At 49.2% G+C, this 72,089-nt stretch overlaps 1 protein-coding gene and 1 pseudogene across 1 annotated transcript; one reads left to right on the forward strand and one right to left on the reverse strand.

The window, feature by feature from the left end:
- Positions 1-7,505: 7,505 nt before the first annotated feature.
- On the forward strand, positions 7,506-47,864 carry LOC149434105 (mitochondrial mRNA pseudouridine synthase RPUSD3-like; annotated as a pseudogene).
- A 6,864-nt stretch (positions 47,865-54,728) lies between these two features.
- On the reverse strand, positions 54,729-55,388 carry LOC149434106 (tubulin tyrosine ligase 3-like). The gene has a single exon (XM_089664095.1). It carries the CDS (start codon positions 55,386-55,388, stop codon positions 54,729-54,731), a length of 660 nt encoding a protein of 219 aa, XP_089520221.1.
- Between the last annotated feature and the right edge of the window lie 16,701 nt (positions 55,389-72,089).

Below are 72,089 nucleotides of genomic sequence, written 5' to 3' on the forward strand. Positions count from 1 at the left end.
CACTCTTATCTATGGGGGTACTCTCAGGCACCTGATCTGTGGGAGTACTCTGATCTATGGGGGCACTCTGATCTATGAGGGTACTCTGATGAAGGCAACTGATCTGTGGGGGTTCTCTAATCTATGGGGACACTCTAATCTATGGGGTTACTCTGAGGTACCTGATCTGTGGGGGTACTCTGATCTATGGGAGTACTCTGATTTGGGCACCTCATCTATGGGGGTTCTCTGGTGGGGGCAACTGATCTGTGGGGGTACTCTGATCTATGGGATACTCTAATGAGAGCATCTGATCTATTGGGGTACTCAGATGGGAGCACCTGATCTATTGGGGTACTCAGATGGGAGCACCTGATCTATGGGGGTACTCAGATGGGAGCACCTGATCTATGGGGGTACTCAGATGGGAGCACCTGATCTATGGGGGTACTCAGATGGGGCAGCTGTTCTGTGAAGGTTTAGAGGTGAATCCCAGGATAAGCAAATATTGTCTAAATACAAGAGTCCTGTGTATTCTTCTTGAATCTCAATGTGTTTGGTTTATTTCTTCCAGATCTGCGTAGTAATCCAGTGTGAACTTTTCCCTCTGTGCAGGAGCTTCCTGTAATAAAGACCGCTCACTGCTGCTCTCTCTCTTTGCACAGGGTGACTGGTCTTGTCTCTGCCCCTCTGGTGGTTTTCTGAAGGCAGCTTGCGATGGATGGGTCCTGCCTGGTCCCGCCCACAGCTCTGCTCTCTGCACAGGCTATGTACAGAACAGTGAAGATGTCACTGCTACGTGTACAAGATAATATCTGGGTTTGCAAAGGCATATGGTGCTCCCAAAGTGGACATCCTTTGTGGCTATTAGGAATTATATATTTTAAAGTGTTTGTGCTCGGAGTTCAGCTGTAAACCTAAAAATGAAGATGCCTTTTTTAACCAATATATTGTGTTTGAAAAATGTTACTAAAAGTATTTTTTAAACAGGTATCCCAGTGAAGCTCCCAGCAGAGCACATAGTAAGGGGCCAGATCGATAAATCGCCTTTACAGAATAATACTTCATCTGTAATCAACATTCTAGTGTACTGCACAGAGGTAAGAATTGATGGGCTACTCATAGATTTACTTCAGTTATTTAAAAGTGACCTACGGGAACACAGCTAAATCCACAAATGAGATCCATACAAGGGAGCCGTCTTACCTGCCAAAGGATTTGTGCTTCTGTCCGTACACTGGTGATAGTTACACAGCTCCCACACACAGCACAACACGGTCTAGATGGGCTTTTCTCTGATACAATTAAAGTGATTATAAAGGTTTGATTATTTTTTTCATATAATAAACATGTTATACTTACCTGTTCTGGCACAGCAGCCCAGGATCCTCCTCTTCTGGGGTCCCCCGCCAGCACTCCTGGCTCCTCCTCCCTTCCAAGTGCCACCACAACAAGCTGCTTGCTATGGGGGCACTCGCACGGGTTTGATCCCGAGCTGAGCTGTGTGCGTCTATTAATACACACACTGCAGTTCAGCCTCGCCCCTGGTCCCTTGAGTGACAGCAACAGGAGCCAAAGGAGTTGGTTGCGGACAGCTGCAGCATCACAGTGATGCTGCAGCATAGAAGTGGGTAAGTATGTTTGTTTTTTTTTAGTACCCCAATACATCTCAGACTGATGCTGCATTGTGGCGGGGAGTATGGATGTTTGTTTTTTGAGAACCCCCAGATTTTCCTCTAATTGACCTCCTATTTGATGGTGCCTGGTTAGTTTCATGTGTGACACCAGACTACAGCATGACATTAGGTAAGGGGTGCATTCTTCCTACTGACCACCAATGTGAGGGACACTTTTGCAATTGACCCTGATTAAACTTGTAAGTAAAGGTTCCCGAAAACCTGAAAATTATTTTTTTTTTTATACTGTTAGAGGATTTACGATAGAAAAAGCCTGGTTTAGACCTTCCTGTAATCTCCTCACCACCCCTACTAGATGCATTGTTCTCCCAGCTTTAGAGGGAACACTACATTTAGCAATTTGCCTGGGTGCTCACAGGATTGGGCCTTCCTTTTCTAAGATTTCCCATCACATTCTCTCTCAGTGATAACCCAGCTCCCTATCTGATCTATCTACATGTCTGAATCTTATATCTAAATTAAGATTTTTTGCAGTTTGAATCAAGATTGCAATAAAGATTGAGACATGAGTTGTACTTAACATTTCCTCTATTTTTCCAGAAATTTTTGTCTAGAATGGGGTCACCATAACCGGCCTACTGCAAGATTTTTTCCAGCCAACGACTAGTGGCAGTGACTTATCCTTAATGTGCACAGACCTGGGTTTCAGCCCAACAGAGGCTGCCTATGGTCTCTACTTTGACTTGATGTAAGAGGGGACTCTGATGGGAACCCAGATGAAAGGATTACCCTGATATAAGTGGATACTCTAATGTAAGGGGGACTGTGATATAAGGGGGGATTCTGATGTAAAAGTGGACTCATTTCTTTATTAAATTTTTTTGGTTTTGGCCCACAAATATTTGTAAAATAACCAATATAGCCATCATACTGAAAGGTTCGGAGACCCCTGCTTTAGTCGAAATCTGTGGACACTGATGTAAAGGGGAGCTCTACAGACTCTGAGGTAAGGAGGAACTCTGCAAACTCTTATGTAAGGGGGGGTCTCTAGTGACCAGGGAACCTCTTACACCAGAGTTCCCCTTTACACCAAGTCAGTAACATTCCCCTTTACATCAGGGTCCAAAGAGTTCCCCTTTACATAAGGGTCCGGAGAGTTCCCCTTTACATCAGGGTCCGGAGAGTTCCCCTTTACATCAGGGTCTGCAGAGTTCCCCTTTACATCAGGGTCCAGAGAGTTCCCCTTTACATCATGGTCCAGAGAGTTCCCCTTTACATCAGGGTCCAGAGAGTTCCCCTTTACATCAGGGTCTGCAGAGTTCCCCTTTACATCAGGGTCCAGAGAGTTCCCCTTTACATCAGGGTCCAGAGAGTTCCCCTTTACATCAGGGTCCAGAGAGTTCCCCTTTACATCAGGGTCCGGAGAGTTCCCCTTTACATCAGGGTCCGGAGAGTTCCCCTTTACATCAGGGTCTGCAGAGTTCCCCTTTACATCAGGGTCCGGAGAGTTCCCCTTTACATCAGGGTCTGCAGAGTTCCCCTTTACATCAGGGTCCAGAGAGTTCCCCTTTACATCAGGGTCCAGAGAGTTCCCCTTTACATCAGGGTCCAGAGAGTTCCCCTTTACATCAGGGTCCAGAGAGTTCCCCTTTACATCAGAGTCCGGAGAGTTCCCCTTTACATCAGGGTCTGCAGAGTTCCCCTTTACATCAGAGTCCAGAGAGTTCCCCTTTACATCCGGGTCCAGAGAGTTCCCCTTTACATCAGGGTCCAGAGAGTTCCCTTTACATCAGGGTCTGGAGAGTTCCTCTTTACATCAGGGTCCAGAGAGTTCCCCTTTACATCAGGGTCCGGAGAGCTCCCCTTTACATCAGGGTCCAGAGAGTTCCCCTTTACATCAGGGTCTGCAGAGTTCCCTTTACATCGGGCTCCGTAGAGTTTCTCCTTGCACTATAAGGCAAATCCTGTAGACTCTGATGTACTGTAAAGGGGAACTCTGATGTAAAGGGGTCTCTGGGAAGGCTGGGAACTCTGATGTATGAGGGGATTCTAATGTAATGACAGGAAGGGGGCACGCTGCAGAACATGTGAGAGGGCCCCTCTGCAGTACCATAATAAAGGGCCCCAGGCTCGGATCAGGGGGATCCTTCATGGTTTTTTGCACCAGGGCCCTGAAGGTTGTAGTTACGCCTTTGGCTTGCAGGAATTTACTAGACGTCAGCTGCTCTGACCCAGAATCTTGGGTGTTTTGTTTGACACAGTGTAGGTACAACCATACACTCAAGTTGATGGGTATGCTGACAGGTCCATAATCTGGGTCTCCTAGCTGTCCGTTTTCCTCTTTCTCCTCATAAAGCCCCTTGCTTTCTCGTTCCGTGCACGTTTCTCGCACCGCATCCAAAACCCACTGATCTGCTGTGGGTGCCAATAATTTGTTAATGGCACCCCAAACAGATTGCAAACACAGTGCATTTGCCCACCCCCAGATCGCAGTACCATGTGATTTGGTGCTGTGTGTTTTTGAAAATTAGTGCGCGCTTTACTTTATGTGCAATCTAGTGCAAGTGCAGCCTATTCAAATGAATGGGCTGAAACTCGCACCGTTCTGAATGGCGTAGGAATGTGTGCGATTCAGGTGTGAACCGGCCCTAAAATTCCCAGTCGTTTTTCTTTTTTACTTTGGTATCGGTTACAAGTCCATACACAAGGGGTTTTTTTTTTAGTTTTAAAATTTATATAATTATAGACTGAGACACTGTCATGACCTCTGAACAGTTTATAGGCCGCATTTAAGCCAGCCATAGACAAATCTAAACCTGGCTGATTCAGCAGGAACCGGACGAATTTCAATCCTTCTATGATCAGACTGGTAGAACTGAAGTCGAGCTATCTATTGATTGACTTCAGTGCAACCAGACTGTGTTTTTTCTTTTTTTTTTTTTTCTTTTGTTCGATCACTATAGGCACCAGCATTGATCAATGTATTCTGACAGCGGTGAAACCTTCCGCCATCAGAATACAATAGCACAGTGGGAGGGATTCCCAAAACACAGACTGTGTTGATAGAGAAATCAAGCAATTTCCTTTCCTTCAACCCATGGTAAATGTATGGCCTGCCTTAGACCATGTATATTTAGTGTGCAACATGCAGCATGGTCCCTATTCATCAGTGGCCAATGGCACTTTAAACCCCCAAAACAATCCCAAAATCGTTGCCGATTAGTAGCACTTTAACCCCAGCTCTGACCCTGGAGAAACAAATTCCACCATCATTGGTGGTCAGTAGCACTTTAACACTTTAAGACCCCCTACCTTCACCTTCCATCTGCTGATCCTTCTTCCTACTGTGTTTACAAATATTTAGTGCTCCCTTTACTCTCCTTCAGCAACTGTGAATTGGCTGAATGTTTGTAAACACTAGCAGTATTTACACCTGTGATGACTTTGATTAGTTCACAGTGATCACAAGGTACTGAGCCACTCTGATTGGCTCTGTACATTGTGCATGTGATCTGAGCTGTTCAATGGCAGCCATTTATGGAAGCGCTGGCCACCCATGTGTGTTTTTTGAAGAGCCATTTATTCCAGCCCATTAGAAAATAGCGTCCATCTCCCCACCATTTTTTTTTTTACAATACGGCAGGGTATTGAGCCGATTAAAGTGATCTGTCACCACAGGTTAGCTTGCAAAAAATAAACAGCACTGTAATAGGACAGGCACTATACTTACCTTTGCAGTGTCCTGTATATTGAAACGCACTTCTGGGTGTTTGCCAAAATACAGACCACAGTGTTTTTGTAAACATTTACACAGGAAACGTGACCTCCACTTCCTTGAGTTGTGTCTATTGGTTGTTTGTTATATTAAGCACTTTTCCGCCGCCCTATAGTAGAAATACAGCTACAGGGCGGCAAGGCTGTGCAAAATCACGTATATATACATGATTTTGCACTTCCGGGTAGGGGGCACACGTGCATTGACAGCTGTTGATCATTGGGTCCCAGCCAGTGATTCCCTGCCGGGACCCAGCGATCGCTGAGGAACACTGACTGGGGAGAGACCTGTATCTAAACGCTAGAACCTTCACATAAACCAATTAATTTACACGTAATGGGATTTTTTCTCCAGCAAAAATATGGAGCAGTATACATTTTGGCCTAAATTTATGCCGAAATTTGATTTTTAAATTTGTTTTACTAGATATGTTTAACCGCCTCCCGCCTGCCATATAGTACAATGATGGGCGCAAGGCGGTTCTCTCGTTCAGGGAGGACGTCATATGACGTCCTCCCATTCTAACTGTGCATGCGCGGCTCCGGGAGCGCGCAGCGCGGCGATCGTTGGTGCGCTGTGTCCCTTCGGATACAGCAGATCACCGATCAATGGAAAGAGCCGTATATGTCGGCTTGGTCATGTGATCAGCTGTGTCCAATCACAGCTGATCACATGTAAATAGGGAAATGCCGGTTATCGGCATTCCTCACGAGCTTTCACGCTGACAGCTCCAGAGGAGAGCAGAGCCGGTAATCGGCATTCCTCGGAGGGGACATGTGCACTGATCATCAAGGCACTGATGATCAGTGTGCCCTGATGATCTGTGTAGCCCCAGCAGTGCCACCTGTCAGTGTCCATCACTGTGAGCTGTCAGTGCTCATCCATGCCACCTGCCAGTGCCCGTCAGTGCCACATCAATGCCACATATCAGTGCCATTCTGAGCTGCCTTTCAGTGTCACCCATCAGTGCATCAGTGCCACCTATAAGTGCTGCCAATCAGTGCCATCTATCAGTGCCAGTTAGTGCCGCTTATCAGTGTGCATCAGTGCCACCTAACAGTGCCAGTCAGTGCCACCTAACAGTGCCAGTCAGTGCCGCCTATCAGTGCCGCCTATCAGTGCCTTATATGAGTGCTGCCTTTCAGTGCCCATCAGTGATGCCTGTCAATGCCCATCAGTGCCACCTACCAGTGCCTCCCCATCAGTGCCACCTATCAGTGCCCATCACTGCAGCCTCATTAGCACACATCAGTAAAGGAGAAAAATCACTTATTTACAACATTTTATAACAAAAACTAAGAAAAACTTTTTTTTTTTAATTTTCAGTGGTTTTTGGTTTGTTTAAGAAAAAATAAAAAAACCCAGAGGTGATTAAATGCCACCAAAATAAAGCTCTGTCACAAAAAAATTATAAAAATTTCATATGGGTACAGTGTTGCATGACCGCGCAATTGACATTCAAAGTGTGACACCGCTGAAAGCTGAAAATTGGCCTGGGCAGGAAGGGGGTATAAGTGCCCTGTAGGCTAGCGGTTAATAACCAAAAGTAAAAAATATTGCTTTTTTCTCAAAATTCACGGTCTTTCTTTGTTTATAGCGCAAAAAAATAAAAAACACAGAGGAGATCAAATACCACCGAAAGAGAGCTCTATTTGTGGGAAAAAAAGGCTGTAAATTTAATTTGGGTGCAGCGTTGCATGACTGCACAATTGTCAGTTAAAGTAATGCAGCGCCGTATCGCAATAAATGGCCTGGTCAGGAAAGGGGGCAAATCATCTGCAGGGCAAGTGGGTAAAGTTCATTAAATAAAGAATAAAGGTGGAGTCCACTAAAACAAAGTTGGAGTGGAGGTCACATGTTTCCTGTCCAGAGTGGAGCTCCAGTCTGCGGCTAGGCCCCTTTAAAAAATATACACAGGAAAGATGTGACAGGAAACACGTGACCTCCACTTCCTTGCCTTGTGTCTATGAGTTGTTTGTTACATTAAAGTTCAATAAATTCAAAAAAAGTTGAAGTGGAGGACACGTGTTCTGTCGAGTGGAGCTCCACGCTGTAGACTTTGCCAGTGTTTACATTAAAGTTCATTAAAAAAAAAAAAAAAGTGGAGGTCACGTGTTTCCTGTAGAAAACAGAGTTCCGTTCTGCAGCTACCCCCCTCAGCATGTGCAGGGCTGTGCTGACATCTGATGGGTAGAGGGAGGTGATGGCTCTGCCCTGGAAGAGGACCTGTCTGCTTGTGTGTGGGCTCATCTGTCACATTACTGGCCTCCACATCCCCTCTGCAGGGAGGAGGCACTCAGTGCCCTGGTGAGTCCTTTATGTAGATAATTATGGGGACATGAAGGTGACATGAGAGGACAGGGAGTGCACCGCCTGTAAATCCTGCATGGATAGCAGGTGAAGCATGTGTTCTTCCACCCTAAACTGAGAGTTCAGAGTTTGGTAGACATTAGTGAGATCTCTACGTTGAGTACCCGGGTCTGTACACCTGCTGTGCTCATTATGAGGGGTTCCCACCATCCCTGTGCTGAGTTCCTGGGTCTGTACACCCGCTGTGCCCATTATGAGGGGTTCACACCATCCACGTGCTGAGTTCCTGGGTCTGTACACCCGCTGTGCCCATTATGAAGGGTTCCCACCATCCCTGTGCTGAGGTCCTGGGTCTGGGCACCCGCTGTGCCCATTATGAGGGGTTCCCACCATCCCTGTGCTGAGTTCCCTGGTCTGTACACCCGCTGTGCCCATTATGAGGGGTTCCCACCATCTCTGTGCTGAGTTCCCGGGTCTGTACACCTGCTGTGCCCATTATAAGGGGTTCACACCACTCCTGTGCTGAGTTCCCAGGTCTGTACACCTGCTGTGCCCATTATGAGGGGTTCCCACCATCTCTGTGCTAAGTTCCCGGGTCTGTACACCTTCTGTGCCCATTATGAGGGGTTCTCACCATCCCTGTGCTGAGTTCTCGGGTCTGTATGCCTGCTCTGCCCATTATGAGGGGTTCCCACCATCCCTGTGCTGAGTTCCCGGATCTGTACACCCGCTGTGCCCATTATGAGGGGTTCCCACCATCCCTGTGCTGAGTTCTCGGGTCTGTATGACTGCTCTGCCCATTATGAGGGGTTCCCACCATCCCTGTGCTGAGTTCCCGGGTCTGTACACCCGCTGTGCCCATTATGAGGTGTTCCCACCATCCCTGTGCTGAGTTCCCGGGTCTGTACACCTGCTGTGCCCATTATGAGGGGTTCCCACCGTCTCTGTGCTGAGTCCCGGGTCTGTACACCCTCTGTGCCCATTATGAGGGGTTCCCACCATCCCTGTGCTGAGTTCCCGGGTCTGTACACCCGCTGTGCCCATTATGAGGGGTTCCCACCATCCCTGTGCTGAGTACCCGGGTCTGTACGCCTGCTCTGCCCATTATGAGGGGTTCCCACCGTCTCTGTGCTGAGTTCCCGGGTCTGTACACCCACTGTGCCCATTAATCACATTAACGTCAACTGACCCTATTGGGAACTGGAAGTGTATAAGAAATTATAAATGGATGATTGTTCTGGAATCCCTGTTATGCCCCGGGGGTCTCATCGGGCCCTCCGACTCCATCACTGCATAGGACGTCTATAGGTCAGGTAGGTTCTATTGACGCACTGATACCCTTTTTTTTTTATTGGTAGATACCGATACTTTGCACTGCGATTTGCATCCATACAATATAAATGGGCGCAAATCGCACTGCAAAGAACCGCATGTGACTTGATCAGGAATGTGGTGCGATTCCTTGTCCAAACTGCATGCGGTTTCCCACACAGCCAGGCTTGTCATAGTTACTTTGAGCCTGAGTTCACATAGGAGGGGTGGGGGAAACCTCCCTGCACCGATCCCCGCTATCAATCAACGAAAAGCTGCTTCACAGGTCTGGGGATTTGCAATCCTTGGGGGCTACTCTTCTCCCTTTGCAGGGATAACAGTACAGGCTAGACAGCTACTGATTGGTCAGCACTGTCCATGTGACAGTGCTGACCAATCTGAAGCCACCTAGCCCATACAGTCATCCCTGCAAGGAGAGGCGAGAAAGCTGCAGGGATTGCAAATCCCCAGACCTGTGAAGCAGCTTTTCGTTGCTTGACAACGGGGATCGGTGCAGGGAGGTTTCCCGCACTGCTCCTGACAGCAGGGATCGGCAATCTGGTACAGCGGGACTGGGGGGGGGGGGGGTGAGGAGGAGGTCCAGTGGATGGCTGGAACTGTTGGAGGCTGGGGAGAGAGCCATGGGAGAGGCAGGAGAAGCCAAAGCCGCAGCCACTGATGTCAACAGTCAGATCAGGAGCTGGTGGAACCCGCCATGCAGGGAGGTTTCCCCCACCCCTCCTATGTGAACTCAAGCTCAAAGTTACTATGACAAGCTTGGCTTCATGCAGGAGCAGTGGGGAAACCGCATGTGATTTGGACAGGAATCGCATTGCATTGCATTCCTGTTCAAATTGCATACGGTTCTTTGCATTGGGATTTGCACTCAGTAATTTTGTGCCACAAAGTATTGGTGTCCGGTATTGGGAGCATTTTCACCAGTACGAGTTCTCTGTATCGGCACTGACACCTGTATCGGCACTGGTGCATCCCTATTAGGTTCTAGGGTTACATTGGGAAATATGTATCACGGTGTTGTTTCCCTTGCGGTAGATACCAGGAGATTCTGCAAACACAGGATAAAACAAAGAAGGTTAAGAAGGAAGACCGAGACCGGCAAAGCATCCTGAGGAACCCGGGGGTCGTCACCGTCAGTAGACACAGCAAGGAGGAGCTGTGCCAGCATCTGGCTCAGAATGTTGTCTACAAGGAAGGTAAACCAAACCACAAAGGATGGCGCTCTACCGGACCTGGGAGCACTCACTGACATCCATGTGCAGGCTGCTGGATTCCTTCGAAGTCTTCAGTGAAGGGCTGCCCTGTCCTCTTCCTGTTGCTGAACTTCCAGCGCTGTGGGAGGATAACCGCTTTAAAGCGGAGCTCCACCCAAAAGGGGAAGTTCCGCTTTAAGGATTAAATTTAATTTTAATTTTTCCAGAGCAGCCTGTTTTTCTTTTGAGGTTTCCTGTGGGTTTTTCTTTATATCCCGAAGAATTCTTCTGGCAGTTATTGCTGCAATCTTTCTTGGTCTACCTGACCTTAGCTTGGTATCAAGAGATCCCCGAACTTTCCCCTTCTTACTAGGTGATTTATCAGTACTGATTGGCATAGGCAAGACTTTGGACATCTTTATATGTCCTTTTCCATCTTTATAAAGTTCCATTACCTTGTTACGCAGGACTTTTGACAGTTCTTTTCTGATCCCCATGGCTCAGTATTTAGCCTAGTCAGTTCTTCCACGTAAGAGCTAACAAACTCATTGACTATTTATACACTGACACTAACTGCAATTTAAAAAGCCACAGATGTTGGACATTACCTCTAATTGGCATTTTAGCCCGTGTGTGTGTCACCTTGTGTGTTTGTACCAAGGCCAACATTCCAGGGGAGGGAAACTTTTGATCCGGGCCGTTTGTGTGATTTCTGTTATCATTATGATTTAAAAAGGAGCCAAACAACTCTGTGATAATAAATAGCTTCATATGATCATCATCCTTCAGTAAAAGGGCATTTTTTGGCATGATCAGTCATATTTTCAATATCAATGCAAAAATTTCACAATTTCTGCCAGGGTATGCAAACTTTTGAGCACAGCTGTGTGTGTGTATATATATATATTTTTTTCTTCTTCTTCTTAAATGTCTGTCTTTTTTTGTTTATATAATCAAAAACCCCAGTGGTGATCAAATGCCACCAAAAGAAAGCCCAATTTGTGTGAACAAAAATTATATAAATTTTATCTGGGTACAGTGTTGCATGATGACACAATTGCCAGTTTAAATTAGCACAGTGCTGAATAGCAAAAAAAAAAAAATGGCCCGGTCATGAAAGGGGTAAAATCTTCCGGTGCTCAAATGATTAACTAAACTTCGACTTTAGGACCGGTTCCCATGGTTCTGCACGTTTCCATGCAAAAAAAAAAAAGGTATGGCAGGTGCGACTTTTAACCCCTTCACTCCGGCCGCACACAAATGTGAGCCCTGCACGCTCTCAGCACACGTCTGGTACTCACGGAAAGGTCCTGGTCTGCTCTTTCGATCGGAACCTTTCCTAATCATGTGACCGCCGTGACGACGCGTCACGCCAGTCACATGATCCCTAAAACACGCCCCGCCTCCCGTCTTCTGAAACTCTTAAAGGGCCGGGAGGTGCCGGCGGGAAGGGGTTAAGATCGCTTCGCACCAAATCACTGTGGTACCATGTGTTTTGGTGGCAGTGAATACACCCACGTTTCCAAGATGCACGGGGGCAAATCTGTAGCCAGCAGCACGTCCCTGTGCAGTGTGGGAAAACACGCACTTCCACGTATGTTCCCACACCGTGATTGGTGTGATCCAGCAGCCCTTAATGTTCTTCTATTTAGATCTAGAATAAAGATGTAGAATGATTAGGAGAGTATTAATAAAGAGTAATTGGGGAGGTAACCCCCCCCCCCCTGCTATTTTTACAATTGGCATCTTGTGTGTTACTCTTTGAGGCACCTTTTTGAAAGTCCAGGTGTTGAGTTTTTCTCTTTTGAATATTTTAGATCTAGAATACCCTTTTTATTTTACTGACTACAGCATTATTCTGTTTTTTTAGGTCCGATCCTTGCCATTAACAAACCACAAGGACTGTCGATCACAGGTACACACCCATTGTATACAACATTAATGACAGCCTGTCCCCACTCCACATTGATGTAAACCAGAGATCGGATCATGAACCTTTAAAGCTGAACTCCGGGATTAGCAAATATGGTCTAAATACGTTCGCCCTGTGTATTCTTCCTGGAATCTTGCTGTGCTTTTGTGTATTTTTTTCACATCTGTGCAGTATTCCAGAGTGAAACTTTGGCTTCCTGTAATAAAGACCAGTCACTGCTGCTCTCTCTCCTTGTGCAGGGTGACTGGTCTCGACTCCGCCCCCTCCTGTTTTCTGCAAGCAGCCTGTAGTGGGTGGGGCTTGCTGGGTCCCTCCCACAGCTCTGCTCTCTACACGGGCTATCTACAACACACTGATGATGTCACCACTACATTTCCACAGTAATATCCCGGTTTTTAAAGGCGTTTGGTGCACACAAATGGATTTTTATTCAATGTGGCTATTGAGGAATATATTAAAATGTATTTTTTTTTTCTGCCAACTTTAAGGCTTCGTTCACGTCTGGGAGTTTTTGCAATTTCAAAGCGCCCTGCTAAAATGACAAATCGCACAACACGAATTTCAGATGCCATTCATTTTAAAGGCACCTAAAAACGCAGTGGGGTTCTGCGATGATTGTCATGCAATAAATCGTGCTGCAATTGCATCACGTAAAGCTCGTTGCCTGTCTTGGAAATTCGCTTTAACGAATTTCTCCTTACCGTGAGTACTCGCAGTTGGATGCGCAGAAATCCCCCATAAAGCTGTGCGAATCTCGCTTACCACGACTGCAGCTAAACTACACAATTCCTGCCCATCCAACTGGGTTAGCTTCTGTTGATATGTGAGTGATTGGAGCTCCGTTACCCAGGAATGATCACACGACACTCTAAGGCTGCTGTTGGAATTCACATAGAGGAAGTTTTCATTCTCCCCTTTGGTTTTATTACAAATACACACACGCCCCCCCACATGAATAAGGTCAAACCCCTCCCACCGAACAATGCAATGGGGAGTGCCTATACACAGGATGTACATTCCGATTGGAGCATAGCCTTTCTTATTATCTATCACTGGTCCTCCCCCATGAGCCTTCTGAGGTCAGCAGACTTCCTCCCCTTCCCCCCATGAGCCCTCTATGGAGAGCATATCTCCTCCCCTTCCCCCCATGAGCCCTCTATGGAGAGCATATTTCCCAGCTCCTAGCAGTATGTCCATTCCCTGTACAAGCATCCCCTAGGAACATCAGTCTGTACCTGGATGGGCCCGATACGATCTTTATTAAAACACATCCATCCGGATACAGTTCAGGTCGGTAATGGGTTGTAAGATATACATAAGCCTACACGTGGAGTTCGTACCGCTTGGCGCCTTGCGTTACGAAGTCCATGTGGTACTATGCTGCTGATATGTGGATACAGGCCCGCGGTCTACTGCCAGCGGCATTCGCATCGAATGCCGTGGTGGTATACACGCCGGTCTATAAGCGCAGATCCGTCATCTCATCCATTACCGAGCTGAGTACTGTAATACATACATTGTACATGCGCATGGCCCAATTGCAGCCTTCAGAGCTTTGATTAAGCCACATGAGAGACATATGAATAACACTCATATATGACACATTTAAAGTTCAACCAACAATACAAAATTTCCATGACATTGCCCAAAAAGGAGCTTCTTTTGGGCGACAAGCTTCGCTGTGATTGTAGCGCGAATTTCTGCTCTACATTTATGGCAGAACCGCACCACGCTTTTGGGTGCCAGTAAAATGAATGGCATCTAAAAGATCGCATCACAAAGAAAGATCACGTCACAAAGTGAAGTGCAACGTTTCGGAGCCTAGCAGGACCCCTTCATCAGGCATTTGAAGGGGTGACGAAGGGGTCCTGAACGACTCCGAAACGTTGCACTTTTCTTTGCGATGTGATCTTTTTGGAATGAAAACCTTTTTGGACCATATCGAGATCCGTGCTGTGCTGGCGAATATGTACGTTTAACACAGCAAACACTTTACTCCTGCGCTAGGAAAGGACTCAGTAGACCCAATAGGAATGTTCTGGAATTTTCTGGAATATGCACTGCTTGCTGCCCTCAACAGACCGGGGTCCGAATACACTGGATACAAATGGAGAAACAGAAAAAGGGCGCACCGACCTAGTGCATTATCGTTTAAAATAATTTATTAAAGAAACAAAAATAGGTATCATACTCACAATGGACATAATAACACAGGCATGTCAAACTGAACAAGATGTATGATCCAAACAACACGATGGAACCCTGGATGACCAACTGGCTAATGTGTTTCGAGGACACAACCTCTTCCTCAGAGCCAACCTTTGTGAGTATGATACCTATTTTTGTTTCTTTAATAAATTATTTTAAACAATAATGCACTGAATATGTACGTTTTCCTATGGTGTTTCCAGTCCCAGCTGGCAGTCAGTACAGCGCCCTCTATTGATGAGCCGTACTGCCAGGAATGTGTGCGAAGGGAATATAGTTATTGTCAGTTAAGCAGAGAGCTGTGAAAATCATGAGCGGAATCACGCTGATTCTGCCTGCGACTCAAAACTCCCAGTGTGAACGGAGCCTAAAGTGTAAGTTCAACCTTTTAAGAGACAATGAAAAGGTGAACTTACACCGTACAGCCTCCCCACCTTCCCCCTGGTCCCCTCTGTACTTACCTCTTTGTGTGATGAGCCATCAGTGCCCAGGCAGCCAGTATAGCAGTCTGGTGATTTGAAATCTCTGCTCTTCTCTGTGCATCACTTCCAGGATGGATCAGAATGGTTCTGATTGGTCAGCACCAGCACAAAGCATCCATCCTGGAAGCCCTGCAGAGAGAAGAGGGAGAATCTCTGGAACACTACACCGGCTGTGTGTGTACTGACAGCTCATCAGTACAACGGGGAACGGGAGGTAGGGTGTTTGGTCACCCTTTATTTTTTTTTTTCTGAGAAGTTGAACTAAACCTTCAAAGGATCTAAAGCCAATTGTTTGTTTTTTTTGTTTTCTTTTTCTTTTTTTAGATGGAGTGCAGAATACTGGGGAAATTCACCCTCTCTATTTGTCCTGATGACCATCTACACTTGGACAGAAAGTAATGGGAAATTTTTACAGCTGTCACCGAAACAGGAATAGTGAAGACCTCTTCCAATGGAGACACCAGGTGATTTCCTCTTACTTCCTTTGTCTCCTTGGGACAGGAAGTGAAGAGAAATCTCCCCAAAGGGACGTGTGTGATGTCAGCTGTCATCCAGCATGTAGCAATGTATTAGACTGGAGTTAGAGCAGTGTCTGTATTGGCCAATCAGATCCTTCCCTGTATGGCGGTGGTGTCATCTAGTCTCATTTCCTGTTAACAATGTTTCCTTTATCTGCAGGAACTTCAGAGGAGATCTCTCTGGTGTCTCTACTACCGGATCTACAGCAGTTGTTGGAGGTCAAACCTGAACTGCATGTTGTGAAAGCAGCACCTAAGTACATATGCGATATTATTATTTTCTGTGTATGGTAGTCACATTCTTACAGCCTCCAGCCAGAACTCCGGCTTTCCATGCAGTCTTGCACAGTTGTATACAGGGCCGGGACAAGGGGTGGGCAGGAGGGGCAGCTGCCCTGGGCACTGTGGTCATGCATAGCTAGTAAGCATGCAGATTAGTGCTCAGTTTTTTTTTTTTTAACTTTTTTTTTGGGGGGGGGGGGATTCTTGCTGACACATAATGGTTATACATCTTGGAGGGGGGGTGCAGTTTGGCATGTTTCACCTAGGCCACGGGTGTCAAACTGGTGGCCCTCCAGCTGTTGCCAAACTACAAGTCCCAGGAGGCATTGCAATATTGACAATTACAAGAATAACTCCCAAAGGCAGAGGCATGATGGGACTTGTAGTTTCTCAACAGCTGGAGGGCCGCCAGTTTGACACCCCTGCCCTAGGCTCCAGATTACCTCCTCGTCTGGACTGAAATCACTTCTTCTGATTTCACTGCACACTGTGAGCTTCTCACAACGTGCATTAGAAGCTGCAGCAATTCAAATAGAGCCTGCCTCATTTTCTGAGTGGAGGACATCCAGCATCATCTAGCACTTTTCTCCCCAGCCTGACTGTCCCTGGCCCACCCCTTCAATCTCTGGAATTCAGTTTTTATAATCATGGAGCCTCAGCATTACATGTAGGCATTACCTAGGGTGATCTGCATGCAAACACAGCCCACCTAGCAACACCCATCAAGGTATTTTGATATTTGCATAACTCCTCCCAAGAGCCTCCTTCAAAGTTTCTCATCAGTAATGTCACAAACGAACATCGACTTGACTCCACTAACCATTAGAAAATGAAACAAATGTGCCAAAGAAATAACCTTTTCAAAAGGCATTCTAGTGATGTATGGCCATCTTTATGTCCCACCCCACCAGACATGTAACCCATATGAGTGCACTTCTGTAGGATGGCTGTCATCTGTTCTCCTCAGGGTGGATAAAAATCAATGATTTTTTTTTAAAAATCAAAAAAAATCGGATTTTTTTTTTTATTTAAATCGGATTTTTTTGATTTGAATCGGATTTTTTTGAATAAAATGCTTTTTGAGGAAAATATATTACCATCCAAAGGTTATTCCATCATGAAATAAAGATTAGTTTTTAATCTATGTAGAATAAGGCTGTATATGTTTAATTTTTTTGGTAAATAAATTCCATGAATCCATTCACAATGTCATGCTCTTCCAGAGGTTTTTGTAAGATTATTGGGCAGTTTCTCTGCCTACAAGATATTATCACAGATGCTTGGTTTACTTTTGCAGTTCTCAAAACTGAATTTGACTCAGCGGAGATCACATGCCTCTTCTTCACAGCAAAAATGTTATAACATGAACAGAGTTAAGAAAAAGACCTCAATCCTAACTTCTACAAACCTATGAATACAGAATCAACCCCTTCAGTGCTAAGTTTCAAGAAGTTCAGTGAATAGAATAGAAACAATATTTTTCTGATTGTTTGGAGTGGAATAGATCTGCACAAGAAGAAAGTGAAACTAAGTGTGAGGAGGAAGGGCTGACAGTCTAAGTTTCTTAAAATATATATATTTTGTTTAGCCAAATTAGTTGACAAACATGGATGTTTGTTTAACTAGCTGCCGACCGCAGATAGTCGAATGACGGCTGCACTGCGGCCGGCCAGTTCTGGGTGGACGTCATATAACGGCCTCCCAGAACGCGCTCTCCTGCGCGCCCCAGGGGGCGCGCACCCGGCGATCTCCGTGATCGCTGTGTCCTACGGACACAGCTGATCACGTGATGTGGTAAAAGGCCAATCACAGCGGCCTTTTACCACGTGATCAGCGGTGTCCAATGACACGCTGATCAGAGGGAAATGCAAGTGTCGGTTCTCGGCTGCACTTTCCTCACGCTGTCAGATCGTGAGGAAAGTACTGCCGAGAACCGGCAGTTGTCAGAGCGGGGATCGGCACCGATCATCAGGGCACTGATGATCGGTGCCCAGCAGTGCCACCCGCAAGTTTCGCCCACCTGTGCCCAGCAGTGCGCCCACTAGCTCCGCCCACCTGTGCCCAGCAGATCACCCACCTGTGCCCAGCAGTGCACCCACCTGTGCCCAGCAGTGCACCCACCTGTGCCACTCTGCAGTGCCACCTACCTGTGCCCACCAGTGCCACCCACCTGTGCCCACCAGTGCCACCCACCTGTGCCCACCCAGCAGTGCAGCCCAGCAGTGCTGCCAGTCAGTGCCACCAGTCAGTGCCCAGGGGTTGTGCCAGTCAGTACCGCCAGTCAGTGCCCAGCAGTGATGCCAGTCAGTGCCGCCAGTCAGTACCCATCATCAGTGTCACATATCAGTGCTGCATATTAGTGCCGCCTATCCGTGACACCTCATTAGTGCTGTCTATCAGTGCCGCCTATCCGTGACACCTCATTAGTACTGCCTATCAGTGCCCTTTAGTGCTGCCTATCAGTGCCGCCTATCAGTGCTGCCTCATCAACGTACATCAGTGAAGGAGAAAAAATACCTGTTTGAAAAATTTTATAATAGAAACAAAGAAACTTTTTTGTTTTCAAATTTTTTGCACTTTTTTTATTTATAGCGCAAAAAGTAAAGTGCCCAGCGGCGATTAAATACCACCAAAGGAAAGCTCTATTTGTGAGAAAAAAATGATCAAAATTTCATATGGGTAATATGTTGCATGACCGCGCAATTGTCAATCAAAGTGCGGCAGCGCTGAAAGCTGAAAATTGGCCTGGTAAATAAGGGGGTATAAGTGCCCGGTAGGCAAGTGGTTAAGCAAATAACATATGCTGGAATGTTATTGTTTCAGTTGAATAAATCTATTTAAATTGTTATTATTAAGGTAATGATTATTTTTCTCCTTCCTAAGTACAACAGAAAAGTTGTCCAAATATGAAAGATTAACCTATTAAACTGGGGATAAAAAAACTAATATGAAAAGTTGTTATTCTAAAAATCTTCATCTACTTGCATATTAAAGTTATACCAGCAAGAATTAGTCTTTATGTAGAAAACTAGGATTTAAATCAAGCCTTACTGACTAGTGATTTAAATCGTGATTTAAATCAGTTTGATTTAAATCAAATCCACCCTGGTTCTCCTTGTCTGTCCTGTAGGGAGAGCTCCGGGCTCGTCCTCCTCTCCACCTGCCATGTGACAACCAAGCACTTTGAAGATTTTTATTCTCGGTGTCGGAAAGCAAAGAAACCATTTACAGCGTTCTGGTGAGTTTGTGTCTTCAAGTCCTGTAAGTTATACCCAAGATGTGTGAGCATTATGTACGATGCCAAAAGAATCCAAGTGAGCCCGTATAGGGCAAAGCAACAACTGAACTCGGGCATAAGTAAATATTGCCTAAATACATTCGTCATGTTTATTTTTCCTTGTATTTTGGCGCGCTTTGTGCATTTCTTCAAGATCTCTGCAGTATTCCAGTGTGAAACGTTGGCTTCCTGTAATAAAGACCTGTCACTGCTGCTCTCTCCTTGTGCAGGGTGGCTGGTCTTGTCTCCGCCTCCTCCTGTAGTTTATTGCAGGCAGCCTGTAATGGGTGGAGCCTGCTGGACCCTTCCCACAGCTCTGCTCTATGCATAGGAATTGCACAGCACAGTGATGATGTCACTGCTACTTTTACAAAGTAATATCTGACATTTAGTACACATAGTGGTTTTATATAGTCCATTGCTACTGAGGAATATATTTGAATGAAGGTTTTTGTGCCAGTCTACTCAGCGTCTTGTACTGCCGTTCTGCGAAGAAGCATAAATAACACCTACCTCTTAGATTGTAAGCTCCCAGGCAGGGGTAGAGTGACAACTCATGGGGCCCCTGGGCAATAGGGGATCATAGGGCCTTGGGCAAACTGAAAAAAGCCTATGAAAAAGGTACCAGGGGCATCTCATGGGGCCCCCTACTGACCCCGGGCCCTCGGGCAGTGCCCGAGGTTCCAAATGGTCAGTCCGCCCCTGCTCCCAGGACCCTCTTGTATTGAACTGTATTGTTGCTGTATTGTCTCCCTTTATATTGTAAAGCGCCGAGCAAACTGTTGGCACCATAAATCCTGTATTATAATAATAATACTTCCAGATACAGGGAGCATGTGACCTGCAGCAATGGTGATTGGTCGCACAGCCACCAATGATGTGACATGGAGGCAGACAGTGAGTCTAGAGCTTATACAGGGCTTAGACTCTAACACAGGGCTTCATTTCTTTGTTTCTGGCAGCCAAATAGAACAGTTGAGGGGGCAGCTAGATGAAGCTGTTGCTTTGCTTTGCATGGGATCTCTTTAAGGTTTTAGATTTTTTTTTTGGTTCCTCAGTTAGCAGAAGCATTGTCAGCATGCTGTGTACTCTTGTTAGCCCAGATTCTGTTGAAGACAGCAATACACATGCTGAAAGTTGACCAGTTCCTGCTGAACTGGCCAACTTTTGGTACATGTGTACTGGGCTTTAGTTGGCCATTAGGCTGCTTATCTGATAGAACTGTTAGACAACCCAATGACCATCTGAAGGAGTGAACACAGCAGGCTGACAACGCTGCTGTTAATGGCAAGGATGAGCCTTAAGGTGGGAATACACGATTAGAAAATCGACCGATCGGTCATCCGACGACCAAGAGGCGTTTGTTCGTTGGTCGAAATCGTGGCCCACATTAATTATCTAAAAAAAATCGTTCATCGGGCAATGCGTACTGTTGACGTCTTCTGTACAAGTGCAAGTGATGCGGTGTGCGTGTGACCTTGTAGCCACGCCCTTCAGGCCAGAACGAGCGATATACACAACAATTACCAGCAATGAGTATAATATCGTTTATTACATGACCTACATACATAAATAGTGATACATAATATATAATCTGCAGAATTCTGGTTTCATTATCTCATTAGCACAATCTACTTTTAACATTTGGATTTTTCCTTGGTGTTTACGAAGATTCCTTGGACATAAACATCCGGGTCATCTTCTGTTTCCGCTCATGCGTGATAGCGCTTGATTGATTTGTTTCGTACGACCGTCATACCACCGCATAGAAAATCGGCCATTCGTATGCAAAACGACAACATTTTTTGTTCACAATATCGTTATCGTTTAACACATCCTGCTCGTACTTATATAGCGCCATCAATTTATGCAGCACTTTACATATACAGTCAGGTCCATAAATATTGGGACATCGACACAATTGTAACATTTTTGGCTCTATACACCACCACAATGGATTTGAAATGAAACAAACAAGATGTGCTTTAACTGCAGACTGTCAGCTTTAATTTGAGGGTATTTACATCCAAATCTGGTGAACGGTGTAGGAATTACAACAGTTTACATATGTGCCTCCCACTTGTTAAGGGACCAAAAGTAATGGGACAATTGGCTTCTCAGCTGTTCCACGGCCAGGTGTGTGTTATTCCCTCATTATCCCAATTACAATGAGCAGATAAAAGGTCCAGAGTTCATTTCAAGTGTGCTATTTGCATTTGGAATCTGTTGCTGTCAACTCTCAAGATGAGATCCAAAGAGCTGTCACTATCAGTGAAACAAGCCATCATTAGGCTGAAAAAACAAAAAAAACCCATCAGAGAGATAGCAAAAACATTAGGCATGGCCAAAACAACTGTTTGGAACAACACAAAAAGACCAGGAAGACCATGGAAAACAACTGTGGTGGATGACCGAATTCTTTCCCTGGTGAAGAAAAGACCCTTCACAACAGTTGGCCAAATCAAGAACACTCTCCAGGAGGTAGGTGTATGTGTGTCAAAGTCAACAATCAAGAGAAAACTTCACCAGATTGAATACAGAGGGTTCACCACAAGATGTAAACCATTGGTGAGCCTCAAAAACAGGAAGGCCAGATTAGAGTTTGCCAAACGACATCTAAAAAAGCCTTCACAGTTCTGGAACAACATCCTATGGACAGATGAGACCGAGATCAACTTGTACCAGAGTGATGGGAAGAGAAGAGTATGGAGAAGGAAAGGAACTGCTCATGATCCTAAGCATACCACCTCATCAGTGAAGCATGGTGGTGGTAGTGTCATGGCGTGGGCATGTATGGCTGCCAATGGAACTGGTTCTCTTGTATTTATTGATGATGTGACTGCTGACAAAAGCAGCAGGATGAATTCTGAAGTGTTTCGGGCAATATTATCTGCTCATATTCAGCCAAATGCTTCACAACTCATTGGACGCCGCTTCACAGTGCAGATGGACAATGACCCAAAGCATACTGTAAAAGCAACCAAAGAGTTTTTTAAGGGAAAGAAGTGGAATGTTATGCAATGGCCAAGTCAATCACCTGACCTGAATCCGATTGAGCATGCATTTCACTTGCTGAAGACAAAACTGAAGGGAAAATGCCCCAAGAACAAGCAGGAACTGAAGACGGTTGCAGTAGAGGCCTGGCAGAGCATCACCAGGGATGAAACCCAGCGTCTGGTGATGTCTATGCGTTCCAGACTTCAGGCTGTAATTGATTGCAAAGGATTTGCAACCAAGTATTAAAAAGTGAAAGTTTGATTTATGATTTTTATTCTGTCCCATTACTTTTGGTCCCATAATAAGTGGGAGGCACATATGCAAACTGTTGTAATTCCTACACCGTTCACCTGATTTGGATGTAAATACCCTCAAATTAAAGCTGGCAGTCTGCAAATAAAGCACATCTTGTTAGTTTAATTTCAAATCCATTGTGCTGGTGTATAGTGCCCCATCATTGGTATCAGTGGGAGGAGGAATAGTGCCCCATCATTGGTATCAGTGGGAGGAGGAATAGTGCCCCATCATTGGTATCAGTGGGAGGAGGAATAATGCCCCATCATTGGTATCAGTGGGAGGAATAGTGCCCCATCCTTGGTGTCAGTGGGGGGAGGAATAGTGCCCCATCCTTGGTGTCAGTGGGGGGAGGAATAGTGCCCCATCCTTGGTGTCAGTGGGGGGAGGAATAGTGCCCCAATAGGGAACATGCATACTCCATGTAGTTAGTGTCGTGGCTGGGATTTGAATAAAGACTTCTTATGAATAATGGCCCCTTATTTTTCAGTGTGATCACTTTGGGAGTGCCAGACCCAGCGGAAGGGGATGTAAAAGTATCTCTAAAGGAGGAAAGTATTAAAGATCTAAGGCTGGTAAGTTGATTTGATGTCTCATTGGATTTGAGCAGCTTGTGGCCCTTTGGGGATTGAAGCTGAACTCCAGCCTTCCCTTCAGTCTTGTTGTACAGCTCCTCTCCTGTACTGTAATTGCTTACTCTGATTTCACTGCACACTGTGAGCTTCTCCTAGTGGCGTCCCGAGGCAGGTGCGGGGGGTGCGGTCCGCACCGGGTGACACCGACTGCAAGGGGTGACACCGGACCCACTCCACAAAAAGGTAAGTTGTAAAACAAGCCGACAATTGTCTGCTTTCTTTACAACTTTTTCTTGGAGCGGATCCGGTGTCACCCCGTATAGGTTGCATGCGGACGATCCTGCGGTGTGACACCGGTGTATTGGCAAGATGTGTCTCCCATGTAGATATGTCCCCCTAAAGCAACTGTGCATGTCCTGGTTTCAGGCACGATCAATCGATGATAGGGCTACTGCTATCATCTATTGATCGTGCCTGAAACCGGGACATGCGCAGTTGTACCGGACCCGCTCCAAGAAAAGGTAAGTTGTAAAGAAAGCTGACGATCCCCGCAGGATGGATCATATCTGCGGATTGAGCATAATAGATTGTAGTCCGATCCATTATGCTCAATCTGCAGATCCGATCTATTCTGTGGGGATCGTCGGAGGGGGTCTCACCAAGTGTTACCGCACCGGGTGACACCAACCCTAGGGACGCCCCTGGCTTCTCCCATTGTTCATTAGAAGCAGATCACATGGGGCCTGTCTCGTTTTCTGGCTGGAGGACATTCAGCACCCTCTAGGCCAGCGGTTCTCAACCTGGGGGTCGCGACCCCTTTGGGGGACGAACGACGCTTCCACAGGTGTCGCCTAAGACCATCAGAAAACACATATTTCCGATGGTCTTAGGAACCGAGACACCGCTCCTCTAGCCGTCTCCAGGTGTGGGCGGGATGACATGCCGCCCCTGTCATCTGGACACACCCCGGGATCAATCCTCGTCTGTGATTGGCCGCTGGAACTATAGCTCAGGAGAGGCACACAGGCGGTCAATCACCGGCGAGGAGGTGGAGCTTGGCGAGGAGGAGCCAAGCGGCACCGCGAAGATCGAGCGAGTGAAGAGGAGGAGAGCGGCCGGAGAAGGAAGACAGCTGACAGGTAAGTGTCGATACCATGGGAGAGGGAGGGAGCGAGCGAGCCCAGGCTGGAGCAGGGATCAGCAAGGTAAGTATCATTGGTGTCAGTGGGAATAGTGCCCCATCATTGGTGTTACTAATACCAATGATGGGGCACTATTCCTCCCACTGACACCAACGATGGGACACTATTCCTCCCACTGACACCAACGATGGGACACTATTCCTCCCACTGACACCAATGATGGGGCACTATTCCTCCCCCACTGACACCAAGGATGGGGCACAATTCCTCCCCCCACTGACACCAAGGATGGGGCACAATTCCTCCCCCCACTGACACCAAGGATGGGGCACTATTCCTCCCCCCACTGACACCAAGGATGGGGCACTATTCCTCCCCCCACTGACACCAAGGATGGGGCACTATTCCTCCCCCCACTGACACCAAGGATGGGGCACTATTCCTCCCCCCACTGACACCAAGGATGGGGCACTATTCCTCCCCCCACTGACACCAAGGATGGGGCACTATTCCTCCCCCCACTGACACCAAGGATGGGGCACTATTCCTCCCCCCACTGACACCAAGGATGGGGCACTATTCCTCCCCCCACTGACACCAAGGATGGGGCACTATTCCTCCCCCCACTGACACCAAGGATGGGGCACTATTCCTCCCCCCACTGACACCAAGGATGGGGCACTATTCCTCCCCCCACTGACACCAAGGATGGGGCACAATTCCTTCCCCCCACTGACACCAAGGATGGGGCACTATTCCTCCCCCCACTGACACCAAGGATGGGGCACTATTCCTCCCCCCACTGACACCAAGGATGGGGCACTATTCCTCCCCCCACTGACACCAAGGATGGGGCACTATTCCTCCCCCCACTGACACCAAGGATGGGGCACTATTCCTCCCCTCTTGGACACCAAGGATGGGGCACTATTCCTCTCCTCTTGGACACCAAGGATGGGGCACTATTCCTCCCCTCTTGGACACCAAGGATGGGGCACTATTCCTCCCCCCACTGACACCAAGGATGGGGCACTATTCCTCCCCCCACTGACACCAAGGATGGGGCACTATTCCTCCCCCCACTGACACCAAGGATGGGGCACTATTCCTCCCCCCACTGACACCAAGGATCGGGCACTATTCCTCCCCCCACTGACACCAAGGATGGGGCACTATTCCTCCCCCCACTGACACCAAGGATGGGGCGCTATTCCTCCCCCCACTGACACCAAGGATGGGGCGCTATTCCTCCCCCACTGACACCAAGGATGGGGCGCTATTCCTCCCCCCACTGACACCAAGGATGGGGCGCTATTCCTCCCCCCACTGACACCAAGGATGGGGCGCTATTCCTCCCCCCACTGACACCAAGGATGGGGCGCTATTCCTCCCCCCACTGACACCAAGGATGGGGCGCTATTCCTCCCCCCACTGACACCAAGGATGGGGCGCTATTCCTCCCCCCACTGACACCAAGGATGGGGCGCTATTCCTCCCCCCACTGACACCAAGGATGGGGCGCTATTCCTCCCCCCACTGACACCAAGGATGGGGCGCTATTCCTCCCCCCACTGACACCAAGGATGGGGCGCTATTCCTCCCCCCACTGACACCAAGGATGGGGCGCTATTCCTCCCCCCACTGACACCAAGGATGGGGCGCTATTCCTCCCCCCACTGACACCAAGGATGGGGCGCTATTCCTCCCCCCACTGACACCAAGGATGGGGCGCTATTCCTCCCCCCACTGACACCAAGGATGGGGCGCTATTCCTCCCCCCACTGACACCAAGGATGGGGCGCTATTCCTCCCCCCACTGACACCAAGGATGGGGCGCTATTCCTCCCCCCACTGACACCAATGACGGGGCGCTATTCCTCCCACGGACACCAATGACGGGGCGCTATTCCTCCCACGGACACCAATGACGGGGCGCTATTCCTCCCACGGACACCAATGACGGGGCGCTATTCCTCCCACGGACACCAATGACGGGGCGCTATTCCTCCCACGGACACCAATGACGGGGCGCTATTCCTCCCACGGACACCAATGACGGGGCGCTATTCCTCCCACGGACACCAATGACGGGGCGCTATTCCTCCCACGGACACCAATGACGGGGCGCTATTCCTCCCCCCACTGACACCAAGGACGGGGCGCTATTCCTCCCCCCACTGACACCAAGGACGGGGCGCTATTCCTCCCCCCACTGACACCAAGGACGGGGCGCTATTCCTCCCCCCACTGACACCAAGGACGGGGCACTATTCCTCCCCCCACTGACACCAAGGATGGGGCGCTATTCCTCCCCTCTTGGATACCAAGGATGGGGCACTATTCCTCTCCTCTTGGACACCAAGGATGGGGCACTATTCCTCTCCTCTTGGACACCAAGGATGGGGCACTATTCCTCCCCCCACTGACACCAAGGTTGGGGCGCTATTCCTCCCCCCACTGACACCAAGGATGGGGCGCTATTCCTCCCCCCACTGACACCAAGGATGGGGAGCTATTCCTCCCCCCACTGACACCAAGGATGGGGCGCTATTCCTCCCCCCACTGACACCAAGGATGGGGCGCTATTCCTCCCCCCACTGACACCAAGGATGGGGCGCTATTCCTCCCCCCACTGACACCAAGGATGGGGCGCTATTCCTCCCCCCACTGACACCAAGGATGGGGCGCTATTCCTCCCCCCACTGACACCAAGGATGGGGCGCTATTCCTCCCCCCACTGACACCAAGGATGGGGCGCTATTCCTCCCCCCACTGACACCAAGGATGGGGCGCTGTTCCTCCCCCCACTGACACCAAGGATGGGGCGCTATTCCTCCCCCCACTGACACCAAGGATGGGGCGCTGTTCCTCCCCCCACTGACACCAAGGACGGGGCGCTGTTCCTCCCCCCACTGACACCAAGGACGGGGCGCTGTTCCTCCCCCCACTGACACCAAGGACGGGGCGCTGTTCCTCCCCCCACTGACACCAAGGACGGGGCGCTGTTCCTCCCCCCACTGACACCAAGGACGGGGCGCTGTTCCTCCCCCCACTGACACCAAGGACGGGGCGCTGTTCCTCCCCCCACTGACACCAAGGACGGGGCGCTGTTCCTCCCCCCACTGACACCAAGGACGGGGCGCTGTTCCTCCCCCCACTGACACCAAGGACGGGGCGCTGTTCCTCCCCCCACTGACACCAAGGACGGGGCGCTGTTCCTCCCCCCACTGACACCAAGGACGGGGCGCTGTTCCTCCCCCCACTGACACCAAGGACGGGGCGCTGTTCCTCCCCCCACTGACACCAAGGACGGGGCGCTGTTCCTCCCCCCACTGACACCAAGGACGGGGCGCTGTTCCTCCCCCCACTGACACCAAGGACGGGGCGCTGTTCCTCCCCCCACTGACACCAAGGACGGGGCGCTGTTCCTCCCCCCACTGACACCAAGGACGGGGCGCTGTTCCTCCCCCCACTGACACCAAGGACGGGGCGCTGTTCCTCCCCCCACTGACACCAAGGACGGGGCGCTGTTCCTCCCCCCACTGACACCAAGGACGGGGCGCTGTTCCTCCCCCCACTGACACCAAGGACGGGGCGCTGTTCCTCCCCCCACTGACACCAAGGACGGGGCGCTGTTCCTCCCCCCACTGACACCAAGGACGGGGCGCTGTTCCTCCCCCCACTGACACCAAGGACGGGGCGCTGTTCCTCCCCCCACTGACACCAAGGACGGGGCGCTGCTCCTCCCCCCACTGACACCAAGGACGGGGCGCTGCTCCTCCCCCCACTGACACCAAGGACGGGGCGCTGCTCCTCCCCCCACTGACACCAAGGACGGGGCGCTGCTCCTCCCCCCACTGACACCAAGGACGGGGCGCTGCTCCTCCCCCCACTGACACCAAGGACGGGGCGCTGCTCCTCCCCCCACTGACACCAAGGACGGGGCGCTGCTCCTCCCCCCACTGACACCAAGGACGGGGCGCTGCTCCTCCCCCCACTGACACCAAGGACGGGGCGCTGCTCCTCCCCCCACTGACACCAAGGACGGGGCGCTGCTCCTCCCCCCACTGACACCAAGGACGGGGCGCTGCTCCTCCCCCCACTGACACCAAGGACGGGGCGCTGCTCCTCCCCCCACTGACACCAAGGACGGGGCGCTGCTCCTCCCCCCACTGACACCAAGGACGGGGCGCTGCTCCTCCCCCCACTGACACCAAGGACGGGGCGCTGCTCCTCCCCCCACTGACACCAAGGACGGGGCGCTGCTCCTCCCCCCACTGACACCAAGGACGGGGCGCTGCTCCTCCCCCCACTGACACCAAGGACGGGGCGCTGCTCCTCCCCCCACTGACACCAAGGACGGGGCGCTGCTCCTCCCCCCACTGACACCAAGGACGGGGCGCTGCTCCTCCCCCCACTGACACCAAGGACGGGGCGCTGCTCCTCCCCCCACTGACACCAAGGACGGGGCGCTGCTCCTCCCCCCACTGACACCAAGGACGGGGCGCTGCTCCTCCCCCCACTGACACCAAGGACGGGGCGCTGCTCCTCCCCCCACTGACACCAAGGACGGGGCGCTGCTCCTCCCCCCACTGACACCAAGGACGGGGCGCTGCTCCTCCCCCCACTGACACCAAGGACGGGGCGCTGCTCCTCCCCCCACTGACACCAAGGACGGGGCGCTGCTCCTCCCCCCACTGACACCAAGGACGGGGCGCTGCTCCTCCCCCCACTGACACCAAGGACGGGGCGCTGCTCCTCCCCCCACTGACACCAAGGACGGGGCGCTGCTCCTCCCCCCACTGACACCAAGGACGGGGCGCTGCTCCTCCCCCCACTGACACCAAGGACGGGGCGCTGTTCCTCCCCCCACTGACACCAAGGACGGGGCGCTGTTCCTCCCCCCACTGACACCAAGGACGGGGCGCTGTTCCTCCCCCCACTGACACCAAGGACGGGGCGCTGTTCCTCCCCCCACTGACACCAAGGACGGGGCGCTGTTCCTCCCCCCACTGACACCAAGGACGGGGCGCTGTTCCTCCCCCCACTGACACCAAGGACGGGGCGCTGTTCCTCCCCCCACTGACACCAAGGACGGGGCGCTGTTCCTCCCCCCACTGACACCAAGGACGGGGCGCTGTTCCTCCCCCCACTGACACCAAGGACGGGGCGCTGTTCCTCCCCCCACTGACACCAAGGACGGGGCGCTGTTCCTCCCCCCACTGACACCAAGGACGGGGCGCTGTTCCTCCCCCCACTGACACCAAGGACGGGGCGCTGTTCCTCCCCCCACTGACACCAAGGACGGGGCGCTGTTCCTCCCCCCACTGACACCAAGGACGGGGCGCTGTTCCTCCCCCCACTGACACCAAGGACGGGGCGCTGTTCCTCCCCCCACTGACACCAAGGACGGGGCGCTGTTCCTCCCCCCACTGACACCAAGGACGGGGCGCTGTTCCTCCCCCCACTGACACCAAGGACGGGGCGCTGTTCCTCCCCCCACTGACACCAAGGACGGGGCGCTGTTCCTCCCCCCACTGACACCAAGGACGGGGCGCTGTTCCTCCCCCCACTGACACCAAGGACGGGGCGCTGTTCCTCCCCCCACTGACACCAAGGACGGGGCGCTGTTCCTCCCCCCACTGACACCAAGGACGGGGCGCTGTTCCTCCCCCCACTGACACCAAGGACGGGGCGCTGTTCCTCCCCCCACTGACACCAAGGACGGGGCGCTGTTCCTCCCCCCACTGACACCAAGGACGGGGCGCTGTTCCTCCCCCCACTGACACCAAGGACGGGGCGCTGTTCCTCCCCCCACTGACACCAAGGACGGGGCGCTGTTCCTCCCCCCACTGACACCAAGGACGGGGCGCTGTTCCTCCCCCCACTGACACCAAGGACGGGGCGCTGTTCCTCCCCCCACTGACACCAAGGACGGGGCGCTGTTCCTCCCCCCACTGACACCAAGGACGGGGCGCTGTTCCTCCCCCCACTGACACCAAGGACGGGGCGCTGTTCCTCCCCCCACTGACACCAAGGACGGGGCGCTGTTCCTCCCCCCACTGACACCAAGGACGGGGCGCTGTTCCTCCCCCCACTGACACCAAGGACGGGGCGCTGTTCCTCCCCCCACTGACACCAAGGACGGGGCGCTGTTCCTCCCCCCACTGACACCAAGGACGGGGCGCTGTTCCTCCCCCCACTGACACCAAGGACGGGGCGCTGTTCCTCCCCCCACTGACACCAAGGACGGGGCGCTGTTCCTCCCCCCACTGACACCAAGGACGGGGCGCTGTTCCTCCCCCCACTGACACCAAGGACGGGGCGCTGTTCCTCCCCCCACTGACACCAAGGACGGGGCGCTGTTCCTCCCCCCACTGACACCAAGGACGGGGCGCTGTTCCTCCCCCCACTGACACCAAGGACGGGGCGCTGTTCCTCCCCCCACTGACACCAAGGACGGGGCGCTGTTCCTCCCCCCACTGACACCAAGGACGGGGCGCTGTTCCTCCCCCCACTGACACCAAGGACGGGGCGCTGTTCCTCCCCCCACTGACACCAAGGACGGGGCGCTGTTCCTCCCCCCACTGACACCAAGGACGGGGCGCTGTTCCTCCCCCCACTGACACCAAGGACGGGGCGCTGTTCCTCCCCCCACTGACACCAAGGACGGGGCGCTGTTCCTCCCCCCACTGACACCAAGGACGGGGCGCTGTTCCTCCCCCCACTGACACCAAGGACGGGGCGCTGTTCCTCCCCCCACTGACACCAAGGACGGGGCGCTGTTCCTCCCCCCACTGACACCAAGGACGGGGCGCTGTTCCTCCCCCCACTGACACCAAGGACGGGGCGCTGTTCCTCCCCCCACTGACACCAAGGACGGGGCGCTGTTCCTCCCCCCACTGACACCAAGGACGGGGCGCTGTTCCTCCCCCCACTGACACCAAGGACGGGGCGCTGTTCCTCCCCCCACTGACACCAAGGACGGGGCGCTGTTCCTCCCCCCACTGACACCAAGGACGGGGCGCTGTTCCTCCCCCCACTGACACCAAGGACGGGGCGCTGTTCCTCCCCCCACTGACACCAAGGACGGGGCGCTGTTCCTCCCCCCACTGACACCAAGGACGGGGCGCTGTTCCTCCCCCCACTGACACCAAGGACGGGGCGCTGTTCCTCCCCCCACTGACACCAAGGACGGGGCGCTGTTCCTCCCCCCACTGACACCAAGGACGGGGCGCTGTTCCTCCCCCCACTGACACCAAGGACGGGGCGCTGTTCCTCCCCCCACTGACACCAAGGACGGGGCGCTGTTCCTCCCCCCACTGACACCAAGGACGGGGCGCTGTTCCTCCCCCCACTGACACCAAGGACGGGGCGCTGTTCCTCCCCCCACTGACACCAAGGACGGGGCGCTGTTCCTCCCCCCACTGACACCAAGGACGGGGCGCTGTTCCTCCCCCCACTGACACCAAGGACGGGGCGCTGTTCCTCCCCCCACTGACACCAAGGACGGGGCGCTGTTCCTCCCCCCACTGACACCAAGGACGGGGCGCTGTTCCTCCCCCCACTGACACCAAGGACGGGGCGCTGTTCCTCCCCCCACTGACACCAAGGACGGGGCGCTGTTCCTCCCCCCACTGACACCAAGGACGGGGCGCTGTTCCTCCCCCCACTGACACCAAGGACGGGGCGCTGTTCCTCCCCCCACTGACACCAAGGACGGGGCGCTGTTCCTCCCCCCACTGACACCAAGGACGGGGCGCTGTTCCTCCCCCCACTGACACCAAGGACGGGGCGCTGTTCCTCCCCCCACTGACACCAAGGACGGGGCGCTGTTCCTCCCCCCACTGACACCAAGGACGGGGCGCTGTTCCTCCCCCCACTGACACCAAGGACGGGGCGCTGTTCCTCCCCCCACTGACACCAAGGACGGGGCGCTGTTCCTCCCCCCACTGACACCAAGGACGGGGCGCTGTTCCTCCCCCCACTGACACCAAGGACGGGGCGGCTGTTCCTCCCCCCACTGACACCAAGGACGGGGCGCTGTTCCTCCCCCCACTGACACCAAGGACGGGGCGCTGTTCCTCCCCCCACTGACACCAAGGACGGGGCGCTGTTCCTCCCCCCACTGACACCAAGGACGGGGCGCTGTTCCTCCCCCCACTGACACCAAGGACGGGGCGCTGTTCCTCCCCCCACTGACACCAAGGACGGGGCGCTGTTCCTCCCCCCACTGACACCAAGGACGGGGCGCTGTTCCTCCCCCCACTGACACCAAGGACGGGGCGCTGTTCCTCCCCCCACTGACACCAAGGACGGGGCGCTGTTCCTCCCCCCGCTGACACCAAGGACGGGGCGCTGTTCCTCCCCCCCGCTGACACCAAGGACGGGGCGCTGTTCCTCCCCCCCGCTGACACCAAGGACGGGGCGCTGTTCCTCCCCCCGCTGACACCAAGGACGGGGCGCTGTTCCTCCCCCCCGCTGACACCAAGGACGGGGCGCTGTTCCTCCCCCCCGCTGACACCAAGGACGGGGCGCTGTTCCTCCCCCCCGCTGACACCAAGGACGGGGCGCTGTTCCTCCCCCCCGCTGACACCAAGGACGGGGCGCTGTTCCTCCCCCCGCTGACACCAAGGACGGGGCGCTGTTCCTCCCCCCGCTGACACCAAGGACGGGGCGCTGTTCCTCCCCCCCGCTGACACCAAGGACGGGGCGCTGTTCCTCCCCCCGCTGACACCAAGGACGGGGCGCTGTTCCTCCCCCCCGCTGACACCAAGGACGGGGCGCTGTTCCTCCCCCCCGCTGACACCAAGGACGGGGCGCTGTTCCTCCCCCCCGCTGACACCAAGGACGGGGCGCTGTTCCTCCCCCCCGCTGACACCAAGGACGGGGCGCTGTTCCTCCCCCCCGCTGACACCAAGGACGGGGCGCTGTTCCTCCCCCCCGCTGACACCAAGGACGGGGCGCTGTTCCTCCCCCCCGCTGACACCAAGGACGGGGCGCTGTTCCTCCCCCCCGCTGACACCAAGGACGGGGCGCTGTTCCTCCCCCCCGCTGACACCAAGGACGGGGCGCTGTTCCTCCCCCCCGCTGACACCAAGGACGGGGCGCTGTTCCTCCCCCCCGCTGACACCAAGGACGGGGCGCTGTTCCTCCCCCCCGCTGACACCAAGGACGGGGCGCTGTTCCTCCCCCCCGCTGACACCAAGGACGGGGCGCTGTTCCTCCCCCCCGCTGACACCAAGGACGGGGCGCTGTTCCTCCCCCCCGCTGACACCAAGGACGGGGCGCTGTTCCTCCCCCCCGCTGACACCAAGGACGGGGCGCTGTTCCTCCCCCCCGCTGACACCAAGGACGGGGCGCTGTTCCTCCCCCCCGCTGACACCAAGGACGGGGCGCTGTTCCTCCCCCCCGCTGACACCAAGGACGGGGCGCTGTTCCTCCCCCCCGCTGACACCAAGGACGGGGCGCTGTTCCTCCCCCCCGCTGACACCAAGGACGGGGCGCTGTTCCTCCCCCCCGCTGACACCAAGGACGGGGCGCTGTTCCTCCCCCCCGCTGACACCAAGGACGGGGCGCTGTTCCTCCCCCCCGCTGACACCAAGGACGGGGCGCTGTTCCTCCCCCCCGCTGACACCAAGGACGGGGCGCTGTTCCTCCCCCCCGCTGACACCAAGGACGGGGCGCTGTTCCTCCCCCCCGCTGACACCAAGGACGGGGCGCTGTTCCTCCCCCCCGCTGACACCAAGGACGGGGCGCTGTTCCTCCCCCCCGCTGACACCAAGGACGGGGCGCTGTTCCTCCCCCCCGCTGACACCAAGGACGGGGCGCTGTTCCTCCCCCCCGCTGACACCAAGGACGGGGCGCTGTTCCTCCCCCCCGCTGACACCAAGGACGGGGCGCTGTTCCTCCCCCCCGCTGACACCAAGGACGGGGCGCTGTTCCTCCCCCCCGCTGACACCAAGGACGGGGCGCTGTTCCTCCCCCCCGCTGACACCAAGGACGGGGCGCTGTTCCTCCCCCCCGCTGACACCAAGGACGGGGCGCTGTTCCTCCCCCCCGCTGACACCAAGGACGGGGCGCTGTTCCTCCCCCCCGCTGACACCAAGGACGGGGCGCTGTTCCTCCCCCCCGCTGACACCAAGGACGGGGCGCTGTTCCTCCCCCCCGCTGACACCAAGGACGGGGCGCTGTTCCTCCCCCCCGCTGACACCAAGGACGGGGCGCTGTTCCTCCCCCCCGCTGACACCAAGGACGGGGCGCTGTTCCTCCCCCCCGCTGACACCAAGGACGGGGCGCTGTTCCTCCCCCCCGCTGACACCAAGGACGGGGCGCTGTTCCTCCCCCCCGCTGACACCAAGGACGGGGCGCTGTTCCTCCCCCCCGCTGACACCAAGGACGGGGCGCTGTTCCTCCCCCCCGCTGACACCAAGGACGGGGCGCTGTTCCTCCCCCCCGCTGACACCAAGGACGGGGCGCTGTTCCTCCCCCCCGCTGACACCAAGGACGGGGCGCTGTTCCTCCCCCCCGCTGACACCAAGGACGGGGCGCTGTTCCTCCCCCCCGCTGACACCAAGGACGGGGCGCTGTTCCTCCCCCCCGCTGACACCAAGGACGGGGCGCTGTTCCTCCCCCCCGCTGACACCAAGGACGGGGCGCTGTTCCTCCCCCCCGCTGACACCAAGGACGGGGCGCTGTTCCTCCCCCCCGCTGACACCAAGGACGGGGCGCTGTTCCTCCCCCCCGCTGACACCAAGGACGGGGCGCTGTTCCTCCCCCCCGCTGACACCAAGGACGGGGCGCTGTTCCTCCCCCCCGCTGACACCAAGGACGGGGCGCTGTTCCTCCCCCCCGCTGACACCAAGGACGGGGCGCTGTTCCTCCCCCCCGCTGACACCAAGGACGGGGCGCTGTTCCTCCCCCCCGCTGACACCAAGGACGGGGCGCTGTTCCTCCCCCCCGCTGACACCAAGGACGGGGCGCTGTTCCTCCCCCCCGCTGACACCAAGGACGGGGCGCTGTTCCTCCCCCCCGCTGACACCAAGGACGGGGCGCTGTTCCTCCCCCCCGCTGACACCAAGGACGGGGCGCTGTTCCTCCCCCCCGCTGACACCAAGGACGGGGCGCTGTTCCTCCCCCCCGCTGACACCAAGGACGGGGCGCTGTTCCTCCCCCCCGCTGACACCAAGGACGGGGCGCTGTTCCTCCCCCCCGCTGACACCAAGGACGGGGCGCTGTTCCTCCCCCCCGCTGACACCAAGGACGGGGCGCTGTTCCTCCCCCCCGCTGACACCAAGGACGGGGCGCTGTTCCTCCCCCCCGCTGACACCAAGGACGGGGCGCTGTTCCTCCCCCCCGCTGACACCAAGGACGGGGCGCTGTTCCTCCCCCCCGCTGACACCAAGGACGGGGCGCTGTTCCTCCCCCCCGCTGACACCAAGGACGGGGCGCTGTTCCTCCCCCCCGCTGACACCAAGGACGGGGCGCTGTTCCTCCCCCCCGCTGACACCAAGGACGGGGCGCTGTTCCTCCCCCCCGCTGACACCAAGGACGGGGCGCTGTTCCTCCCCCCCGCTGACACCAAGGACGGGGCGCTGTTCCTCCCCCCCGCTGACACCAAGGACGGGGCGCTGTTCCTCCCCCCCGCTGACACCAAGGACGGGGCGCTGTTCCTCCCCCCCGCTGACACCAAGGACGGGGCGCTGTTCCTCCCCCCCGCTGACACCAAGGACGGGGCGCTGTTCCTCCCCCCCGCTGACACCAAGGACGGGGCGCTGTTCCTCCCCCCCCGCTGACACCAAGGACGGGGCGCTGTTCCTCCCCCCCCGCTGACACCAAGGACGGGGCGCTGTTCCTCCCCCCCGCTGACACCAAGGACGGGGCGCTGTTCCTCCCCCCCGCTGACACCAAGGACGGGGCGCTGTTCCTCCCCCCCGCTGACACCAAGGACGGGGCGCTGTTCCTCCCCCCCGCTGACACCAAGGACGGGGCGCTGTTCCTCCCCCCGCTGACACCAAGGACGGGGCGCTGTTCCTCCCCCCGCGGACACCAAGGACGGGGCGCTGTTCCTCCCCCCGCGGACACCAAGGACGGGGCGCTGTTCCTCCCCCCGCGGACACCAAGGACGGGGCGCTGTTCCTCCCACTGACACCAATGACGGGGCACTATTCCTCCTGCAAAATTACAGTTATGAAGTAGCAACGAAAATAATTTTATGGTTGGGGGTCACCACAACATGAGGAACTGTATTAAAGGGTCGCGGCGTTAGAAAGGTTGAGAACCACTGCTCTAGGCCTTTCCTCCCCAGCCTGACTGTCCCTGGCCCAACCCTTTCATTCATTGGATTTCAGTTTTTTCCAATCATGCAGGCTCAGGATCACTTGGGGGTGTTACCTAGGGGGGTCTGCATACAAATAAAGCCTGACTCGGAATGCCCACTGCTCCCACTAATCAAGACACTTTAATATTTGCATAACTCCTCCCAAGAACCAGCTCATTGTTTTCTTAGGCACTGAGGGCTCTTGAAAGGAGTACTAAAGCAGGGGGCTGTGGTGTATTTAGGAAACTACTGTATGTACAGCACCTTGTTGGCCCCTCACAATAGCCATGATCTGCCTGCACTGCATAGAGAAGCACAGACACCCAGTGATAGTGTCACTGGGTCTAAAATAAGGTATGCAATGAAAAGATTTTATTTAAAAATGTCATTAGCATGTTGCTGGGGGAAGGAGGTATGAAATAAGCAGATGTGTTGAGTTATTTTTCTGTGTAGATGCAGTTTATGATTTTTGTACAGGTCATTCTAGTGACTGACCCATCCAAAGGGAGCCTGGAGAGAAGAGAATTGAAGGAGACGTACATTCTATAAGGTTCTGGACTCTGTGGATGGTTGTTCTTTGTTACAGCTGCAGCCCATGAAAGGTACATCATAAATGCTCTGTAGGCTCAATGATAGTCAGTGGTGAGACGTTTGCATGTCCTGGAACCCCTGTACTGCTCTATGTAACAAGGCCAGAGGGCAAAGGCAGCGCACCTGTGGTGGAAGGCCATGTACAGTATATTTTCAATGAGTGCGTAGTGCTCTAACCTCTTGGTGCTGGCGCCTCCCGGCCCTTTTAAGGGTTTCAGAAAACTGGGAGGCGGGGTTTAGGATCATGTGACCGCCGTGACACGTTGTCACGGCGGTCACATGATCGGGAAAGGTCTCGATCGAAAGTGGAGATCGGGATATTTCCGTGAGTACCAGACATGTGTCCTGGGAGCGTGCAGGGCGGGCACTCTCAGCACATATGTTCTTTTTTAATAGAACGCAAATGTGTGGCCGCTCGGCGTCTAGGCCCAAACGCCGGCAGGCCGGACATTTGGGTTCGGCCGGCATGAAGAGGTTAAATGTAAATCCAATTGCTAAAATCACATACAAGCTTTTCAAATCTGCAACTTTTCATTCTAATAATTCCTGCTGATCCTGCCATGAATGTACTTGTGCAGGCACTTCCTGTTACAGGGCGACAACGCTCTGTCTTTGTCTACCAGTTGTGCTCCTATGTTGTCACACTGTAACACGACCTCTTACAGAGATTACAAGTGGCTGTTTGAACCCACATCACACAGGCATGGTCTACTGCTGTCATCAGGAAACCCACCCTGAGAAATGTTATGCAGCCATCACTGGAGTGCATGTAGACAGGAAGAAGCTGCAGGAGATCAGAAGTAACAAAGGATACATAAAGATTGTTTTATCCAGTTTACTAACGTTTACAAAAAAATAGTAAATGCACATTATTTAGCAGGTAAAAGATGTGCATTTCATTTTTTTTTTTTATTCCCCCCCCCAATGTGTTGAACATAATTTACAGCAGCGGTGTCCACAATTTCTAAATAAAGGGCAAGATTACTGTCCTTCAGACTTTAGGGGGGCTAGACTGTAGCCGGTAGGAGAAACAGGCGTCCTGGTGTCAGTGGAGTAAATGCTACACTGTTAGTATTGGGAGAGTAATAGTGGTCCTTCATTGGTGTCAGTTGAAGCAATAGTGCCTCATTATTGGTATTCGTAAGAGAAATAGTGCCCCATCGGAGGTATCAGTGAGAGGAATGGTGCCCCATCATTGGTGTCAATGGGAGGAATAGTGCCCCATCATTGGTATCAGTGAGAGGAATAGTGCCCCATCATTGGTATCAGTGGGGGGAACAGTGCTCCATCATTGGTATCAGTGAGAGGAATAGTGTCCCATCATTGGTGTCAGTGGGAGGAATAGTGCCCCATCATTGGTATCAGTGGGAGGAATAGTGCCCCATCATTGGTGTCAATGGGAGGAATAGTGTCCCATCTTTGGTGTCAATGGGAGGAATAGTGCCCCGTCATTGGTGTCAGCGAGAGGAAGGGTGCCCCGTCATTGGTGTCAGCGGGAGGCATAGTGCCCCGTTATTGGTGTCAGCGAGAGGAATAGTGCCCCGTTATTGGTGTCAGCGAGAGGAAGGGTGCCCCGTCATTGGTGTCAGCGGGAGGAGTAGTGCCCCGTCATTGGTGTCAGCGGGAGGAGTAGTGCCCCGTCATTGGTGTCAGCGGGAGGAGTAGTGCCCCGTCATTGGTGTCAGCGGGAGGAGTAGTGCCCCGTCATTGGTGTCAGCGGGAGGAGTAGTGCCCCGTCATTGGTGTCAGCGGTAGGAGTAGTGCCCCGTCATTGGTGTTAGCGGTAGGAGTAGTGCCCCGTCATTGGTGTCAGCGGGAGGAGTAGTGCCCCGTCATTGGTGTCAGCGGGAGGAGTAGTGCCCCGTCATTGGTGTCAGCGGGAGGAATAGTGCCCCGTCATTGGTGTCAGCGGGAGGAATAGTGCCCCGTCATTGGTGCCAGCGGGAGGAGTAGTGCCCCGTCTTTGGTGCCAGCGGGAGGAGTAGTGCCCCGTCTTTGGTGCCAGCGGGAGGAGTAGTGCCCCGTCTTTGGTGCCAGCGGGAGGAGTAGTGCCCCGTCTTTGGTGCCAGCGGGAGGAGTAGTGCCCCGTCATTGGTGTCAGCGGGAGGAATAGTACCCCGTCATTGGTGTCAGCGGGAGGAATAGTGCCCCGTCATTGGTGTCAGCGGGAGGAATAGTGCCCCGTCATTGGTGTCAGCGGGAGGAATAGTGCCCCGTCATTGGTGTCAGCGGGAGGAATAGTGCCCCGTCATTGGTGTCAGCGGGAGGAATAGTGCCCCGTCATTGGTGTCAGCGGGAGGAGTAGTGCCCCGTCATTGGTGTCAGCGGGAGGAGTAGTGCCCCGTCATTGGTGCCAGCGGGAGGAGTAGTGCCCCGTCTTTGGTGCCAGCGGGAGGAGTAGTGCCCCGTCTTTGGTGCCAGCGGGAGGAGTAGTGCCCCGTCTTTGGTGCCAGCGGGAGGAGTAGTGCCCCGTCTTTGGTGCCAGCGGGAGGAGTAGTGCCCCGTCTTTGGTGCCAGCGGGAGGAGTAGTGCCCCGTCTTTGGTGCCAGCGGGAGGAGTAGTGCCCCGTCTTTGGTGCCAGCGGGAGGAGTAGTTCCCCGTCTTTGGTGCCAGCGGGAGGAGTAGTGCCCCGTCTTTGGTGTCAGCGGGAAGGGTAGTGCCCCGTCATTGGTGTCAGCGGGAAGGGTAGTGCCCCGTCATTGGTGTCAGCGGGAGGAGTAGTGCCCCGTCATTGGTGTCAGCGGGAGGAGTAGTGCCCCGTCATTGGTGTCAGCGGGAGGAGTAGTGCCCCGTCATTGGTGTCAGCGGGAGGAGTAGTGCCCCGTCATTGGTGTCAGCGGGAGGAGTAGTGCCCCGTCATTGGTGTCAGCGGGAGGAGTAGTGCCCCGTCATTGGTGTCAGCGGGAGGAGTAGTGCCCCGTCTTTGGTGCCAGCGGGAGGAGTCGTGCCCCGTCTTTGGTGCCAGCGGGAGGAGTCGTGCCCCGTCTTTGGTGCCAGCGGGAGGAGTCGTGCCCCGTCTTTGGTGCCAGCGGGAGGAGTAGTGCCCCGTCTTTGGTGCCAGCGGGAGGAGTAGTGCCCCGTCATTGGTGTCAGCGGGAGGAGTAGTGCCCCGTCATTGGTGTCAGCGGGAGGAGTAGTGCCCTGTCATTGTTAATGAGAAGAATAGTGTCCCATCATTGGTGTCAGTGAGGAGAATGTGGGTGTCCCGTTGTCTGTCAGGAACTACAGTATCCCCCACTGTTCCTGACAGTGAAGGGAAATAGTGTCCCAAGGGCCGGATAAAGCCAAGAAAAAGGCCACATCTGGCCCCCGGGCCGCAGTTGGGAGACCACTGTCTTACAGTCACCTAAAAATGGAATTGCTCCTTTTGGGGAGGATTATTTGCATTTATCATTATTTTATATTTTTTACTACTTTTTATTTGCAGTCTTTAAAGACCAGCTGCTGGTTCAATGCACCCTGAAGTTTTGTCCAGTACTTGGCGATCACACGTACAGCATGCGGGTAGTAAAGATTTTGGGAAAGGACATCTATATCCCCTTTGATGTGGCTCTTCCACAAACTCAGGTAGATGCTTGGCTGATTTTCTTAAAGAGTACCTGTCACATTTCCAGTATAAATAATGTTCTAGAGCCAGTATACAAAATCTTACAACGTGAAGCGTTGCTGCTCTTTGCCGAAATGTGAACTCCAGGCAGATATAAGACACAATTGAATGCAGCTCTGTTATCATTCCGTGTATTTTGTAACCCCTTCCAGCCCAGCCCAGGGTCTCTGTATCAGGGTCTTTATGCCTGGTGGGTGGGAAAGACCAGCCGATCGTGTGATCATTGCAATTGCCTATCAGTGGTTATGTGATTGTGAGCCAGTCCTGCCAGCTTCCAATCATTAAGGGCTCATGTACACTGCAGCTGATAAACTGACGTTCAGGAGCCATTCAGCATTTTTTTCTGCAGCCCCTGAACTCTCCTTTATGTTTTCCTATGTGTCCATGTACACAGAGTCGTTTACAGTCATTTACAGGCAGTTGAGTTTACAGTTGTTTTTTTGAACGCACCAAACTGGAGTAGATTTTACCAGCGTTTCAAACGCTTGTAAACGTGGTTAACTGCGTTTATAAGCATTTGCGTTTAGAAGCATTTTTTTAACTGGTCCATATCCAGATGCTGTCCAGAGCCTTTTTTCATCATCAGAAATGCATGCAAAGTGTTTTCACTTTTTTACTGTTTTTCAGTGCATTCTGGGCGTTTGGGAAGGTCTCCTGAGGTTATCTTTTAAAAATGCTTCTAAACACAAACGTGCATAAACACGGTATGCAAACGCAGCTAAACTGATGTTTTTTTAACCTACGTTTTACAGCAGTCAGTTTCCATAGTTCAGAAGAGTTTTCCAAACACCCCGTGTACATGAGCCTTTATAGAGACCAAAGGCTGTCTTTGACAGCTTGGTCACTGTGCTGGGTATACGACGTGAGCACGCCTTCAATTCATAAAGCTCTGCCTTCCACGGACGCATATATGAGATGTGTGGGTTCTAAAGCCCACTCATTTTGCATTACGTGAACGGCAAGAGGTTAATGTAAGCAGTGTAAGTGCCTGAATGTGACTCAGTATCAGCATCTTGTAGTTCCTCAAACAGCAGAGCTCAGACTGGGAGTAAGAGAAACAGCATAAAGGAGGCAGTAATGTTTGCTGCATTTCCTTTTGCTGTGGCGTATCCCGATAGGAGGAGAGAGTGAAGTGCCAGAGTTCAGCCTATCAAACCTACTGCTTTTCTATTCACTTTTCAGTCACAGGGGGTGTAGGGGAATAAGGTCTGTAAGTATTAACTACTGCAATAAAAAAAACAAAGGGCAAACGTGAAATTCTGTTTGAAACTGGACAAATCTGCCACAGAGACATTTGACATGATTCAGAAAGTTTATGGCAATGCTGCAATGAGTTGGTTGAAGTGTTTTGAGTAGCACATGTGCTTCAAGAGCAGAAGAACATCACTGGAAGACGAGGAGAGATCAGGAAGACCTTCAACAAGCTCAACCCTCGAAAATGTCGAAACCAATCGGCAATTTGTGCATGATGATCATTGGAGAACAATCCACAACATTGCTGCCATTGTCGGTATATCATACGGCAGTGTTTCTCAACCTTTTTTACAGTTTAGGCACCCTTAAAAATGGACAATCCCGAGGCACCCTTAAAAATGATGGACAATCCCGAGGCACCCTTTTAAAATGGACAGTCTTGAGGCACCCCATTCTAAAAGTGAAATGTTTTATATAACGCAGCAACATCCACACATGTAGGACACCCAACATTAGAGGGGATTCATTCTTCCAAAGCAAATACACTTTTGCACACTGGTACTGACTAGTATTCCCATGTTTCTCCTCTCCCTCAGTTTTTCTCCATCACTGAGCTAATGTGACCCCAGCACTGATGGAGGGGGGCAGGGAAGGGTCAAACTAGGATGCTGTGCAGGCAGCTGACATCCTGCTTTTCAACTGATGATGTCATTGGTTGTCAGGATGCTGGCACCTAGAAGGTCATAATGTTGCACAATGAAAACCCTGTGGCTTTGTGTAACTAAAAGGCAGGCTTGTATACAAGTTTTGGGCATTTGGCCAAGGCACCCCTGAAGAAACATGAAGGCAGTCCAGGCTATCCTCATGTGTGATTTGAACATGTGACATGTGTTGGTTATGTGTTAGAGAAGACACTGGTAGCTTGTGATGAGGCAGAACTCTGCCTTTACTTGTGTGGCTTAAGTTACAAACATACAGAACACATTTCAGCAAACTGTGACAGCAGACATCTTGGTTTGAGATGAGAGAGAAGAATAGAGAACCAACAAGTTTTACACATATGCACAACTAATAACCTTAGTGTACAGTGCCATCTACTGGTCAAGTGATATTAACATACAACACTATATATAGTACATTATAGTACATTGTGTTGCATTCCCAACAACATGTTGCTGCCAAGTTCGACCCCAGGCTGCAATTATCTCACTTCTGCACTCACCAAATCTGGCTCCTGCAGACTTTACCCTCTTTGTAAAGAAGAGATCCAAGAATAGCAGAAGGTGCTTGATGCGCTTTGAAAAGAAGACCTCCAGGACACATTCCAGAAGTGACCGGAACACTGGGAGCGCTGTATTGCTGTGCAAGGGGACTATGTTGAAGGTGGAAGTGTGTGAACGTAGATAAAGTACTTTCTTGTAAACAGTGGTAGTCGCCAAACCTTTTGATACCATCTCATCTGTATTGTAGCTGTAGGTATATGCCTAGAGTTCTGCTTTAATATTTGTTTAAAATTATGTTTATGACGAGACCTATAATAAAAAATAAACACAAGAAAATTTATTTTTATTTAATAACATACTACGGCATTGAAGAGCAAAAAGTGATGATAATCATTTAGACCCTGTTGGCATTCCAGACTCATTGGGAGACATAATTTCACTTCAGACAGCCAAAATGAAAGCTCAACTCTAGGCAAATGGTCACCCAGTCAGGGCAAAAGTAAACAAAACAACTCGGGCTGCAGGGGTGAGCCTGGGCTTTAAACTCCAACCAAAATGTATCTCTAGCTTTAGATGGCTTGAGGAAGAATTGCATTTCTGTCAGGCTTTTATTTCTGCCTGTGAACCTGTTTGATAGACTTCCCCCTTAATTCCTGTTCACCAAATAAAAGGGATTATCACCGTGACAGAAAGGCGCAGATAGTAAACCATTTCAGATGTTCTAACCCCTCTTCACGGCTTAAATTGTATTGTTGTTTGTGTCCCTATTGGAGACATTTCCCATCCTAATAAATCATCTCAATAGGAAAACCTATCCATTGTATTTATCCAACACCAGAGAAGTTTACTGAACATTGTGGTAACAAACCGATTCATGTTTGTCTTGGTTTTCTCCAGCGGGTAGAAGAGAGGATTCTTCGTAAGATGCATTTTTCAAGCCAGCTGATGCATCGGATGCCTCTTCACCTCCACCTTCACCAGCTGTTAATGCCAAAGGATCCTCGAGGGAGGTACCCTGCACATATCCAGGCTCCACCCCTGCCCTTCTTCCAGCGGACAATGGAACTCTTGGGACTTAGGATGCAAAATTAACCTGCTTGCATTAAGCATGGTTTCATCTGCAGATGGATTTCAGGATTGTCTAAGCCAGCAATGGGTAAACTACGGCCCGCGGGCCGTATACAGCCCGGCGGACCTTTTAATCCGGCCCGCGGAGCTAGGCTCCCGCTAGGCTCCTCTCACAGTCTGCCCTGAAGACCGGTGTAGCATGAAAATCTGTCTCCTATGAGGATCTGTCCCCCTCGACGTATCTGCGCATGTGCCGGAGATCGCCGATCGGCTGCTAATGCCTGAAACTGGCACATGCGCAGATACGTTGAGGGGGACAGATCCTCATAGGAGACAGATTTTCATGCTACACCGGAACGGCGCGAGAATACGGCGATAGGAACGCGCGAAGCAAAGGTAAGTGAATTGACACGGGGGACTTGGGGACTTAATATGGGGGATGAATTAATATGGGGAATGAATTACTATATGGGGGATGAATTACTATATGGGGGATGAATTACTATATGGGGGATGAATTACTATGCTTACTATGGGGGAATATTACTATACTTACTATGGATGACACATACACATCATTCATCTACTCTTGGTCTGGCCCCCAGGTCCAATATATGAACCCATTGCGGCCCTCAAGTCAAAAACTTTGCCCACCCCTGGTCTAAGCCATTTCCAACTGTATCATGATTTCACTGTGGACTTTTAACTGTAGCTCCCTGCAGAATATATTTTTTGGGGACAATTTGAGTGATCCCAAAACACATACAATAAGTAGCCTCGTTTCTGGATTTACAAAATAGTTTTTTTGTTTTGTTTTGTTTTTTTTAACTGTAATGCAACTTAAAATGACAGTGTCACTTCATGCTCTTAATTATGACTTCATTGTTTTTTTAACACATAAACACATGTAATGATAAAACATCACCTTTTCTAATGTTGGCCTCCAAGCATAGGTTGATGTGACTGTGGGCAAAATACAATAAAAAGATGTGCAATACCATATAGATAAAGTAATAGAAGTACCACTCCTCCACTAAAAGTTCAGAATGGGATTTTATTTAAAAATCTTCATAGGAAAGTCAACGTGTTTCAGGTGCTGTAAGAGTCCCCCTTTGTCAGGGCTGAGAAGGACCTAAAATCTGAACCGTGGACCATGCAATAACAGAGGTATGGACAATATCCATCTCCTGTCTACATGTGTGATTTCACTGCAGAATGAACAGTGTTGTCACCATTTTAACCACTTCCCGTCCAGCACATGTCCATAAACGGCCGGGCGGGAGCAGTGCAGGAGCGGGTTGCCGTTCATAAATGGCGCCCGCATTTTGAGCCTGTCTGTGCTCCATGGGAGCGTGCAGCACCGCAATCTGGTGTCTGCTTTGTCCTCCGGACACAGCGGAACACTAATCGCTGTACGGGACCTCAGTGATCACATGAATAGTAGTAAGCAAGATGTCACTTCCTGACATCATTGCTTACTACTAGTGAAATCTGTGAATGATCACAGAGATCACACGCTACAAGGCTATTCACAACAGCCTTGTACCATGTGACAAGCTGTGACCAATTGCAGCTCTCGCAGTAGGAGAAATGATTGCTTTTACAGCCTTTATGGTGTATTCAAAAAAAATCTTCATCAGGCAGTATATTTAAAAAAAAAACTAATAAAAATATTAAAAAATAATAAATTATACATAATTAAAATAAATGATCATTTTTGGTTATACAGTGAAGGAAATAGAAATTTGATCCCCTGCTGATTTTGAATGTTTGCCCACTCACAAAGAAATGATCAGTCTAAAAATCAAATGGTGTATTGTAACACTGAGAGAGAGAATAGTAACAAAAAATTCGAAAGAAATGCATGGCTAACAAATGATGCACTGATTTGCATGTTCACGAGGGAAATAAGTATTTGATCCCCTTCACAAAACATGACTTAGTGCTTGGTGGCAAATCCCTTGTTGGCAATCACAGAGGTCAGACGTTTCCTGTAGTTGGCCACCAGGTTTGCACACATCTCAGGAGGGATTTTGGCCCACTCCTCCTGGCAGATCCTCTCCAAGTCCTTAAGGTTTGGTGGCTGACGTTTGTCAACTCAAACTTTCAGCTCCCTCTACAGATTTTTAATGGGATTAAGGGGTGGAGACTGGCTAGACCACTCTTCTTGAGCCACTCCTTTGTTGCCTTGGCTGTGTGTTTTGGGTCATTGTCATGCTGGAACACCAATCCAAGACCCATTTTCAATGCCCTGGCTGAGGGAAGAAGGTTCTCACCCAAGATTTGATGGTACATTGCCCCGTCCATCATCCCTTTGATGCAGTGCAGTTATCCTGTCCCCTTAGCAAAAAAAACACCCCCAAAGCAGAATGTTTCCACCACCATGTTTGACAGTTGGGATGGTGTTCTTGGGGTTATAGGCAGCATTCCTCTTCCTCCAAATTTGTTGAGTTGATGCCAAAGAGCTCGATTTTGGTCTCATCTGACCACAACACTTTCAACCAGTCCTCCTCTGCATCATTCAGATGTTTAGTGGCAAACTTCAGACATGTGCTTTCTTGAGCAGAGGGACCTTGTGGGCACTGCAGGATTTCAATCCTTGTCAGCATAGTGTGTTACCAATTGTTTTCTTGGTGGCTGAAGATCATTGACAAGATCCTCACATGTAGTTCTGGGATGATTCCTCACTGTTCTCATGATCATTGACACTCCACGAGGTGAGATCTTGCATGGTGCAACAGACCTAGGGAGACTTACAGTTGTTTTGCGTTTCTTCCATTTCACAAATGATTACACCAACTGCTTGGTGTTACTTTGGTAGCCCAGTCCAGCCTTGTGTAGGTCTACAATCTTGTCCCTGACATCCTTGGACTGCTCTTTGGTCTTTGCCATGGTGGAGAGTTTGGAATCTAATTGTTTGATTGCTCCTGTGGACAGGTGTCTTTTATACAGGTAATTAAATGAGATTAGCAGAACTCCCTTTAAGAGACTGCTTCTAATCTCAACTTGCTACCTGCATAAAAGACATCTGGTAGCCAGAAATCCTGCTGAACGCATTTCCTTCACTGTATCCGGTTTAACCTACCGGGCACTTTTACCCCCTTCCTGTCCAGACCAATTTTCAGCTTTCAGCAGTCTTATACTTTGAATGACAATTGTGCGGTCATGCAACATTGTACCCAAACTAAATTTTTATCTTTTTTTTTTTTTTTTTTTTTTAGATAAATAGAGCTTTCTTTTGGTGGTATTTAATCACCAGTGGGGTTTTTATTTTTTGCTAAACAAACCAAAAAAGACCAAACATTGTTTTAGTTTTTTAGCTTTTTTAGTTTTGTTATAAAGTTTTTAAAAAATTAATTTGTCTCCTTCACTGATTGGCACAGATAGGCTGCACTGATGAGGAGCCACTGATGAGGCTGCACTGTTAGGTGGCACTGATTCAACTGATGGGCAAAATGAACAGCCTCTTTACCTTTAGTAAATCAACCCCATGAAGTTTCCTGATCTGACTGTAACCAGCTGGATCAAGGATCCCGATCCTGGACTCTAAGGCCTGGTTCAAACAAGTGCAATGCGTTTTTGAGGAGATTGTGCCTAAATGGTTAGCACTTCCACCTGGCAGAACTAGGGTCATTGGTTCGTATGCCAACCTCGGCACCACCTGCCTGGAGTTTGCATGTTCTCCCTGTGCCTGCCTGGGTTTCCTCCGGGTACTCTGGTTTCTTCCCACACTCCAAAGACATGCTGGTAGGTTAATTGGCTCCTGTCTAAATTCGCCCTAGTATGTGTATGAATGAATGTGAGTTAGGGACCTTAGATTGTACACCCCTTGAGGGTTAGGGACCGATGTGAATGTACAATATATATGTAAAGCGCTGCGTAAATTGATAGCGCTATATAAGTACCTGAAATAAATAAATTTGAAGTGCAACTTGTGAGTGATTTTGACATGATTTTACTCCTGTGGATTTCATGCAGTTTCATCCCTAGTAGTCAAGGTGTTGCTGCTTTACCTGGATGGAGAGTTGAAGGTTAAAAAACATGAAATCACTTTCCAGATCGCATCAGAATCGAATATACGTGCAATTTCTATGTGATTCCTTTGAACTCTATGGGGCCAAAATTGTTCTGGAATCGCATCAAAGTTCCAAAATTGCTCCATGCTGAGTTGCATTCATGTAAATAGACATCATTGAGAACAATGTGATTTCCATCATCATGCAATTCTGTGCGACTCAAGTCTGAACCAGGACAGAGGCCTTACAGGGAATATGAATGAAATAGCCAGAAGAAAACACATGATAAGCAGTTATAAAACTTTATTTGCACAGAGCTGGGACAACCAGCACCATCACATTTCTCCAGGGAGATAAAGGTAGATAGTGAGAGAAGAGTGCATTTTTCTGCAGTGATTGTTCATTTTCCAAACAGTTTTACATCAATCAGTACAGAAAAAGTATATATCACAGTCTCATGTATGCAATAGTAAAGCACAGTGTATGCACCATGTTTAGCCTGTAGGGGGCCTCACAAACAGCACGGGTCATATAGTCTCTGAGGGCGTATGTCTGGTCAAAGTTATAAAAAAAAAAGTATTCAGTACATCTCTTCAATATGTGCACAGTTCCCTATATTTTCTTTCTCTTTAAAAAAGTACCAAAAAATACCTGTTGAACCTGTCCGAAATCCAGTGTGCTCATGACTTCTTTTAGTGAACTGACACCGCTGCCTCTGCTGCACTGAAATCCCAAGGAAAGAGAAAATAGGGGCGCCAATCTAAGTGCAGCATTAGAAGTAATTTTATTGCAAGGTTAAAAATATTAGCAACTCACTAGACATAAGTTGTTAAAAGGCATGTCACCCTCGAACGGGGTCCTGAAGGATCCAGGAGCCGATATGCAGCACAGCGAGTCTGGGCGTCCGGATGGTAGCTGAGAGCAGGTTCTCTGAGGCTCAGGAAGCGGCCGGCCACGATGAAGGAACCAGCCTGGAGCACAAATGGCACTGAAGTGGACATGACGTAACGCGTTTCCAAGCACAGCTTATTCTTCAGGCCTTTAGGAGGTCTGAAGAAGAAGCTACGCTTCGAAACGCATTACTGCCCCGTTTCACGCCATCACGCTCTGACGTCATGTCTACTCCAGCGCCATCTCCGCTCCAGGCTCGTTCCTTCATCGTGGTCGGACGCTTCCTGTGCCTCAGAGAACCTGCTCTCAGCTACCAACGGGACGCCCAGACTCGCTGTGCCGCATACCGGCTTCTCGATCCTTCAGGACCTTGTACAAGGGTGCCTTTTATCAACTTATGTCTAGTGAGTTGCTAATATTTTTAACCTTGCAATAAATGACTTTTAATGCTGCACTTAGATTGGCGCCCCCATTTTCTCTTTCCCTGTTTACAGAGTTCAGCTTTACTCTAAGGGTGCTGCCGCTGATGCTACCATTTATTGCCCACTACCCCCCCTGATTAACCACAGCCTGTCCAACAATCCCTCTCCCTTTAATTCCCCTGGCTATAAGTTTGACTTTATTTACGGACTTGTTATTGAACATTTCGCTGGATTTTTATTGGACTTTTAAGTTACTTTGGCTATACCCCTCCAACACCAAAATACCGATATATTTTGCTGAAATCCCAAGCAGTGTTGTCAGTCCTGTCTGAGTTTTCCTCTGCTTGACTACAGTACACTTTTCCCTAGGGTTATGGAGAGGGGAAGGTGTTTTGTAATCCAGCAGAGAAGAGCTTGGAAGAGCTGACAACACTGTTTGGGAGTTCAGTGCAGCAGAGGCAGCGTTGTCACCTCACTACAGAAAGTTGGGAGCTCATTGGATTTCTGGCAGATTTGATTGGTTTTTTTCTGTACTTTCAGCATTTTTAAAGAGATAAAACAGTGAAATTTGCATTTATGGCAGAAATATGTTGAATATGTTTTTAAAGAGGGAAGCTCGGAGAAGGTAGCACCAGTGAAGACACCAGTGAAGACTGTGGAATGGCCCAAACACCCAGGGTCCTGGGCTTCTTAGAGGCTGATTGTAAAGACAGCAACAGCAGCAGTATTAGAAGACATTGGATGACTCAGTTTAAAGTGCTAATTTTTTTTGGTGCAGAGAAGCTACTAGTTCAATACTTTGAGTCACCCCTTGGATCAAGAATGTAGAGAAAGTCACAGAAGAGTCAAATCCTGAGTGCTTTTTCCAGGTCACAAGTTATTGAAGCAAGAAACAGCCAGGCAGCCAACATTTTCAGATAGACCCATCAACAATGGCAGCCTCCATGTTTCTCTAAAACAAACCTGCCACTCCCCCAACTGATATGGCTATGTTTACCAATGAAGATAAGACAGCACCGGGTTCTGATTGGTTACATGAGTCTTCCACTGCAGGGCCCCCGAGGAGCCTCAACAACTCCGTGGCCTACAATATTCAACTTTCTGTCTTTGGAGATGTTGAGGCTGAAAATGTCCCCAAACATCCCACAATGCAATGTGTATATAGGGAGGTGCAGGAAGCGATTCCAACTGCTGACTTTTGAAAAAGTCAGTGTTTGCATATTGCATGTTTTACAGTATCATGCCGCAGCGACAGATTCTAATGCAAGAGATACCTTTCAATACTGTCTAGTCTGCATTGGTAAGGTCTGAGTTGGTGATAGGTTGACTTTAGAGAGACTCTGTCACCTTAAAAAAAAAAATATAGGCACTGTATACCTGCAGCTTTCATGTTTTTAAGGTGACAGAGTCTCTTTAAAACCAAAGGTCGATGCATGGACTGACAGGTGAGATCACAGCAGCAAGGATGTGATGATGGCGGTTCCTCGTGCCGAGAGCTGTTGTGCTCCTCCGTGGAACCTGCTGAGATGCGTCCCTTTGGATAGCTGGAAGCGGATTGGTTTAGGGGGGAGTTTGGTGCTCTTACAACAGCTACATGTGGCTTGCAGAGAGGAGATTCCCTTACAGAACAGGCAGGGCATCCGATGGGAGTCAAGTCCTGCATGATAAAGAAGGTTAGTTTAGTAACAAGGTCTATTTTACATATAGGGGATACCAGCATCATTTTCTATATGTTCTATTAGGGACACAGCTCTAAATTCCATGTTATGGCTATACTGCCACCTACAGGAGGATCTGGACACTAACATTCAAGATTATTATTATTATTATACAGTATTTATAAAGCGCCGATAGTTCGCTCAGTGCTGTACATTACAAAGGGGGACAGAACAATAACAATACAATGCAAAACATGAGAGGATCGAGGGCCCTGCTCTTTTGAGCTTACAATCTAGGAGGGAGGGGATGGTGGTACAGGAGGAGATAGCTGTGGGGGATGGAGTGGTAGGAAGAGTGGAGGAGGTCGGCAAGTTAGCAGGGGGTGGGGTAGGCTTCCCTGAAGAGATGGGTTTTCAGGGTGCACCTAAAGGAGAGGAGAGTACGTGATAATCTGATGGGTTGGGGCAGGGAGTTCCAGAGGATGGGTGACACCCTGGAGAAGTCCTGGAGGCGGGCATGGGAGGAGGAGACCAGGGAACTAGAGAGAAGGAGGTCTTGTGACGAGCGGAGAGTGCGTGCTGGGTGGTACTTGGATATTAGGTCAGTGATGTAGTTCAGGGCAGTATGGTGGACAGCTTTGTACGTCACTGTTAGGATTTTGAATTTGATCCATTGCGCAATCGGAAGCCAGTGGAGGGATTGGCAGAGGGGGGTGGCGGAAATGGAGCGGTTGGAAAGGTGAATGAGTCTGGCAGCCGTATTCAGGATGGACTGAAGCGGGGATAGCCAGCGGCGAGGCAGGCCAGTGAGGAGGGAGTTGCAGTAGTCGAGTCGTGATATGATGAGGAAGTGGATGAGCTGTTTAGTGGTTTCTGGGGTTAGGAACGCGCGTATTTTGGCGATGTTGTGGAGGTGGAGTCTGCACGAGTTTGTTAAAGATTGGACTGTTAAAGATGTCAGTACACTATAGGTAGATCAGGGGTGTCAAACTGGCGGCCCTCCAGCTGTTGCGAAACTACAAGTCCCATCATGCCTCTGCCTTTGGGAGTCATGCTTGTAACTGTCAATCTTGCAATGCCTCATGGGACTTGTAGTTTGGCAACAGCTGGACGGCCACCAGTTTGACACCCGTGAGGTAGATAATCAACCTCACCTAGCATGCTCAGTTTAGTGTAGAGTACTCAGAAGAAAGGAATTTTTTCTTTTATTTTGTTTCATGTTGGATTCATTCATTAAATACCATATTTTTAGCTAAAAAAAAATGGGGGGAAATGTCTGTGCAGAGCCATGCAAAGCAGTGTGCTTACAGTTGAAAGCACCCACACAGCACATAATATGAAACAGCACACAGTTAACCCTTTGATCGCCCCATATAATGACCCCTTCCTGCCCAGTGCCTTTAGTGCAGTATCAGTGCTTTTTTTATTAGCACTAACTACTGTATTAGTCTCACTGGGGATATCAGTGGCAGTTAATCAGTTCCCCCCCAGAATGCTTGCTGCAGTCCCGCTATAAGTTGCTGATCACCACCCAGACATGTAGCAAAATACATTTTGGCTTAAATTTATGACGAAATTTGATTTTTTTAATTTTTTTACTGGACATGTTTAATAGCTAAAAGTGAAAAATATTGTTTTTCTCAAAATTGTTGGTCTTTTTGTTTAAAGTGCAAAAAACTAAAAACGCACAGGTGATCAAATACCACCGGAAAAAAGCTCTATTTGTGGGAAAAAAGGACATAAATTTCATTTGGGTGCAGTGTTGAATGACCGCGCAATTGTCAGTTAAAGTACTTGCGATTAGGACTCTCCTGGATCCTGGATGGCAGAAAGGTTTCTATATGCTTTATGCGATGGAAAGATGTTTTTAATGTAAGCAGTATGATTAAAAGTTTGGATCTTAGTATGTGGCAGTATTACACTATGATTTGTTCCTTATATATGGGTATCTGACTGGCGTATATGGTGAAAACATATCTGAGTTGCTAGGGTGGAAGGATCCATACAGTGTTATAGGATCAAAGCAAACCCTGAGGACATCTGCAAGAGGATTTATATCATCAGGCAATTTCTGTGGATTGAGATCAAAGCATAAATTGTTTTGAATATTGGTAAGGGTATTCACTCCTTACCCTGATAGAAGTGTGCACTGTGTTATGAGTTTTTGAGCACAGTAGAGTGTTTCACATGCATGGTTTTGCACTGTATATTGCATGTGTATGTGGTTTGATATATACACTTGTTTTCACTTGGGTGAATATTACTGGAGTGATTTCACATGTAAATTTTTGATTTATAAAGGATAATGCACTGTGTATATTTTTTTTTTGAGGTAATCAAGTTTTTGCAAGCAGCGGAGAGTTTTTACACTTGAATCAATTTTTGGACTACACGTATTTATTTATTTATTTTATTGGGATATTGGATATATATTTTTTTTTTTTTTTGGACATTTCGGTTTTCAATTTTTTAATTATTTTCATATAGATTTTGGACTTTAATTTGAAATTATTATCTAATGAAGGGTTTCATTTATTAATTTTCACTGAGCATATTTATGTTTATATTTGTACACCTCTAAGGGTAGAGGTGAAGTGTGCTTAAAAAGAGTTGGGGAGAATTAGTGATCTACATTTACTATAGTTAATCAGTCCCCCCCCAGAATGCTCGCTGCAGTCCCGCTATAAGTTGCTGATCACCACCCAGACATGTAGCAGAATACATTTTGGCTTAAATTTATGACGAAATTTGATTTTTTTTATTTTTTTACTGGACATGTTTAATAGCTAAAAGTGAAAAATATTGTTTTTCTCAAAATTGTTGGTCTTTTTGTTTAAAGTGCAAAAAACTAAAAACGCACAGGTGATCAAATACCACCGGAAAAAAGCTCTATTTGTGGGAAAAAAGGACATAAATTTCATTTGGGTGCAGTGTTGAATGACCGCGCAATTGTCAGTTAAAGTAATGCAGCGCCGTATCGGAAAAAATGGCCTGGTCAGGAAGGGGGGGTAAATCCTCTGGAGGGCGAGGGGTTAAACAAATGAATACGAAAGCATTCGTTGTTTTCATTATAATTCTTTCACATTTGTTGAAATTTGCTATTGTGATTCAGAGATTCTGATACATCTGAATCTCTGAATAACAAAAATTTTGTCGGAATTTCAATTTGTAATGAAATGATTCATACATGTCTAGTTGGAGATATTGGCTTTACCACAGCCCTTGGGTAGCCCTTATACGTCAAATGGAAAAGCGATCGCCATTAAAAGTGTACTATCCAGTTAAAGTTCACCCTGTCAAAAAATAAAAGTCAGCAGCTACAAAAACTGTAGCTCCTGACTTTTAATAAAAAACAGCCACTTACCTGTCCCTCGGTCCCGCGGTGTGTCCCCCGTAGCCCGTTTCACCGGCTGTCCTGTATTCCAGGAGGCCGGCATCTTCAGTGTGGGCACCCGGCTGTGACAGCTTGCGGCTTCACAGCCGAGTACCCACTGCGCATGTGCGAGTAGCACTGCGCTTCCTGAATGGTCCTGTAGTCTTCTGGGACCTGTCACATGTCCCAAAAGACTACAGGGAGGGAGGACACCTTCCGCTTTCGATCGCCTAGGCAATCGGACCGGAAATGGGAGCGGGTACCTGTCAAATTCGGGTACCCGCTCCCCCCCACCCCCCAAAGGTACTAATCCTTAATAGGGAGCGGGGAAGCAGTCCTTAAAGCGGAACTTACCTTTTGGGTGGAGCTCCGCTTTAAAAACTAGAAGCAATCAACCAATTAAACTCCTTCTTGGACAAATTATGAGTGTATGTTTTATAAATGACAGATCTCTTTACCTGCCCTCGTCACCCTCTTAAGAAGCTGTATTTCTCCTGAGTCAAGGCTTGTAATCTTCAGATCCAAACGTGATGCATCTTTCTGCCCAATCAGGTGTTTTGTTAAAGAAGGCTTTTCCGAAACACACAGCTTAGGAGTGGCAAGCAAACGTTGGTGAAGCTGTATGACTTTTGCTGTGCTTACTCCTTGCATGAGCGATTTTGTGTTCTTGTGATCAACACCAAACTTCTCAGAAAGCCTGACCAACTCTACGCTCTCTGATCCGCACCGAGCTTCTGTCGTTGCTTTGTTTTCTTTATCTATGACTGTGGTTTTTGCCCTGTTCAAGGTGTGCAGTGTTTTGGTACGATAATTTGCTTTGAATGTTGAATATGGGATGGCGGGTGGGTGTCTGGTGGTATCATGAGGCCCAACAAAGCTTGTTGCTGTTGACACCTTGGCTTGCACCATGGAGAGAGATCTTTGGTGGTTGATCAGGTGAGTCATGCCTGGGTTGACAAGGTTAGTGGGTTGTCTTGGAAGAGGGACACGTGGATTTTTCACCATGGCTCCTTCAACCAGCAAATTTATCCCAATGTATTGAGGGATGTCTACTGCAGCCTGTAACACAATCAAGATGTTACCACAGTTCTCCATTGCTGGTCTTTTATAGTGCAAGAAGTGAAAAGTAACTGATGTTATTGATAGCTTTCAGAAGTGGTGGTCCACTTATACACAGTGCCTTGAAAAAGTATTCATATCTCTTGAAATTTTCCACATTTTGTTATGTTCCAACCAAAAATGTAAATGTGTCTGATTGGTATTTTATGTGATAGACCAACACAAAGTGGCACATACCGTATTTTTCGCTCCATAAGACGCACTTTTTTCCCCCCAAAAAAGGGGGGAAAATGTCAGTGCGTCTTATGGAGCGAATATGGAGCGGCCGGTTCGGTATTTCCACTGCCGCCGTGTCAGAATACCGGGCCGGCCGCTCAGCTCTACAGCGGGACCTTATAGAGATGACTGCTGACCTTTGGAGAGGGAGGGGGAGCGGGTACCTGAATTTGACAGGTACCCGCTCCCACTTCCGTGGAGTTGTTCTTTCATCTTACCCGTTCCTCTATCCAGCGGCGCGGTCTTCCTGGCTTCTGTAGTGTGGGCATGACAGCCGGGTGCCAAGTGCGCATGCGCAAGAAGCGGTGCTTTTTGTGAATGGTAAGGCGGCACCTGGGACACATGAAAGATCCCAAAGCCGCCGGACCAATCACAAAGCGCAAGTGCTTCTCGCTCATGCGCACTGGGCACCCGGCTGTCATGCCGAGCACCATTACAGAAGCCGGGAAGACAGCGCGCGGCTGGATAGAGAAACAGGTAAGATGAAAGAACAACTCCGCGGAAGTGGGGGCGGGTATCTGTCAAATTCAGGTACCCGCTCCCCCCCTCCCCAAAGGTCAGCAGTCATCTGTACTGTCCACAGTCTCTGGTCATCCCCTGTACTATCCACAGTCTCTGGTCATCCCTGTGCTGTCCGCAGTCTCTGGTCATCTCCTGTACTATGCCCGCAGTCTCTGGTCATCCCCTGTGCTGTCCGCAGTCTCTGGTCATCTCCTGTACTGTGTCCGCAGTCTCTGGTCATCTCCTGTACTGTGTCCGCAGTCTCTGGTCATCCCTGTACTGTGTCCGCAGTCTCTGGTCATCCCTGTACTGTGTCCGCAGTCTCTGGTCATCCCTGTACTGTGTCCGCAGTCTCTGGTTATCCCTGTACTGTGTCCGCAGTCTCTGGTCATCCCTGTACTGTGTCCGCAGTCTCTGGTCATCTCCTGTACTGTGTCCGCAGTCTCTGGTCATCTCCTGTACTGTGTCCGCAGTCTCTGGTCATCTCCTGTACTGTGTCCGCAGTCTCTGGTCATCTCCTGTACTGTGTCCGCAGTCTCTGGTCATCTCCTGTACTATGTTTGCAGTCTCTGGTCATCTCCTGTACTGTGTCTGCAGTCTCTGGTCATCTCCTGTACTGTGTCTGCAGTCTCTGGTCATCTCCTGTACTGTGTCTGCAGTCTCTGGTCATCTCCTGTACTGTGTCTGCAGTCTCTGGTCATCTCCTGTACTGTGTCTGCAGTCTCTGGTCATCTCCTGTACTGTGTCCACAGTCTCTGGTCATCTCCTGTACTGTGTCCGCAGTCTCTGGTCATCTCCTGTACTATGTCTGCAGTCCATTAGTTCAGAATTTTTTTTTCCTGTTTTCTGCCTCTAAAACCTAGGTGCGTCTTATGGTCAGGTGCGTCTTATGGAGCGAAAAATACGGTAATTGTGAAGTGGAAGGAAAATGAGAAATGGTTTTCCAAATGTTTTACAAATAAATATGTGAAAAGTGTGGCGTGCATTTGTATTCAGCCCCCCAGAGTCAATACTTTGTAGGACCACCTATCACTGCAATTACAGCTGCAAGTCTTTTTGAGGATGTCTCTACCAGCTTTGCACATTCAGAAAGGAACATTTTTGCCCGTTCTTCTTTGCAAAATAGCTCAAGCTCTGTCAGATTGGATGGAGAGCGTCTTTGAACAGCAATTTTCAAGTCTTGCCACAGATTCTCCATTGGATTTAGGTCTGGACTTTGACTGGGCCATTCTAACACATCTGTTTCCCTCTTGAACAAAATTGTATTGTAACTGTATAGTCTACCTTCATTTTCTAAAGCACTGTGCAAACTATTGGCGCTATAGAAATCATGTATTATAATAATAATAAATATGCTTTGATCGGAACAATTCCATTGTAGCTCTGGCTGGTTGTTTCGGGTCGTTGTCCTGCTGGAAGCTGAACCTCCGCCCCAGTCACAAGTCTTTTGCAGACTCTAACAGGTTTTCTTCCAAGATTGCTCTGCATTTAGCTTCATCCATCTTCCCATCAACTCTGACCAGCTTCCCTGTCCCTGATGAAGAAAAGCATCCTCACAACATGATGCTGCCACCACCATGTTTCACGATGGGGGTGGTGTGTTCAGGGTGATGTGCGGAGTTAGTTTTCCGCCACACATAGCGTTTTGCTTTTAGGCCAAAAAGTTCAATTTTGTTCTCATCTGACCAGAGCACCTTCTTCCGCATGTTTGCTGTGCCCCCCCCCCCCCCCACATGCCTTCTCGCAAACAGCAAATGGGACTTATGGCTTTCTTTCAACAATGGCTTTCTTCTTTCCACTCATCCATAAAGACCAGATTTGTGGAGTGCACGATTATTAGTTGTCCTGTGGACAGATTCTCCCACCTGAGCTGTGGATCCCTGCAGCTCCACCAGAGTTACCATAGGCTTCTTGGCTGCTTCTATGATTATTACTCTCCTTGCCCAGCCTTTCAGTTTAGGTGGACTTCCATGTCTTGGTAGGTTGGCAGTTGTGCCATACTCTTTCCATTTTTGGATGATGGATTGAACAGTGTTCCGTGAGATGTTCAAAGCTGGGGATATTTTTTTATAACCTAACCCTGCTTTAAACTTCTCCACAACTTTATCCCTGACCTGTGTGATGTGTTCCTTGGCCTTCATGATGCTGTTTGTTCACTAATGTTCTCTAACAAACTTCTGAGGGCTTCACAGAACAGCTGTATTTACACTGAGATTAAATCACACACAAGTGGACTCTATTTACTAATTAGGTGACTTCTGAAGACAATTGATTCCACTAGATTTTAGTTAGGGTTATCAGAGTAAAGGTAAAAAAGTGTGAAAACCATTTATCATTTTCCTTCCACTTCACAATTATGTGCCACTTTGTGTTGGTCTATCACATAAAATCCCAATTAAAAATACATTTACGTTTTTGGTTGTAACATGACAAAATGTGGAAAATTTCAAGGGGTATGAATTCTTTTTCAAGGAACTGTAGGTGGGAGGTTTCTCTTGGAACTAGATCAGGTAACTACTAGTCAACTCCACTGGGGATGACATCCTGAGGAAGACCAAAAACTCACGTATGTGACTGAATCTCCTAGATGGCCTGAAAACTTTCTGGAATTTAGCAGGGTGGGAGTGGTGCCATCTCATTATGTATATCTAAAATTACACGTTAAGGCCTCATGCACACAGGACGTTTTAAAAAAGCTCCTCCTCTTGGCAGCTGCGTTTTGGCAAAAAAAACGCCTGACTCTTATCAAAGTGTCTAACAGTTTTACAGGCATTTAGGCGCGTTTACAGGTGTCAAGTGCTTTGGCGATAACCCATTTCATTGGCGAGAATTATAAGCGCCTATCATTAATACGCGTTTAGACACATCAAGCATTTTTCTGACAAAACGCTGCTGCTCCTGGACGCACTGGCCATGGGTTTTTTTTCCTGCTGGTAAACACTACTGCCACTAAAAGCTCCTAATGTTTGTGTGCATGGATACATAGGATAACATGGAGGGCTGAAAACGCCCCTAAAAGTAGCTGCAAAAAGCCCCTGTGTGCATGAGGCCTGAAGGGGCCATGGTCTGGACCCTGTTCCATGGCTGCTTTTTCTTTCTCTGTCATAGCATGCGGTGGGTTCCTGGCCCTTAGGTCAAGATGGTATTTCATAATTATGACAGGACAAGGAAGTTCAACCATGTTAGAGATTCCGCCAACCGCATCCATCTGCCTGTAACTTGGATGATCTCAACACATATGGAACAACTAGAACTATTTTGTTGTACAGTATTGCAATGCTAGGGTCTAGGGTGCAGTTCTTATCAGGTCCCAATCATCTGCATGGAGTCTGTATCTGCTCTCTGTGTTTGCACAGTTTTCTTCCATGTGCTCCTGTGTTTCTTCCATGTGCTCCACCGGCCTCTTTATTAGGTACACCTGTTCAATTGTGTGGTAACACAAACTACTAATCAGCCAATCACATGGCAGTAACTCAATGCATTTAGGCATCTAGATGTGGTGAAGACAATTTGCTGAAGTTCAAACCGAGCATCAGAATAGGGAAGAAAGGGGATTTAAGTGACTCTGGATGTGGCCTGGTTGTTGGTGTCAGACAAGCTGGTCTGAGAATTTCATAACTGCTGATCTACTGGGATTATCACGCACAACCATCTCTAGGGTTTACAGAGAATGGTCCGAAAAAGAGAAAATATCCAGTGAGCGGATGTTGTGTGGACGAAAATGCCTTGTTGATGTTAGAGGTCTGAGGAGAATGGGTAGACTGGGGTTTGAGATCATAGAAAGGCAACAGTAACTAAGATAACCACTCGTTACAACCAAGGTATGCAGAAGACCATCTCTGAATGCACAATACGTTGAACCTTAAAACGGATGCGCTACAGCAGCAGGCGACCACACCGGGTGCCACTCCTGTCAACTAAGAACAGGAAACGGAGGTTACAATTCGCACAGGCTCACCAAAATTGGACAAACGAAGATTGGAAAAATGTTGCCTGTTCTAATGAGTCTCGATTTCAGCTGCGACATTCAGATGGTAGGGTCAGAATTTGGTGTAAATAACATGAAAGTATGGATCCATCCTGCCTTGTATCAACAGTTCAGGCTGTTGGTGGTGGTGTAATGGTGTGAGGGATATATTCTTCACACACTTTGGGCCCCTTAGTACCAACTGTGCATCGTTTAAAAGCCATGGCCTACCCGAGTATTGTTGCTGACCATGTCCATCCCTTTATGACTACAGTGTCCCCATCTTCTGATGGCTATCTCCAGCAGGATAATGCACCGCGTCACAAAGCTCAAATCATCTCAAACTGGTTTCTTGAACATGAAAATGAGTTCACTGTACTCCAATGACCTCCACAATCACCAAATCTCAATCCAATAAAGCACCTTTGGGGATGTGGTGGACCGGGAGATTCGCATCATGGAAGGGCAGCCGCCAAATCTGCAGCAACTGCGTAATGCTATCATGTCAATATGGGCCAAAATCTCTGAGGAATGTTTCCAACATCTTGTTAAATCTATGCCACAAAGAATGGAGGTAGATCTGAAGGCAAAAGGGAGTCCAACCTGGTTCTAGCAAGGTGTACGTAATAAAGTAGCTGGTGAGTGTATCTCTAAAGTAGATTCATAGGCGCTTGACACATGTTGACTACTAGCTCTTCAGGGTCTGTGAGGTGCTAGATAATAATTGGCTGCATATAATACTCCAACATCAACCACTCTCCATTCCTAACCAATAAATTAGTCTTAGGTGGGCTGACTCTTTTGATGTAATGAATTGTGGCAGAGAAAACGAAACTTCCAGACAAAATGGATTGGGTACGCCAGTATGGCAAGGTATGGTAGGACATAAGGCCATGTGATTCTTGTTCTCTCACCTCTACCTCTGGATTTGGCACCCGGTTTAACAATCCAGATGTTTCTGTCTCCTTCAATGTCCAGCTGTGGGTTCATGTCTGCCAATCGTCTTAAAACATGATCACACTGGTCCACATAGGAGGACGATTGGTCTATCACAGCTCCATCACTGCAATGAGATAGGAAGTGATTATTTAACAGCCAGAACATACTGTACTATTATAATGTTACGGTAGGTATTTCCGGTTCCATGATTCCATTCACCCATCCCCCCAAGCTACACATTCCAGTCATGACCAAGCATTGGGGCTTGTTACCTTGTTCTGCTAGCATATTCTACGAGGCAAGACAACATACTGCAAACCTTCATCTCCTAAACAACTTTATTTAGTCAAGAAACACTTCAACCTGCTCTTCCATTCTGATGCATTTTTATTATCTGTCTGTCCAGTCCAAAGATTGACACAGCCCCATCATACATCACAGCCAGGTGAATATGCCACTTACAGTTCAGAAATACAGTGATGTCCTCTTTCTACTCCTATCCCACTGATTGGATAAAGATAGCAGCAGACTGTTGAGATCATCCTCCTGCTTGCTCTTCCTCTCATCTTGTTCCCTTTTAGTATATTTGCATGCAGCACACCTGAAGTGTTCCTACGGCTATTCCTACCTCTAGGTTTGAACAAGGACCGCAAGAGGCCGCTACCAAGTCATATTCAGGTTGTTACACTAGTTGCATTTTAAAAAATGTATTAACTTATTAATGAATACCTCCCAGAATTAAACAATGTTTTTTTTATAAAAATCAAGTGATATTTTTTTTTTTGGTGAAGTTACTCAGCTCCATTTCAGTACTACAGAAGTCATGCTATGGTGGCACCTTACACCCAGCTCCAGTGATCAGAATATTCTGGAGGGGATATATAGACAAATAGAGCCCTGGAGGTGCGAGTGAGGAATCCTTCCATATCCATCTTATTAACCTCCCTAGCGGTATGATTCTTTCCGATTTTTTGTGCTGAAAGCGGTACCATTTTTTCGCATGGAAATAGTTTTTTATTGTAGGCTGTAATTTTTAGGAAAATTTCCTCACAAATCATTATCATTCAATTCTGCAAGTGGTTCTGATTTACTATCGCTGTTCTCTAGCTGATCTAAAACCGCTTTTGACGTAAAGGGACACTTTTTGGACGCCATGGACGTTTCTCAGTTTCCAGGCAGAAAGAACAGAGAAAATGCAGGCAGGGCACAGGACAAAGCACTAGGGACAATATGTATGTGAAATGGGATGAAACAGCAATGTTTTACTATGTAAAATTGAAAAAAATAAAATGACGTTTTTTAAATTTTTTAAATTTCCCTCCGCTGGCGGCGCCCGTATGTCCCGACGTCACGGGAACCGGAACACAGAAGCCGGATGCCGGCATCGGCCGGAGGAGATGGCCGGGGACGCTACAGGGGACACATCGAGGGAACGAAGGACAAGGTAAGTGCTGCACGGACTCCCTATGCAGCGCCGCATGGTAAGCCCGAGTGTAGCTCGGGGATAACGCTTGTGGTACTGAAATTTTACCCCGAGCTACACTCGGGAAAACCGCCAGGGAGGTTAAGCAGCATTGTGGAGAGACACCAGGTGGATCATTAGCATACAACAACATGCAACCAGCTGAGTGAGAGATCTGGAGCAGGAGTAGTTTTCATCTGTCCTGTCAGGACAAAAAGTGTTTTTTGCCTATTTATATATCAGGGAAAAATTGGAGGTGAGCGCAATATATATTAATATTCATCGGTGTTTTTCCCCATTTGGTGACACGAGTTTTTGGATTTATCAAGAGGACTGTTCATTTAGCACACAAATTGTTTGCATCAAGGCTATTATATTATATTGTTTTTGTTATTTTAATATGTTTTTGAGTATATAGTTTGATTATGAACTGATAATCACTGTTGCAAATTTTTTTATATAATTAATTTAGCACGGGAGCACAGCACTAAATATTATTATTCATTAATAATATAATTTTTATTTTGAATGTTTTTTTTTATATCTGCCTGGAATTTTGAGTTCACGCCAGATGTCTGATAATATAAAAATGACATCATGTTTGGATGTAAAAAAAAAAATTACATCATAAATGATTCCTTGGGTGTTCACTTACTGGATGACCTGATAATAATGACGCAGAAATTCTTCCCACGCTGTATCTGTCATGATGGAAGCTGAGCATGTTTCCATGTCAATGTCATCATGTTCCAGGCTGTTCAGGTAGGCCTCACAGGCCTGGATGGCGGTACTGATCACCTGAGCTGACAAACGTCCTCCATCTTTATTTGTTCTTTTGGCATCTGCAGACAAAAAGAAAACAAGAAAAATACAAGTAGAGCTTGGGCAGTGGTATGAATGATAATAACCAATCAAGTTCCTTCTTTCATTTTCTAGAGGGTATCTTTCAGAAATCTCCCTAATAGCATGAATCTCAATGGACCTAGCTTACCTAAAGCATGTCAAGGGGTCCACAGAAACTGCAGAAAGATACTGCGGAGTTACATAGGTTCCCTATAGTGGGCACAGTGGCCTAATGGAGATGGCATCAGCCTCCAGAGCTCATGCTTTCTCCATTAGAGAAAAATACAAGTAGAGCTTGGGCAGTGGTGTGAACGATAATAACCAATCAAGTTCCTTCTTTCATTTTCTAGAGGGTATCTTTCAGCAATCTCCCTCATAGCAAGAAACTCAATGGACCTAGCTTACCTATAGCACATCAGGGGGTGCACAGAAACTGCAGAAAGATACTGCTGAGTTACATAGGTTCCCTATAGTGGGCCCAGTGGCCTAAAAGAGCCTCCAGAGCTCATGCTTTCTCCATTAGAGAAAAATACAAGTAGAGCTTGGGCAGGGGTGTGAAAGATAATAACCAATCAAGTTCCTCTTTTCATTTTCTTATCTACGATAAAAGAGATGAAACCTCTCTGGCTGCTATGGGCAAAAGGACATTTTTTTTGTTTGCTCCAATTTTTTTTAGAGGGTATCTTTCAGCAATCTCCCTAACAGCAAGAATCTCAATAGACCTAGATTACCTATAGCACGTCAAGGGGTCCACAGAAACTGCAGAAAGATACTGCGGCGTTACATAGCTTCCCTATAGTTGGCCCAGTGGCCTAATGGAGAAGGCAGTGGTGTATGTAGGTTTTGTACTGCCCTAGGCAACACAAAAATCGCCCCCCCCCCTGTATAGAGAGCCTGACACCAACCAACACCACTTCCCCACCACCGTGGTGGAGAGAGCCTGAGACCTTGACCAACAACACCCCTGCCCCCCCTACCTGAAAGAGCCTTCTACTACCATTGCCCCCCATACACCGCCTTCCCCACCTGGCAAGAGAGAGAAAGACGCTCGCCTTCACAGCTCTGGACATCCTTGAGAATGAGAGTTGGGCTTTGCATATACTGTCAACCAGCCCGCAGCCTCTTTCAGATCCCACCTGATCCCCATGCCGCATGTGTCCCTTCTTCAGTCCCTTCTTCCAGGGGACAGTGCTGCCCCCCTGAAAAATGCTGCCCTAGGTAAATGCCTTGTTTGCCTTGTATATACGCCCCTGGGAGAAGGCATCAGCCTCCAGAGCTGGAGATTGTGGGTTCAAGTCCCACCTGGGTCATCACATGGTTTATAGTACAATTCAATTACCTCATTCAGAATGGCAACATAATAGAAATATGCATGCAGTGTTTAGGTCAATTGTGAGTTTGAACTGCAAGTGAATCTAAAGTGACCTCGTTAGGGGAAAAGTATGGGGGCTCCCCTTGTTGACTATCTCCTTGAGAATAGTTGTCATGTTGATACATTATCTTTAAAGTGGTTGTAAACCCTTCCATATACCCAGTGAAGTGACTGGCCTCTGGTGATACAAATCCTCCTACATATGTTGTACATAAGTTGTACCTGTTTATCTGCAGTATTCTCTTCTCTGTATCAGTTCAAAGTCCAGTTTTTTTAAAGCCTGAGTTAAAAAAAAAATAAAAAAAGGGGGTGCAGAGTTGAAGTTACACTCTGCAGAGCTCAGTGAGGAGAGCTCTGTAGAACTGATTGGACGGAAAAGACACCACCCTCCAGAAAACTCAAAGGAACAGAGCTGAGGCTGTCAACTGAAGGTCCCTCCCCTGTCACCATTTTTCTTTTGGTGTCAGGAAAATTTGTCAGAAGCGATTCATGCTGATAGCAGAAAACAATGCAGAAGACAGAAATGACACTTAGTGCTCTGAAATGAGTACACACTATAGAAGGATATGCTTTGTTCATAGTTCATGTCTGTGGTTTACAAGCATTTTAATACTTTCTGAATCACTGATCTGGAACAAGAGATAAGGAATTCCAACATTATACAGCAGGTCAGTGACTCAAAGGTATTAGAACCAGGTACAGCCAGGGAACTACAACTAGTAGTAGTAAGTCATATTCAGCTGAACTTCAATGTTGAAGACATTTCGTAGCGTCTACAAGCCACTTCTTCAGCTCCAATGGTTAGCAGGAAGATACCCCAACATTTAATCCTACATCAGTAGCACAGACACCTTAATCCAATTACCAAGAAATATATAGATGTTGATTGTCCAAGAACTGGATCGGAGATGGGAAAGTTGTGGTACCACCAAGTTCTAGTTAAGTATCACATCTTTTCTCACCTCCCATCCTGTTCTTGGTCAATCAACATCTACACGTTTCATGGTAACTGGCTCTGATGAAGGGAGTTCGTCTCCTGAAATGCGTTAGCTTACCTCACTAAGGGTCTATCGTCACTTTGGACTGTTATTATGGACTCTTCTTGTCTGTTTTTATCCCCCATCGGTTTGTGAGTATGCATTTTTATGCTTTATATTAAATTCTTGGTGTACTACGTCAATGCACTAAGAGAGTGTGCCCTGTTTTGATTTTGTTACCTGGATTAATATGTCTGTGCGTATGGATGCTGGGTTATCTTCCTAACATCCGGTAGAACTGAAGAAGTGGCTTGTAGAAGCTACAAATGTCTTCAACATTACAGAACAATTCAGGTGCAATGTGACTACTACTAGTTATACCATGGCCAGGATAAATGAGACCCTTCAATGACACCAGGAACCAATATTTTCAAAACAGGCCCAGCAGTTCCCATACTCGAGATAAACATGTCTATTCTCAGGCAATGTACGGAAAAACACTTGTTTTTGGCCACCATCTTCTTTATTTTTATATGTTCTTCTGTTTTTATTTATCTGGTGACAGGTACGTTTTACATCAGTCCAATGCCAACATGTTGGGATCTGTTTTTACCTAGTTCATTCTTTGGATTAGTTGCATTCTCCGGGATCAACGCGATGATCTCTGTATCTGTAGCCGAAATGCTTCTTCTTCCCGACACTCTCTTGAGAATACTCCGAGCAGCCGTAAGCCAGAAATCTTCTAAAGGTTAAAATTCCCACGGAAATGGATATATTTATTGTGCAAAGTGAAATTTTAGAAAGAATGTGTTGTGATTTTATAATTATTTTATTTGTAATTTGGTAGTTATAAAATCTTACATAGAAATATTTCCCATATACTGTAGTATTGTGCTGTAGAACAGACCATTACGTCTACAGATCCTGACTTTGGACCAAACAGAGTGACAGCTGAAGAAAAAAGAAGGACTATACATAAGGGGCCTTGATGGTCACCCATTTAGGGTTTGTCTCAGAGTTTACTGACTGATGGTGTCCATCCCAGAGGACAATGGATATCACAGCAACTAGACCTTATGCTGGACTCAAGAACCCCTCAACACTTGTGTGGCTTGTGGAAATATTCCACCTGGCTTTCTAACACTCTCTTAAAGTGTTACTAAACCCAACACCTGCATTCACTTTATCTGGTCTCCCCGGACCCTGCATTCACTATATCTGGTCTCCCTGGAACCTGCATCCACTATATCTGGTTTCCCCAGACCCTGTATTCAGTATATCCTGTCTCCCCGGATCCTGCATTCACTATATCCGCTCTCCCCGGACCCTGCATTCACTATATCTGGTCTCCCCGGACCCTGCATTCACTATATCTGGTCTCCCCGGACCCTGCATTCACTATATCTGGTCTCCCCCGGACTCTGCATTCACTATATCTGGTCTCCCAGGACCCTACATTCACTATATCTGGTCTCCCCCGGAACCTGCATTTACTATATCTGGTTTCCCCAGACCCTGCATTCACTATATCTGGTCTTCCCGGACCCTGCATTCACTATATCTGGTCTCCCAGGACCCTACATTCACTATATCTGGTCTCCCCGGACCCTGCATTCACTATATCTGGTCTCCCCGGACCCCGCATTCACTATATCCGCTCTCCACGGACCCTGCATTCACTATATCTGGTCTCCCTGGACTCTGCATTCACTATATCTGGTCTCCCAGGACCCTACATTCACTATATCTGGTCTCCCCCGAAACCTGCATTTACTATATCTGGTTTCCCCAGACCCTGCATTCACTATATCTGGTCTTCCCGGACCCTGCATTCACTATATCTGGTCTCCCAGGACCCTACATTCACTATATCTGGTCTTCCCAGACCCTGCATTCACTATATCTGGTCTCCCACAGTACACACAACATAGAAATGCAATTATTTTAATAAATATAAACTGCTAAATACCTTTTCTCATCAGTAGTTAGAGCAGTCTTGTGACTTCTATCAGTGTCCGACTGAGCACTGGTTAAAGCTTGTAGGAGGAGTTTTAGTTCACCCTTGATTGTCCTATGAGGCTGCATGACCCCTAACCCTCTGTTTGGAGAGTGCTGATTGGCCCTGTGCTAATCACATGCACTCTCCCAGAGAAAATAAAACTCACCAAACTGAGCATGTGCAGCATGCCCCCAAGGATCTGTACTATCAGCAGATGGATTGGGGACAGTAGAAGAAGGGGAGGATCAGAGAAGACAGGATCAAACATCCTTTGTAAGCAATGCGGAGGATTAACCCCTTGGGTTCCACAGTGAGTATAACAAGCATGCTTTACTGCATATACAGACTGATTTTACTGTTGTTGGTTTAGTAACACTTTAATAGGGTAGACATGATATTTAAGGGACTTCTCTCTCTGGCCACATATTACAGGTAACATTGAAGACTGCAAAATGTAACACTCTACTAAGAATTGCTGAGATCCATCCTTATGACATGGAGAAGTAGAAGGGGCGCTCAAAGGGCATAGAGAATGGAATTTGGGCACCCCCTTTTATTGATAAATAGCAATAGGTCCAGCGCTATGGTGTACAAACTCCTAACATGTGGCTGCCAGCACCTAAAAATCATATCCAAAAAGAGATACAACCAATCAAAGTTATGTACACATGGATGTGCTACAAAACACCTCCCCCATATGTGATATATGATGGGTATGCAAAAAATTCTAAGCTATAAAATAAACCCACAAAAACAAAACAGATCAACATAACAAACGTGTCACTATTAAGCACTTTATTGGACTTTTAATTAACACCATATAGGACTTTTATAATGTCATATATTGTAATGGGGGGAGGTGTGTTGTAGTTCCACACAAAATTGTGTTTATTAACTGTTTGTTGTTGCATGACTAATGATATTTGGTTGGATTTACACTGAATAAATATGTTCTGAGGATGGTGAAACATTAGGATTTAATAGTACATATATTTTGGTAATTTTAACACCATGTGGATTTTTATCTTTATTTGTTTTGTTTTTGTGCGTTAATTTTATAGTTTATAATTTTTTTGCATACCCATCATATATCACATATGGAGGAGATGTTTTGTAGCACTGCATCCACATGTATATAACCTCCTTGTACTTCCCATGTACACAAAGTCTTAGAGGTGATAAAAGGCCTTACCAATGAAAGTCCTCTTCTCATCTTCAGCCCCCAGTCTGTAGCAACGAGGAAAAAAGGAATCAGGGTCGGCTTCGTCTCCCCGGACCCCGCATTCACTATATCCGGTCTCCCCGGACCCCGCATTCACTATATCCGGTCTCCCCAGACCCCGCATTCACTATATCCGGTCTCCCCGGACCCCGCATTCACTATATCCGGTCTCCCCGGACCCCGCATTCACTATATCCGGTCTCCCCGGACCCCGCATTCACTATATCCGGTCTCCCCGCACCCCGCATTCACTATATCCGTTCTCCCCGGACCCCGCATTCACTATATCTGGTCTCCCCGGACCCCGCATTCACTATATCCGGTCTGCCCGGACCCCGCATTCACTATATCCGGTCTCCCCGGACCCCGCATTCACTATATCCGTTCTCCCCGGACCCCGCATTCACTATATCCGGTCTCCCCAGACCCTGCATTCACTATATCCGTTCTCCCCGGACCCTGCATTCACTATATCCGTTCTCCCCGGACCCCGCATTCACTATATCCGGTCTCCCCAGACCCTGCATTCACTATATCTGGTCTCCCTGGACGCCAGCTTTTGCACCTAGTTCACATCCACTTTATCTAACAAAAAGGTCACACTATACTAAATGTTTTGCCTGCTGAAGCAAAGGAAAGTAGTTGTTAAAAAGGTAGCATTGAGCTTAATGGATAGGTTCACCTTTTACTTGTTACATGTTCCACCTGTTTTTAGGGTGAAACATGTAACATGTTCCTATAGCTGTAGCTGCGCCCGCTGCCCCCCCCCCATTTCTCTGACATAATATGGGGAGAAGTCCCCCCTGTACTATCTGTCAGATTTGAAAACCTCTGCACACGGTATTACTTCCTATTGTCCTCTGCACTTTGTATTACTTCCTACTGACCTCTGCACTCTGCATTACTTGTTACTCAACTCTGCACCAGGGGCGGACTGACCATTTGAGTACTCTGGCACTGCCCAAGAAATTCCCCTGGTACCTTTTATAGGCTTTTTTTGAGTGTGGGCAAGGACACAGGGGCCCTATGATCCCCTATTGCCCGGGGGCCCCGTGAGTTGTCAGCCGCCCCTGCTCTGCACTCTGCATTACTTACTCCTGACCGCTGTGCTATCCTAACTAAATAATATATTGCTCTGATGGGCCGATCCTAGCCAACCAGAGCAAATCTCAGCCCAACCAGTCAGGCCAGAACTCAAGGCAGCCAGGACAGAGCCAAATGTACCTAGCTTATAATCAAGGACCGGATTCGCCACCAGCAACAATCATGTTGGCTCAGGGCACCTCTCATCATACTCCTGCAACACGAACGAGATGGGGTATCGTTCACCTGTACAACAAATGTGTTCAGCCATTTTGATTAACTACATGCTCCCAGCCAAAATACCCTCCTCCAGGAATAGAAGAATGTCCACACAATCAGCCTTTTGAATGCTTTACTATGCTCAGTTCTTCCCCATACACACGTACACCTCTTCCTCTTTTCATCAGACATTGGCATTACTGTTCAGTTCAAACTCAAAGTTAACAATGCTTCCATTTATCTCATCCTTTGGTTTCCTGAGATGGGTTCTCATTGGGGCCTATATTAGGCCTACCCTGAGGGGCATGCTCCACTCAGACTGTGTACCTACATGGTGTTGTTTTGCAGACTTCCAGTCAACCCACTATGGTTCTTCCGGGACCCTGCTTATAAAGAGATAAGCTGGCCCAATCCACAGTACCCACCCAGGGGTGGTGTCTCGCTAAAAGAGGTACTAATCCTTGCTTACAAGCCAGCTCTTTATTTTTTTTTTGAAGTGGAATTTGTTTTGTTGCTGGGCAGAATTAAAATGCAAAATGCGGCAAAAAAGCACTACCATGCATTTCAGCAGCTTCTCCATTGAACTCTATTGCAGCAAAAATGCTGCTTTTTGCTTTTAAAAAAGTCCCTGACCCTTTCCAAAAATGCAGCAGCTCAAAAAAGCATAGATGTGAACATGTTCCATAGGAAACCATGTTGAATGAACTGCAGTGCGTTTCTGCAAAAAGCACTAAAAAATGCGTTGTTGTGAACAGAGCCTAATGCTAGACTGCAGCATGCGTCATTTTTTAATTTGCCTATAGTTCCACTAACCTCAACTGACAGACTCTTTACAAGAGATCACTGAGGAACAGGGGCGTACTGACCATTTGGAAACTCGGGCAGTGCCCGAGGGCCCGGGGTCAGTAGGGGGCCCCATGAGATGCCCCTGGTACCTTTTTCATAGGCTTTTTTGAGTTTGGGCAGGGACCAGTGGTGTATTTAAGTTTAGTGCTGCCCTAGGCAACACAACCCCCATGGAGAGACCCTGACACCAGCCAACACCCCCCTTCCCCACGAAGAGAGCCTGACATTGACCAACAACACCCCAGTCCCCCGCCCATCCCCACGTGAGAGAGCCTTCCACTACCACCGCCCCCCATACACTGGCAAACCCCCCCCCCCACCCTGGCAAGAGATAAGACACCCACCTTCACAGCTCCCTGGGAACAAGAGTCATGCTCTGCAGACACCATCAAGCAGCCCGCAGCCTCTCTCAGATCCCACCTGGTCCCCGTGCTGCGCGTGTCCCTTCTTCCTTTCCTTCTTTCAGGGGATGGCACTGCCCCACTGAGAAATGCCACTGCCCCCCTGAAAAATGTTGTTGCCCCCCTGAAAAATGCCGCCCTAGACAACTGCCTTGTTTGCCTTGTGGTAAATACACCCCTGGCAAGGACACAGGGGCCCCATGATCCCCTATTGCCTAGGGGCCCCATGAGTTGTCAGTCCGCCCCTGCTGAGGAAAAAAAGTCAACTGACAGTTATAGCAGACTCTGTGCAGCCTTACATTGAGGGAAATTAAATCAAATGACAGTTGACCCTTTGCAGTAGTTCAATGACAGATGTTTAAGGGCAAATTATTTTGTACTATATAAAGCGGGTCATCTTAAAGGGTCTACTATTTGTTAGTCAATAAAACAAGGTGGAAACTATGCAAAACTGTACATAAATTAAAAGACAGCAGCGAACACATAAGAGCATATCCTCTCTAATTACATGCAATACAATAATACGTTTTGCGCTGATAAAACTAATAAAATGATCAATAATTGTTAACAGAAATATTTAAAAAAAATTGTGCATAAAGGAAAGTCCACAGAAAATGAAAAGGATGTAAG

Source organism: Staurois parvus, unplaced genomic scaffold, assembly GCF_062004578.1.
Source record: "Staurois parvus isolate SC_StPar_1 unplaced genomic scaffold, SC_StPar_1.0 ptg001834c, whole genome shotgun sequence".
Taxonomy (NCBI): domain Eukaryota; kingdom Metazoa; phylum Chordata; class Amphibia; order Anura; family Ranidae; genus Staurois; species Staurois parvus.

What these genes read in the sequence shown, in the direction of transcription:
- LOC149434106 (XM_089664095.1), bottom strand. Translation starts at nt 55,388, where the DNA reads ATGGAGAACTGTGGTAACATCTTGATTGTGTTACAGGCTGCAGTAGAC.